Source organism: Staurois parvus, unplaced genomic scaffold, assembly GCF_062004578.1.
Source record: "Staurois parvus isolate SC_StPar_1 unplaced genomic scaffold, SC_StPar_1.0 ptg000154l, whole genome shotgun sequence".
Classification (NCBI taxonomy): domain Eukaryota; kingdom Metazoa; phylum Chordata; class Amphibia; order Anura; family Ranidae; genus Staurois; species Staurois parvus.
Genome location: NW_028317950.1, coordinates 12,327,597 through 12,391,468, shown reverse-complemented (window position 1 = coordinate 12,391,468; position 63,872 = coordinate 12,327,597). Strand labels below are relative to the sequence as shown.

Below are 63,872 nucleotides of genomic sequence, written 5' to 3'. Positions count from 1 at the left end.
GGTGCCCGCAGTCTTGCCAGACGACTCGGTGCCCGCAGTCTTGCCAGACGACTCGGTGCCCACAGTCTTGCCAGACGACTCGGTGCCCGCTGTTCCGCCAGTTGACTCGATGGCCGCTGTTCCGCCAGACGACTCGGTGCCCGCAGTCTTGCCAGACGACTCGGTGCCTGCAGTCTTGCCAGACGACTCGGTGCCCGCAGTCTTGCCAGACGACTCGGTGCCCGCAGTCTTGCCAGACGACTCGGTGCCCGCAGTCTTGCCAGACGACTCGGTGCCCGCTGTTCCGCCAGTTGACTCGATGCCCGCTGTTCCGCCAGACGACTCGGTGCCCGCAGTCTTGCCAGACGACTCGGTGCCCGCAGTCTTGCCAGACGACTTGGTGCCCGCAGTCTTGCCAGACGACTCGGTGCCCGCAGTCTTGCCAGACGACTCGAAGCCCGCTGTTCCGCCAGTTGGCTCGGTGCCCGCAGTCTTGCCAGTTGACTCGGTGCCCGCAGTCTTGCCAGTTGACTCGGAGCCCACTGTCGTGCCTGGGGACTCGGTGCCCACCGCTCCGCCTGGGGGCCCGGCGCCCGCCGCTCCGCCTGGGGGTCCGGCGCCCGCCTGAGACCTGTCGCTCCGCCTGGGGGCCTGAGACCTGTTGCTCCGCCTGGGGGCCTGAGACCTGTCGCTCCGCCTGGGGGCCTGAGGCCTGGGGGTCCGGCGCCCGCCGCTCCGCCTGGGGGCCCGAGACCTGTCGCTCCGCCTGGGGGCCTGGCGCCCGCCGCTCTGCCTGGGGGCCCGATGCCTGTCGCCCCGCCTGGGGGCCCGATGCCTGTCGCCCCGCCTGGGGGCCCGGTGCCTGCTGCTCCGCCTGGGGGCCCGGTTCCTGCTGCTCCGCCTGGGGGCCCGCTGCCTGCTGCTCCGCCTGGTGGCCCAGTGCCTGCTGCTCCGCCTGGTGGCCCGGTGCCTGCTGCTCCGCCTGGTGGCCCGGTGCCTGCTGCTCCGCCTGGTGGCCCGGTGCCTGCTGCGTCGCCTGGTGATCCGATGTGCCTCTGCCCGGAGTCCTGCCCGATGTGCTTCTGCCCGGAGTCCTGCCCGATGTGCCTCTGCCCGGAGTCCAGCCCGATGTGCCTCTGCCCGGAGTCCAGACCGATGTGCCTCTGCCCGGAGTCCAGCCCGATGTGCCTCTGCCCGGAGTCCTGCCCGATGTGCCTCTGCCCGGAGTCCTGCCCGATGTGCCTCTGCCCGGAGTCCTGCCCGATGTGCCGCTGCCCGAAGTCCTGCCCGGTGTGCCGCTGCCCGATGTGCCGCTGCCCGGAGTCCTGCCCGGTGTGCCGCTGCCCGGAGTCCTGCCTGGTGGGCCAGTCTTTGATATCCCGCCAGTTACCAGACCCGGGCGGTGGAACATTTTGCCCAGCTAGGACTGTTTGGAGCATCCTGAGGCCGCTCCTTGAGGGGGGGGTACTGTCAGGAATGGACTGGCCAGCAATGGTGGGACTCACCTGCCTTATGAGCTGCAGTACCAGGGCTGGCCAGCGGGTGCTCCCAGCAATCAGAGACTCAACCTTGCAGCCAGCAAAACACCTGAAACTGCTTATGCTGGTGTATTTAAGGGATGGCCAGACCTGCAGACTCTGCCTTGGTGTATGTTTTTCCTGGGCCCTGTATCCTGTTCCTGCTTCCTGTTCCTGTCTTGTTGCTGACCCAGCCTGATCTATACCTCTGCTGACTTCTCCTGCTCTGACCCCGGCTCGTTCCTGACCATCCCTCTGCCTGACACTCTGTACCACGCTGCCCGCTACCTGCTGACCCTGGCTTGTGACCCCGACCATTCTCCTCTTGCTCCCCCTGTACCTACCTGCCCGATTGATATTGACCCGGCCTGCCTGACGACGCTCGCATTGTTTGTACTGTTATCTGTGGGTGGTTGGTTGGGTTTGTTTGCACTGTATTATGTTTAGTATTGCACTGTGTTTATGTTTGTATTGTTAGTGTTAATAAATCGTATTGTTTATAACATATCTAAAGTCTGCGTTTCCCTGCGTCAGTCACACACCTCTGGTCATACCCGGGAGCCCTGACATTTATGAACTACATTTCCCATGAGTCTATGGGATTCTAGGGATGAGGTGGTGTAATTATGGATGTTTCTTAGGCTGTTCTTATTTTGCAAAGCAATGTGCACCTAGCCATCCGCAACCTGCAAACACCTGGCAGCTGAATGAGTGTGATGCAGCCATGGAATTATGGATTCTGTGTTGTCCTGTGTATACGTTGGATGGATGATCTGTTGAGTATGCCCCCATCATCACAAGTATGAGCATAAAAGAAGAGCTCTCCTTTGTCCACATATCTGTACAACCACAGTGCGTTCTCCAACCCTATCCCCCCATAACAGTAGTACCAAACCTGCATTTATGAAAAGTGTTCCACGGTAGATCAGAAAGCAGCAGCTTCAACATGTTCAGGAAGCAATCCTGCAGCTTCCTCAATACCTTTTTTTCTTTGCTGAACCACAATTTTTTATATGGAACTAACAGTCCACAATCCATGTGGTCGTGCCAAAGCAGTATGATATTTCTACAGCTCCTCTGGTTGTATGTTAGATTTTAGGTGAGCAGTTCGGGGGGTTTGGGGAGGGGGTTAAATTGCAGCTCAACATCTTGCAAGGATTAAAAGACCATTTAGGTTGAAGGATGTCACCAGACCTCTGAAGGTATGCTGGGGTATCTGGCACCAAGCTGTCAGTAGATCTTTTAAGTCCTGAAAGTTGCAATGTAGGGCCCCCATGTTTCGGACTTGTGTTTCCAGCACATCCCACAGATGGCCAATTGGATGGAGATCTGGAGAATTTGGAACACTAGTTGTGCTCCTCAGAACATTCTTATACCATTTTTGCAGGGCACATTATCTTGCTGAAAGAGGCCACTGCCATCAGGGAATACTGTTCCCATGAAAGGATGTACTTGGTCACCAACAATGTCTAGGTAGGTAGTATGTGTCAAAGTAACATCCACATGGATAGCAGGACCCAAGATTTCCCAGCTGAACAAAAGCATTCCCAAAGCATCACTCTGCCTCCGCCAGATTGTCTTCTTCCCATAGCACATCCTGGTGCCATCTCTCCCCCGTGTAAGTGACACACACACACCTGGCCATCCACATGATGTAAAAGAAAACATAATTTATTAGACCAGGCCACCTGTTCCATTGCTCCGTGGCCCAGTTCAGTGACTATTGTAGGCATTTTTGGCTGTGGACTCGTGTCCGCATGGGCACCCTGAGCGGTTTGCGGCTACCATACACAAGAAACTGTGATGCCCATTGTTTATGCTTTCAACACATTAACTTCATGTACATGTTCACTTGCTGCCTAATAGGGATGGGCTGTACAGTATCTCACAGAAGTGAGTCCACCCCTCACATTTTGTAAATATTTTATTATATCTTTTCATGTGACAACACTGAAGAAAGGACACTTTGCTACAATGTAAAGTAGTGAGTGTACAGCTTGTGTAATAGTGTAAATTTGCTGTCCCCTCAAAATAACTCAACACACAGCCATTAATGTCTAAACCACTGGCAACAAAAGTGAATACACCCCTAAGTGAAAATGGCCAAATTGGGCCCAAAGTTTCAATATTTTGTGTGGCCACCATTATTTTCCAGCACTGCCTTAACCCTCTTGGGCATTGAGTTCACCAGAGCTTCACATGTTGCCACTGGAGTCCTCTTCTACTCCTCCATGATGATATCATGGAGCTGGTGGATGTTAGAGACCTTGTGCTCCTCCACCTTTTGTTTGAGGATGCCCCACAGATGCTCAATAGGGTTTAGGTCTGGAGACATGCTTGGCCATGGCTCCCTCAATGAACTGTAGCTGCCCAGTGCTTGCAGCACCCATGCAGCCCCAGACCATGACACTCCCACGTCCCACCACCATGCTGGACTGTAGGCAAGACACATTTGTCTTTGTACTCCTCAACTGGTTGCTGCCACACACGCTTGACATCATCTGAACCAAATCAGTTTATCTTGGTCTCATCAGACCACAGGATATGGTTCCAGTAATCCATGTCCTTAGTCTGCTTGTGTTCAGCAAACTGTTTGTGGGCTTTCTTGTGCATCATCTTCAGAAGAAGCTTCCTTCTGGGATGACAGCCATGTACACCAATTTGATGCAGTGTGCGGCGTATGGTCTGATCACTGACAGGCTGACCCCCCAACCCTTCAACCTCTGTAGCAATGCTGGCAGCACTCATATGTCTATTTGCCAAAGTCAACCTCTGGATATGACGCTGAGCACATGCACTCAGATTCTTTGGTCAACCATGGCGAGGCCTGTTCTGAGTGGAACCTGTCCTGTTAAATGCTATATGGTCTTGGCCACCATGCTGCAGCTCAGTTTCAGGGTCTTGGCAATCTTCTTATAACCTAGGCCATCTTTATGTAGGGCAACAATTAATTTTTTCAGATTCTCAGAGAGTTCTTTGCCATGAGGTGCCATGTTGAACTTCCAGTGACCAGTATGAGAGAGAGCGATTAAAACCAAATTTAACACACCTGCTCCCCATTCACACCTGAGACCTTGTAACGCTAAGGAGTCACATGACACCGGGAGGGAAAATGGCTAATTGGGCCCAATTTGGACATTTTCACTTAGGGGTGTACTCACTTTTGTTGCCAGCGGTTCAGACATTAATGGCTGTGTGTTGAGTAGCCTTGTGTGCTGTTATAGAAGCAGCTTTGTGCACTGTTATAGCAGTGGCTTTGTGCAGTGTTATAGGAGTGGCTTTGTGCAGTGTTATTGGAGTAGCCTTGTGCAGTGTTATAGAAGCAGCTTTGTGCACTGTTATAGCAGTGGCTTTGTGCAGTGTTATAGGAGTGGCTTTGTGCAGTGTTATAGGAGCGGATTTGTGCACTGTTATAGGAGCGGATTTGTGCACTGTTATAGCAGCAGCCTTGTGTCCTGTTATAGGAGCGGCTTTGTGCACTGTTTTTGCAGCAGCCTTGTGCACTGTTATAGTAGCGGCTTTGTGCACTGTTATAGGAGCAGCTTTGTGTACTGTTATAGGAGCAGACTTGTGCACTGTTATAGGAGCAGCCTTGTGCACTGTTATAGCAGCGGCCTTGTGCACTGTTATAGCAGCAGCCTTGTGCACTGTTATAGGAGCGGCCTTGAGCAGTTATAGGAGCAACCTTGTGCGCTGTTATAGGAGCAACTTTGTGCACTGTTATAGCAGCAGCCCTGTGCACTGTTATAGGAGAAGCTTCCTGAAGTATTATGGGAGTAGCTTTATGCACTGTTATAGGACTAGCTTTGTGCACTGTTATAGGAGCAGCATTGTGCACTGTTATAGGTACAGCCCTGTGCACTGTTATAGGAGAAGCTTCCTGAAGTATTATGGGAGTAGTTTTGCGCACTGTTATAGGACTAGCTTTGCGCACTGTTATAGGAGCAGCTTTGTGCACTGTTATAGGAGCAGCTTTGTGCACTGTTATAGGAGCAGCCTTGTGCAGTGTTATAGGTACAGCCCTGTGCACTGTTATAGGAGAAGCTTCCCGAAGTATTATAGGAGTAGCTTTGCGCACTGTTATAGGAACAGGCTTGTGCACTATTACAGGAGCAGTCTTGTGCAGTGTTATAGGAGCAAAAAAAGAAAAATTAAAAAAACAGTTTATAGTGCACCAAGCACAAACATACTGCACCCAAGCACCAAAATCCCATCCCACACAGAAAAATGTGTGATATACAGTGATATAAATCCCGTAAAAAAAAATCCCCATCATGTCCGAAAGGCCAAGAAGGAGAGGCAGATGCTCACAGGCAGCTAAGAAGGGGTAAGCAGCCTTTGTGTCCACAGTGAAAAGCGGTGGTCATGGACATGGTGTAGACAGGGTACGCTTGTCCTTTTTTTACGGTGCTGGCCATATTATTGAGCCATAACATGCAGAAGAGGTGGACTGGATAACTCAGCCATCGTCATCCTCGGTCACCCAGGCTCATACTATTTTGCCTTCCACCGCAGATGCCAAAGTGGCCTATTCCACAGGCTCCTTGTCCACCATAGCTGCTCCTTCCATAGCCCCACTATCATGCCCATAGGAGTCCCCGGAATTATTTGATCATAGTGTCAGTTACATGCTGCAGGAGGATGCGCAGCAATTTGAATGCTCTGATGTTGGTTCCCAGGTTGCAGTGTCTATGGGTGGTACGGGTGTCCCTGTATGCAGTGTCTATGGGTGATAGGGGTGTCCCTGTATGCAGTGTCTATGGGTGGTAGGGGTGTCCTCTATGCAGTGTCTATGGATGATAGGGGTGTCCTCTATGCAGTGTCTATGGATGATAGGGGTGTCCTCTATGCAGTGTCTATGGATGGTAGAGGTCTCCCTCTATGCAGCATTTATGGTTGGTAGGAGTGCCATCTATGCAAGGTCTAGGGCTGGTAGGGGTATCCACTATACAGTGTGTATAGTTGGTGGGGGGGTGCCCCCTATGCAGTGTGTATGGTCGGTGGGGGGTGCCCCCTATGCAGTGTGTATGGTTGGTGGGAGGGTGCCCCCTATGCAGTGTCTATGGTTGGTAAGGGGAGGGAGCCCCCTATGCAGTGTGTATGGTCGGTAGGTTGGGTGCCCCCTATGCAGTGTGTATGGTCGGTGTGGGGGGGGTGCCCCCTATGCAGTGTCTATGGTTGGTAAGGGGAGGGAGCCCCCTATGCAGTGTGTATGGTCGGTAGGTTGGGTGCCCCCTATGCAGTGTGTATGGTCGGTGTGGGGGGGTGCCCCCTATGCAGTGTATATGGTTGGTGGGGGGGGGGAGGTGCCCCCTCTGCAGTGTGTATGGTTGGTGGGGGGGTGCCCCCTCTGCAGTGTGTATGGTCGGTGGGGGGGGGAGGTGCCCCCTCTGCAGTGTGTATGGTTGGTGTGGGGGGGTGCCCCCTCTGCAGTGTGTATGGTTGGTGTGGGGGGGTGCCCCCTCTGCAGTGTGTATGGTCGGTGGGGGGGGGATGCCCCTCTGCAGTGTGTATGGTTGGTGGGGGGGGAGGTGCCCCCTCTGCAGTGTGTATGGTTGGTGGGGGGGTGCCCCCTATGCAGTGTGTATGGTCGGTGGGGGGGGATGCCCCTCTGCAGTTTGTATGGTTGGTGGGGGGGTGCCCCCTATTCAGTCTGAATGGTCGGTGGGGGGGAGGTGCCCCCTCTGCAGTGTGTATGGTTGGTGGGGGTGCCCCCTATGTAGTGTTCAGCAGGTAGGTCAGTCCAGGCCGGTATCGGTATCGGTTCTCACTCCTCCCAGCGCTCCTCTCACACTCTCCACTCTATTCTAAAATCAAACTGCAAGTCTTCTGCGTGCGGGCCAATGAGCGCCGAGCAGAGGTGAGTCCTGGCCAATGAGCGGCGATGTGGGGTTGCAGCGGATGACGTCATCGCCGGGTGAGCTGGGCTGAGTGTTGCACAGTGTGGTCAGGGATCGGGCTGGATGGAGGCGGCCGGCAGCACACACGGATTACCCCGAGCCTTCCTGCACAGCCTGCGGACCCTCTTCGACATCCTGGACGATGAACGGCGGGGCTACGTACACATCCGAGAGATCGAAATCCGATGGAGGGGGGCGGACACCCGAGAGCTGCCCCCCGGGGTGCTGCATTGCCTGAGGAAGGTGGCGCCCCCCGATGGATACCTGACCTTCGATCGCTTTGTGTTGGGGCTCCGGACTTCAATGTTCAACTCCCAGAACAGAGAGAACTGCCAGATGGGGGTGCATCGGGTTCCAGCTAAAGGTCCCAGCAAAGTGGGGTACCCCTGCAAACCTCAGCCCCTGGGGGTCCGCTTCATCAATGGCACCAACCCTGGGCGGAGTACTGACAGGATCCCCACCGGGGGCGATAGACCGGTCTGCCGAGGAGATGTGGAGAGACCCCCCAGACTAGGTAATCTTGGGAAGGGGGGGGAGTCATCTGCCTGGGGTCCCCACATATGTCATTATCTAGTGATAGGTATGAGTTGGGGGAATGGATTGTTTTCTATAGTAATGACTTTGGGGTTCCAGTTATTGGAGTTGGAAGAGTAGATATTCAATCCTGACCTCTGGGGGTGCGTCAGATGGATGTCATTGACACATCAAGAGGAAACAGCTGAGACACCCAAAATTGGCCAACAAAGCTAGTGACATCTGTGTATTGGAGGCTGATGAAAAAAATAGAAAATCTGGGCAAACCCAACCTTTGGGGGGTCCGATACATGAACAGAACTGTCAGGCATAGCATCAAAATGTCCACAACTGAGATCCAGACTAGGTAACTTGGGGGGGGGCCCACCTTGGTTCTCCACTTATGTCATTATTGGGTAGTGGAGGGTGAGAACTTGAATGTAACTGCAACATTTTGGATGGCAATGCAGATATTATACAAACTCAATTTTTGAGGGGTCTACTACAGTAATAGTACCAAAGATCAGGTGTAGCACCAAAAACATCACAGCTGAGACCCAGATCAGGTAACCTGAGGTGGGGGGAAATGGACGGCAGCCTGGGTTCCTCACTTTTGCATTATAACCCTCTTACTGGGTGCAACATTTTGTGGTGGAAGAGTAGGTATCACATCTTGACCTTTTGGAGGTGTGCTATCAATAAGATTCTGAGATGGTACTGCCTTCAGTCTAAATCTAAAAGGAATGGCAGATTTAAGTAAAGGAGGTCTTCTGCTGGTGGCATTTGTGGGTTTCTGAGGCTGATGAAGATTTGGGGGCAGAGGGTACCAAAGTCATTGAACTGCTAGTAGTAATGATATGAAAGTGGCTGCAACACTTTTGGATGACAAAGTAGATAACCTGGGCAAACCCAGTCTTTGTGGGGGGGTCCAGTACATTAACGGTATCAACCATCAGGTGTAGCACCAAAGCGTTCACAACTGAGATCGAGAGTAGGTAACTTGGGGTCCAGCCTGGGTTCCTCACTTATGTCATTAGCAGGTCAGTGGACTGCGATGGGGAGTGAAAAAGACCTCAGTTTGCAAGAATCGATTATTTAATGGAATGTCTTACTGGGATCAGTATTTTGAAGTGGAAGTGTAGATATCAAATCCTGATCGTTGGGGGGGGGGGGGTGCTACATCAGTGGCAATGAGCCATCAACAAGTTCCTGAGATGGCACTGCCTACAGGCTGGATCTAGAGAGAACAACGGATTAGCCAAGGGGGGCATTCTGCTGATGGTAGTTGTGGTAAATGGCACCAAGTGGCTGAGAGGGGGGCAGAAGGTGAGAAAGTTGTGAAAGTCATTAAACTGCTAGTCGAAAATCCATGCAAACCCAACCTTTGTGCGGTCCACTGCATTACCAGTATCAACGATTAGGCGTAAAGTGGAACATTCATAACTGATATCCAGGCTAGGTAACTTGGGGTGGAAAAGTCTGAGTTCCCTACTTCTGCCTTAATCAAGTAGTAGACTGTAAAATAAAGGGTGTGAGATGGGTGCAAAAAGGCATCAATCTGCTGAAATTTTTTGATGTAACATTTTACCGGGTGGAAAGTGGAAGAGTAGATTTCAAATACAAATCCAGACCTCTGGGGTGAATTACATGAATGTCAATGGCCCATCAACAAGATCCTGAGATGGTACATCATGCAGTCTGCTTCCAGAGGCAACTGTGAAGACACTCAAATTAGCTAATGGAGGCATTCTGCTGATGGCATTTATAGGTATTGGAAGTTAATGAATATTTGGGGGCAAAGGTATAAAAGTGACCAAACTTCTGCAAAATTATTAGGACGCAAAGTAGATAAACCCAGATTTTGTGGTTCCACTAAATGAAGTGTGCCAACAATTGTCACTGAAATATCCCAACTAGGGAGATCTGGAGTGAGCAACGGGGAAACAGACTAATGGTTTGGGGCTTCACCTGGGATCTTCCTTCAAGTCCATGCGCTTTCCAGTCATGACAAGAAAAGTTGGGCTCTTAGACAACATTGTTTTCAGGTTTGTTTAGTAGGGAAGCATTAGATTGGTATTGCTGTTTGTATATTTTTCCCTCTAACTTCCAGTGAGCACTTCATAACAAAAGTTTTGCACGGGTCTCCAAACTGGCCCTCCAGCTATTGAAGTACCATCATGCCTCTGCCTTGGGAGTCTTGCCTGTTGCTGTCAGTCTGGCAAGGCCTCATGGGACTTGCAGTTCCTCAACACCAAGAGGGCCATAGTTTGGAGACCCCTGGTCTAGATTATCAGGAGGTTTTGCAAGAAGCTATCGAAATGGGAGCTCGGCAAGTTTTTTGGGTGAGATTTGACTAATTCCACAAAGTGGTGCAAAGAATCTATCAGGAGTTTGGGGGCAAATGTAAAGCTTTAGCAGACATTTTCATAGTGTAAGTACATTGAGTTAATTTCACCTTTTGGTTTTTGTTGACTAGATCTTCGGGTCTCTGGCTGCCCAATTCAGCTTTATAGTCCAGAGTGGTTTTCTCATGCCAAGATCCTTTTCTTGGCATTCAGACCTCGACTTGCTGGCTTCCTGTATGCTCCTGTCTTAATTCTTCACCTTTCACATACTTCTCATTTGGTAGCTAATGCTTCCACCCTAACAAACTCTTTTTTTTTTTTTTTTGTTTTTTTTGTTTTTTTTAATAACAATGGTGATGTGACCTTGTTTTAGAGCAACCTTTCTCAACCAGGGTGCCTTGAGGTTTCTTCAGGGGTGCCTTGGCAAATTTTCTAAAAATTGCCCAAAACTTGTATACAAAGCCAGTGGGTGGAACAAGCCTGCCTTTTAGTTGCACAAAGCCACAGGTTTTCATTGTGCACTGTTACAACCTTCTAGCCGTTTGCAGCCTGACAACAAATAACCTCATCAGTTGATAAGGAGGATGTCAGTTGGCTGCACAGCATCCTAGTTTGACCCTCCCCTGCCCCTCTCCATCAGTGTTGGGGTCATATTAGCTCAGTGATGGGGAAAAACTGAGAGAGAAGGGAAACATGGGAATACTAGTCAGTACCAGTGTGCAAAAGTGTATTTGCTTTGGAAGAATAAATTACTTCTAATGTTGGGTGTCCTACATGTGTGGATGTTGCAGCATGATATAAAACTATTAGAATAGTTTTTCAAATTTTAGAATGGGGTGCCCTTTTAAAATTATGGACAGTCTTCAGGCACCCCATTTTAGAATGGGGTGCCTCAAGAATGTCCATTTTAAAGGGTGCTTCGGGACTGTCCATAATTTTTAAAGGGTGCCTTTACTCAAAAAAGGTTGAGAAACACTGATCTATAGAGACTTGTAATTACTAGGAAATATACTTGTCACAGTGTAATACTATTGTTAATTGTTATCTAGTGCAGCAAGGTTTTAAATGTTACTTGCAAAAACTTCTTGAATAGCAACAATCAATCTCTTGGAATAGCCCAGGCAAAACATAATCACTGAGTTAAAGGTGGAATTTATATCGGATTATTGTTGCAGCACTCGGCCGCTATGGTTCTGCAGTCATATGAACAAACATGTGACCTCTGCAGAGATATGTACTGTATGTCTAACCAAAGCTTGATTTCTCATTGTTTACTGTCCAAGTGACGATCACCAGGTACAGAAATGCCTCGGTTAACGTAATTTTCGGTTTACGAATGATAATCCATTGAAAATAATGCCTCAGTTTATGAATTTTTTTCGCAATATGAAGTGTATGTCGGTGCTGATTTTTAAATGCAATTGATGGCTTTTTTTTTTCTTCACTATAGCTCACAGAATTAGCTGTCTCTTTCCCCGGAGTTAATGGAAAGTTTCTTTTAAGAAACTAAAAGGAAACATTGTTTCTCTTAACTTAGGGAAATAAACTAAAAGAAACCATTTTCTTTTAGCTGGGGGGAAAGTGACAGCTGAATTTCTAAGCTATAGTGAAGGAAAAAAAAAAGCTGCAATTACATTTAAAAACCGGCACCATAATAAATAAAAAAAACAGTGTGGGTTCCCTCCTACCATCCATACCAAGCCCTTTGGGTCTGGTATGGATTTTGAGGGGAACTCCCACACCAAAATTTTAAAAAAAAAATGTCGTGGGGGTCCCCCCTATAATCCATTCCAGTCCCTTGTCCGAGCATGCAGCCTGGCAGGTCAGGAACTTCTTGAACCATACCCAGCCTCATGCCCTCAACATTGGGGGGGGGGGGAGGGTGCATTGGGGCAGGGAGGCTCCCCCCAAAGCACCTTGTCCCCATGGTGATGGGTACAAGGGTCTCTTCCCCACAACCCTGGCTGGTGGTCTGGGGGCCCTTTAACGAGGGGGCCCCCAGATCCTGCCTCCCCCATGTGAATGAGTATGGGGTACATAGTACACCTACTCATTCACAAAAAGTTTAGTGTGAAAAAAGACAGGACACGGTCTTTGACAAGTCCTTTTATTAAAAGAATGTCCCCCGCAGTAGATCCAACGTCAATCACGATGCCCACTGTCACCGCCGCCGACCCACAAAAAGAATAAAAATTTAAAAAAGGCTCCATTTCCGATGATGGCTTCCAGCTGTCTGCTTCTGAGGTGGCTTGACAGTTCTTAATATGTAAGGGGTGGGGCCACCCAGGAACATCACCAGAGTGACCCCACCCCATGTGACATCATTGATGTCACATAGGGTGGGGTCACATGCCTGATGTCCCTGGGTGGCCCCGCCCCTTACATATTTAAGAACTGTCAAACCACCTGAGCAGGCAGAAGGCTGGAAGCCATTGTCGGAAGCCAAGCCTTTTTTTTTAATTCTTTTTTTTTTTTGGGGGGCGGTGATGGCGGGCATCGTGATTGCCATTGGATCTACTGTGGGGGACATTCTTGGAGTGTTTTCTTTTAATAAAGGACTTGTCAAAGACCGTGTCCTGTCTTTTTTCACACTACACTTTTTTTGTGAATGAGTAGGGGTACCATGTACCCCATACTCATTCACATGGGGGGGTCGAAATCTGGGGACCCCCTTTTTAAAGTGGGCTTCCAGATTCCGATAAGCCCACTGCCTGCAGACCCCCACAACCACTGGCCAGGGCTTTGGGGAAGAGGCCCTTGTCCTCATCAACATGGGGACAAGGTATTTTGGGGGAGGAGCCCCCCTGCCCCAAAGCACCCCCTCATGTTGAGGGCATGTGGCCTGGTATGGTTCAGGAGGTTCCTGACCTGCCGGGCTGCATGCTCAGATAAGGGTCTGGTATGGATTTTGGGGGGGGACCCCCCCCACACCATTTTATTATTATTTTTTTTTTTTTTATAATTTTGGTGTGGCAGTTCCCCTCAAAATCCATACCAGACCCGAAGGGCTTGGTATGGGTGGGAGGGGGGACCCCACGCTGTTCGATATTTTTTTAATTATCGACAATTCTTTTACATTCAGCTGTCAGTGGGGAACCCCACTGACACCTGGAACATTAACATATGGTTGTCACTACTAAAATACCACATCACTTAATAAAATAACTCCTGCAATATTTTAGTAGAGTTTACTTTTTTCTTCTCTCCGGAACGGATTCATTGGTTTTTAATGCATTCTTATGGGAAACAGTGTTTCGGTTTATGAATTTGTGGCTATACGAAAAGTCCTGCAGAATTAAATTCGTAAACTGAGGTATTACTGTATTTACTAAGATAATAAAAAACCTCATAGAGCTTCTAACATTTCCCCACTGGAGTCTAAACAAGAAGTATAAAAAACCACTGCTAGCACTTGTCTGCTGTTAGACTGCATACCACGCCACATGTTTTATAGCTTTTTATTGGGTACTCTGAACGGCCATTCAACCCCCAAGTCTGGCATGCAAGACAGATGGCTGATCAATAAGGAACAGCTCAATTCTGCAACCCATAATTGATAAATGAGGCATATAGTCACTGGGCTGTACTTCAACAAAGTGTCTGAAACAACAGGAACTATAGAGTCCCACATAGACCAGTCAGCTTCCATCTGTCTGATATGAATAGTTTGTGATTTCTGTTAAAGTGTAGAAGTTATCAGAACTTCAATAAAAGAGTGAAATAAATCTTGCTTTCTCTGGTTGTTGTTTTCGAGCCCAGTTAGTGTGACAGCTATGAAATGATCCCAATTGCTTGTGGGTCAAAGGGAATCTGTCACTTTGGCTATTCAGGACAAAGTGACAGGTTCTCTTGAATCCTCCTCCCCACTCACCCACTGATTCTCACCTCTGTTGCTCTCCTTTGCTTTTTCGTTTCTTCGTGGTAGCCGAGGTTCTAAACCCTGTGTGAGCTCCATGCTGGTCCTATTTCTTTCCACAATGTAATGGTGCTCAGACATGGAGAATGGCTCCCAAGACCAAGTACTGCATCCTGGGAGAAAGGGCAAAGTTATGTTTTGCATACTCAGACCAGTTATTTCCAAAGGTTCCGACAGACAAATGGAATGATGCGGATGAATGTCAGTGATGGATCCACATGGGTGGTGGGCTTTCAAGAGAACCCGAATGGGCAAAGTGAGAGGTTCTAACTCACCGGTGATCAGGAGCCTTCACAATCATTAGAACTACTTTTTGGTGTTTGCAGTATGAGAACTTTATAACAGATGATATACCTTTTTTATAGTAATACTGACCTTTTCTGGGCTGGCTTGGTGTAGCGGTTGATCGCTAAACAGGTGGAAGAAATGCCCGTTTATGAAGTAAGCTATACAAGTAGTATTTAAGGGTTTTTTTATTTGACGGAGGGAGAATTGGGCTTCACTGAAGTGTATGGGCCAGGTGGCCAATCAATAAGCCCAGACACATGATTGAGCTGGTGATGCCATTGCTTTCTAAAAGCTCCAAAACCTGGTATTTTTCAGGCCGAATGGGCAAGATGATGGGGTGTTTCTCTAAGCATAGTTGGGCTCTAAAACATTTTAGAGTTTAGCTCCAGCCCAGTTATGTTAAGAAATAAGTCTACTTTCAGAGAGTGCACTAAAGCCGGCCACAGATGGAGTCGAGTGGTTGAAGGAAAGGAAATTGTTTGACTATGTTGATGGAGGAATCCCTCCCGCAGAGCTATTGTGTTCTCCTGGACGGGAGAACACCGTGATTACTGCTAGCAGATATAATAGACGCTGGCAATAATCGCTATGATCAACAGGCTGGTTGTACCCAAGTTGATTGATCAACTTGGTTACATTCAGCCTGCCCATACATGGTTCAAATCTCGGCCAGTCCCTGCTGAACCAGTTGAGATTCGAACAGTCCATGGCCGGCTTTTTTCTTTTACTCTGACCTAAATTATCCCATCCTTCCCCCTCCACAGCCACTGCCTCCTATTTTTTACGTGGTTGTTTTTTTTTTTTTTTTTTTTTTTTTATTTGTTGAAAGGTGCCCTATCCTGACAGCGCCTGCACATTACAGCCCTTTAGGCTTCTATGGAAACGTGTCCTGGCTGGGGGATGGAGTTAGATCCTCATAGAAGTGTATGGGTATGTACTACTCGGGTGCAGCCAGGAGAAGGCACTTTTCACCATCATTTCGGTAAGCACACATCTGTGGAGGAGGTAGACCAGGGCAAAGAGATTAAGTGCACTTTGTCTTTGTATCTCTCAGTAGCAAAAGATTATTCTGACCAGTTTAGGTTACCCCAAAAGTTGATTTTCTTTTTTTTTTTTTTTTTTATCGAACTTTTACTCTGAATCTGCACAATTGCCCTGCATCCAGCTACAGTAACATATTTTTGCTTCAAAGTGCAGAGAGAGCTGGGGAGTGAAGACAGGGCCTCTCCCTAGCCCTGTGCATTGTCGGCAATTTTTTCCAGCTTGTCAAAGTGAATACATTGGCTGGGTGTGCCTGGAATTTAGGGGGGGGGGGGGTAGGTGAAACTTGATTTAATCAAATGGGGAAATGGATGAATTATTGGTGTAAAGGGATCCAGCATAGCTGCAGGTCTCCACATGTGCATATCAAAACTTTGTTCTCCACGTATACAGTATTGAATGTCTGCGTACATTATTTCAGTCCAGGAATTAATTTATCTATTACTGTCATGGAATGCGAGAAGCCAAAGAATAAAGAACAAAAAAAAACGGGGGGGGGGGGGGTTGCGTTGTTGGCTCCATGAGAGCCTCAGGACTCTCTTCACACCATGCCAGAATTGTAGTCAGCTATAAAAAAAACAAAACAAAAAAAAACCACAAATGAATGCAGTATACACTAATATATCATTGTGTGTTTAAATGCAAGCAGTGTAAGCACCTGAATTTGACCTGGTATCAGCGTTTTGGAGTCCCTCTTCAGTGGGCTGGAGTGTGAGAGGAAGAAGAGGCAAGAAGGAGTCAATCCATTCATGAGCTGATTAAGAGCTTGCTGTGTGAGTGATGGGCTCATCACTGGGCAGCTTCTCTTTTCACTGTCCAGTCACAGACTGGAGCAGGCCTAGAGTGACCTGGGGTTTTATTTATTTACTAGTCCTCATGCACATGGGACGTTTTTACAGCTGCTGTTTTGGCATTTGATTTTTTTTCTACAGCCAGTAAAACCCCCCCCCCCCCCAGCATGTTATCCTATGCGCCCATGCACACACAGACTGTAATCCAATGTTTTTTGGCTGATAAAAAAAAAACAGGACTAGTGGGTTTCTAGAGAGCTTTTTAGCTGTAAAAACGCTCTAATGCTGAAAAAGGCGGTAAAATGCCACAAACTGGCATTTTTGGACTTTTTTTGACCAAAAAAAAAAAACACTAAAAAACAAAAACGCAGGAAAACGCCGCTAAATGCAAATGCTAAAAAAAAAGTTGAAAAACTCAGGTTTTCAATGTGACTTTACACAGATCACGTTACCAGCGTTATCAAAACGTCGAGCCTTCTAGTTACTTATATAGCACCGTCAATTTACGCAGTGCTTTACACATACACACACACATATATATACATACATACACACGTAAGTATGTGTATGTGTATATATATATATATATATATATATTAGTGTACAATCTAGGGTCCCTAACTCACATTCATACATACTAGGGCCATTTTAGACAGGAGCCAATTAACCTTCCAGCAATGTCTTTGGAGTGTGGGAGGAAACCCATGCAGGCACAGGGAGAACGTTCAAACTCCAGGCAGGTGGTGCCATGGTTGGGACTTGAACCAACGACCCTAGTGCTGCCAATGCTAACCATTTAGCCACTGTGCTGCCCCAGAATGTTGCTGACTGTCAGACGGACATCTAGCAGCAGACAGAAAGTGCTGCGGGGGATTATCTGGCCTGAAGCTGAATATTGCAGCAAAAAGGTATGTGTTTTTTTTTTTTCTTTTTTTTTTTTTTTCATCTGTAAGGCCTGGTTCACACCTATGCAGGTTGTGGTTGATGTGTTTTCCGATTGTGCGTTTGGGAGGTGTTTGTTATGTGGGAGAAACCAGCAGAAAGGTATCAAAAATGCTAGCACTGCCCTTCCTTTGAAGTCTATGCAACCTGCTGCAAGAAAAAAAGTCCCTGGCCCTTTTCAAAAAGCGCACCAGTGCAGAGATGAATATGACCCATAGGAAACTAAGATAAATGGACTGTAGTGTATTTCTACAAAACTGAAAAACGCATAGCTGTGAACCAGGCCCTAAAGTGTTACTAAATCCAAGACCCTGCATTCTCGATATCCGGTCTCCCACAGTACACACATGGAAATGCAATTATTTTAGTAAATATAAACTGCTAAATACCTTTTCTCATCAGCAGTCTTGTGACTATCCGTGTCCGGCCGAGCACTGGTTAAAGCTTGTGGAGGAGTTTTCATTCTCCTCTCGCTTTCCTATGAGGCTGCATGACCCCTGAAACTCTGGACAGGGCAGATTGGCCTTGTGCTGATCACATGCACCCTCCCATGGAAAAAAAAAACTCTCTAGCAATACACACCAATCTGAGCATGTGCAGAGTAACTCCTAGAGCTCTGTACTATGAGCAGATCTATTGGGGACAGTAGAAGAAAGGGAGGATCAGAGTAGACTGGATCAAACATCCTTTTTACACAATGCGGAAGATTAACCCCTTAAGTTCCACAATGAGTATAACAAGTATGCTTTGGTGCATATACAAACTGATTTTACGGTTGTGGTTTTAGTAACATTTTAATTAGCTATTTTTATCTGGGTGTTTTGACTGGAGTTCTGTAATAAGGCTGAATTCCCAGTATGGCAATTTTTAGGTAGGGCCAATGAAGTAGATTACATTGTGTCCTACCTGTGGGATGACATGGAAGTTGGAAATCCCTGTAATAGACGCCGCAAGCTTCCAGGTCCCGTGCTGAGCAACTTCCCTGCTGCACTGTGAACACAGGCGGATGCTTGCTTTAGAGCTTGCACCATTCAGGGAACACTTTCCATTTTCTCAATGAATGCAAAGCGTTCTCTGACTGGACACCGTGGAGAAGCAGGGCAGTGATGGCACAATCTCCACCTCATCCAATCAGAGATCATCATATCAATCATTGCATCCATTGAGAAAATACAAAGTCTTCTCCAATTGGTGCCTTTGTGTTCGGTAAGCAGCAGCACAGCCGCTCAGCATGGGACCCGGACACTAGCGGCAGCCGTCGCATGTTCGGGCCTTTGATTCTAACCTGGTTAAGACTTGCTGAAGAGTTCAAATTCTTATCGTTGAGACGTAAAGAATGCTGATTGGTTGCAGATGATCTCCACCATGCTGAAAATGTAGTCTGTATACGATGTGGTGAGCCCAGTGCCACCATGTGCCGTGACTCCTGGAGAACTTTGGATGGCTGTCATTTTATTATTATATTTATTATTATTATACAGGATTTATATAGCGACAACAGTTTGCTCAGCACTTTACACTATAACGGGAGACAATACAGCAACAATACAGTTCAATACAAGAGGGTTAGTAGGCTCCTTGGAGCTTACAATCTAGGAGGGAGGGGCTAGTGGTACAAAAGGTAGTAACTGTGGAGGATGGACTGGTTGGAAGAGTAGAAGATTCCAGTATTAGCTGAGGGCAGGATAGGCTTCCCTGAAGAGATAGGTTTTCAGAGATTGCCTAAAAGTGAGCAGAGTAGGCGATAGTCTGATAAATTGGGGTAGGTAGTTCCAGTGGATGGGGGAAGCTCTGTAGAAGTCCTGGAGACGAGCATGGGAGGAGGAGACAAGGGAGCTAGAGAGTAGGAGGTCTTGCGAGGAGTGGAGAGTATGGTTTGGGTGATTATTATACAGGATTTATATAGCTCCAACAGTTTGCTCAGCACTTTACAATATAAGGGGAGACAATACAGCAACAATACAGTTCAATACAAGAGGGATAGGAGGGCCTGATCCTGGGAGTTTACAATCGAAGTCATAAATGATCATTTTGGATTTTTCCCTGTAAAATACGGAAGTAGGTTGCCTGACACTTTGTGGGAATTTTAGTGGTGGCCAATTGATAAGACATTTGATTTTCTTATCCGGGTGTCCCTGAGCTGAGAGAGAAAACCAAAACAGAGAGAACTCGCCATTCGTATTCCTGGAGGGGACTGATCTCCATTTTTTTTCCTCCTGCACTAACAATGATTGTGTATAGGGGGATGGGTTTCCACGTGTTCACTAGCAGGAGAGCATTTTACAGCTGGAATGTTTATACAGAGCTGCTTGTGCAATTCCCCACACCTATCCCTCCTGTCCTCTTGGCCTCTGCCTGGCTTCTTGACAAAGACTTATCTCATGTGCAGAGTAAATATTGGCAGGCGGGTAGGGACTAGCTCTGTCATGCCCACTCTGAAGATTGACAGGTGGGACTTGGCCAGGCTCAGTTCAAATTCCTGATCACAAGGCTACATTCAAAGCTCAACAGTTCTCAGCTCTGAAAGAAAATGCAGCAAAGATGTTCCTACAGATCAATCAGGACTGTTCAGATCTCTTCCTTGTGCGATGCAATAAAAACAATCTGCCTATATCTTATTGCATCAGTGTGTGCTTGGGGACCCATAGAAATGAATAATAACATTTATTTATTACAGGTACTTATATAGTGCCGAAAATCAGTAAGTGTCACGCTCCACTGACCATTGCAAAGATTATGAGTGAATAAGTGATAAATAAAAGTCTGACATCAAAAGCATATGTAACAATATCCCTGCAATAATATTGCTACTACAATCTTGTCCTTAACCATTTAAGTCCGGACACTTTCACCCCTTCCTGTCCAGGCCAATTTTCAGCTTTCAGTGCTATCACACTGTGAATAACAATTGCGCGGTCATGCAACACTGTACCCATATTAATTTTTTAGCTTTTTTTTTTTGAGACAGATAAACTTTATTTTGGGGGTATTTCTTCACCATTGGGATTTTTTTTTTTTTTTTTAGATTTTGTTTTAGTTACTGTCACCCTAGCAGTACAGTGTCACCATAGTGACACTGTACTATTTGGGGGGGGGGGGGGGTTCTGAAGATTCTTCTTTTTTTTTTTTACATTGCTTTTACACCCATAAAGGCTGTAAAAGCAATCCATTTCTCCTTTTTGGCTGCGTTCTTGCAGCCATTGAGAAATACTGTGTGAGCTGTGATTGGTCACAGCTTGTCACATGGTACAAGGCTGTTGTGAATAGTGTAAGCGAACCACATTTTCAGTTTCATACATTATCTAGTTTAATTTCATTTGTATGTCACAATTTTAGGATTATTTAATTATTAGCACTTTACATACACCATAGTAGCTCACAAGACCCCACGCTTTAGTACTTACTGTATTTTTTGCTCCATAAGACGCACTTTTTTCCCCCCAAAAAAGGGGGGAAAATGTTAGTGCGTCTTATGGAGCGGCCGGTCCAGTATTCCCACTGCCGCCGCTGTGTCAGAATACCAGGCCGGCCGCTCATCTCTTCTCTGCAGCAGAACCTTACCTGTTCCTTGGTCCAACGCTGTACAGTCTTCCTGCGCCAACATCTTTATTGTTGGCTGTGACAGCCGGGTGCCCAGTGCGCATGCGTGAGAAGTGCTGCGCTTTGTGAATGGTACGGTGTCTTCTGGGACACATGATAGGTCCCAGAAGACGCCAGACCAATCACAAAGCGCAGCTGGGTGCCCACACTAAAGGGAGAACAACTCCGCGGAAGTGGGAGCGGGTACCTGTCAAATTCAGGTACCCGCTCCCCCTCCCCAAAGGTCCGCAGTCTTAGTCATCCCCTGTACTGTCTGCAGTCTCTGGTCATTTCCTACACCATGTCCGCAGTCTCTGGTCATCCCCTGTATTGTCTGCGCAGTCTCTGGTCATCCCCTGGACTGTGTCCGCAGTCTCTGGTCATCCCCTGGACTGTGTCCGCAGTCTCTTGGTCATCCCCTGGACTGTGTCCGCAGTCTCTTGGTCATCTCCTGTACTGTGTCCGCAGTCTCTTGGTCATCCCCTGGACTGTGTCCGCAGTCTCTTGGTCATCCCCTGGACTGTGTCCGCAGTCTCTTGGTCATCCCCTGGACTGTGTCCGCAGTCTCTTGGTCATCCCCTGGACTGTGTCCGCAGTCTCTTGGTCATCCCCTGGACTGTGTCCGCAGTCTCTTGGTCATCCCCTGGACTGTGTCCGCAGTCTCTTGGTCATCCCCTGGACTGTGTCCGCAGTCTCTTGGTCATCCCCTGGACTGTGTCCGCAGTCTCTTGGTCATCCCCTGGACTGTGTCCGCAGTCTCTTGGTCATCCCCTGGACTGTGTCCGCAGTCTCTTGGTCATCCCCTGGACTGTGTCCGCAGTCTCTTGGTCATCCCCTGGACTGTGTCCGCAGTCTCTTGGTCATCCCCTGGACTGTGTCCGCAGTCTCTTGGTCATCCCCTGGACTGTGTCCGCAGTCTCTTGGTCATCCCCTGGACTGTGTCCGCAGTCTCTTGGTCATCCCCTGGACTGTGTCCGCAGTCTCTTGGTCATCCCCTGGACTGTGTCCGCAGTCTCTTGGTCATCCCCTGGACTGTGTCCGCAGTCTCTTGGTCATCCCCTGGACTGTGTCCGCAGTCTCTTGGTCATCCCCTGGACTGTGTCCGCAGTCTCTTGGTCATCCCCTGGACTGTGTCCGCAGTCTCTTGGTTCAGAATGTTTTTTCCTTGTTTTCCGACTCTAAAACCTAAGTGCGTCTTATGGAGCGAAAAATACGGTATATAGCGCCGTCAATTTACACAGTGCTTTACATATATTGTACATTCACATCAGTCCCTAACCCTCAAGGGGCGTACAATCTAAGGTCCCCAACTCACATTCATACATACACATACTAGGGCCAATTTAGACAGGATCCAATTCACCTACCAGCATGTCTTTGGAGTGTGAGAGGAAACCGGAGTACCCGGAGGAAACCCACACAGGCACAGGGAGAACATGCAAACTCCAGGCAGGTGGTGCCGTGGTTGGATTTCGAATCAACGATCCTAGTACTGCCAGGCGGAAGTGCTAACCATTTAGCCACTGTGCTGCCCAACATAGGAAAATACACATGCAGGATACCATGTGACCAGCAGACAGTGTAAAGCAGGCACATGCACATAAGGCATACTGACATTCATTTTATCTGGCTGCTGTTCGTATGCAAATACCACCTTCAGCCCAGGTTCACACTGATGCGGTGTGGAATTCGCTTTGTTTTCAGTGCGAATTCCGCACCACATCAGAATCGCACCCCGTTTATGCGTACTGCTGCGGGTGTGTATATTAAGTTAACAACACCCCGAAAGCGGTCCGCAAAATGCAGTGTGATGTGCAGAATCGGATCACATAGGTGGGAATACCCATGCGATCCGATTCTAGTGCGGACCCTAAAAAGGATCCTGCTTGTTTTTTGTGCAGGTGTGGTGCGAATAGAGCCATACAAAATGTACGGCTCCGATCACAGTGCACACAAATCGCATGTGATTTTCACAGGAATGCGGTGCGGTTCCTGTGCGAATCACATGCGATATACTGAGCCGCATGTATGTAAACCCAGGCTTAGGGTAAGCACATTGTCAAAGCATTCACACACAATGCTGCTCAAACACATGTTTTTAAATGCAATAAAACTGTTTAAAGGAAATGTTCACCTTTTGGAACATGTTACATGTTCCACCTATTTTTAAGGTGGAACATGTAACATGTTCCCATAGCTGCAGCCGCCGCCTCCCCCTCCCTCTGACAGATAATCTGGGGAGAAGTCTCCCCGTACGATCTATCAAGTTTGAAAACAGCGCGGCCTTAGCGGCTGTCGGCTTGTAGTTTTCGATGAACTACCACGGCGCTGTGGAGCACCGTGGTAGTTCACTGAAGCTTCAACAAGCAGATATTCTGACAGGTCTGCAGGAGACCTGCATGGCATCAGCCATCTGCTGCTCGCTGGTGCAATGCTTTCCAGGCTCTTGTAGACAAAAATAATATATGCACATTTTATTTACCTGTAAAAAAATGTGCATTTATTATTTTTGTCTAAAAGGTGAACTTATCCTTTAACCTTTGCTTGGAAGGCAAACCTGTTTCAGTAGGATTTGTATTCCAAGCAACTGTTAAGGGCAAACTTTAAGTGCTTTCCAACTATACTGGTCATATCATCGAATTTTAGTGCGAATTATAAGTGCTCCGTTACCTACAAGTGTATGGTTAACTTTAGGCCCCAGCTTTCTCACATCCAGCAATGCCAAGTTAGTGGCTTGGGTGTGCCTAAGGCTTGGTATACGCACATCGATTTTATTTTCATTTAGCCTGCAAGTTGAAACAAATAATAGATTTCTCCCTCCAAGGCTATAGAGCACAGAGAGACGACTCTCCTGCTGTGGCTGATGTATTCTGACACCTAGCAGCTGCCAGAATTCCTGTTTTAGATGCAGCCCCTGCTTGGCTGACAATTTTCCACCCGGCTCCTTCCTTTTTTTTTCAGTCGAGAGATGCTAGGGCAGGAGGCAGCCACACAGGGTCAATAACATAGCAAATTTTGGATCGTTCCTCAGGATCCGGAAGAAATGTGCTTAGTTTGTACGCAGCCTTAACTACTTGCCGAAAATATTTCTATTTGCATACATGTGGGGATTCCCTGAGCACTCCGGTGCAGCTTGACAAATGGATGAGAAACTACAGCTCATGTCAAAGCACATGGCATAGACTGCATATATCAGGAGGGCCTATTAACTTGGTCACCTTATTTTCCACTACTGTGTTAAAGTGGTTGTAAACCTCAGACATGAAATATGAACAATGCATATATAGTGTGTACTTAATATACTATAATATATAATTTTATCTTTAAAGTAAACCTGTGCTTTTGTCCAATTGAAAAGAAAAAACAAAAGGATAGTTTATGAAAAAATTAACATGACATTTATTTCAGAATTTGCTTTAGTAAACTAAATGTCATCTGGTTAGGGTGTAAATGATGGCGCACCAAGTGATGGCCTACAGTTGCTGAAAAGGACATAAAAAATAATCAAAACTCCTAAGTAATGATAGCCTCCAACTGCTCAAAGCACATAAAACCAACTTGGTGTCAGTTATTGAAGCATTAGGGATAAAGTTGGGTGCGGTTTTGTAGAAAGCACTTGAGTCGTTCTTGTAAAACTATTGGGAAAAGCCAGTTTCGGTTTTATATATGAAGCATGCTGGGGGCATTGCTTCGGGATAAGAACCTCCTTTGTTTACTCAGCAAACTATGATACTACGGATTATTGATGGCACTTTTTAATAATTCATGTCTGCTGGGGCCACAGGAAATGAACTGCAGCTGAGTTCAGGAGCTTCAGGGATATGGGGGGGGGGGGAACCATAGTATGATTTATTCCATGTGTGTTGGCTCAGCACTCCCTTTTTTAGCTTGTATCAGAAGGAGTTTAAAGGAGACCTCTGGATTGGTCTAGCTCGCCTAGTTTCTGGATGTAAGCTGGTCATGGATTGCCCACATGGAAGAAAAATATATTTTAAAAATATTTTTCCCAAATATATTGACATGTATTTGAAATACTACAATTTTGGCCATATTCAATATATTTCAATAAATATACTGTATGTTGAAATGCATTAATTCAAAATATATGAGAAATATTTTTAAAAATACATTTTCAATTATACTGTATGTCTTTAAAAATACAAATCTACATTTTTGGAATCCATTTACAAATATATGTAAAAATATATGTTAAAATTGACTTTTTTTATGTTAAAAAAAAAATTTGAAGAATATTTTTAAAAATATTTTTTAAATATATTCAGATTTTTTTTTAACATAAAAAAAGTCATATTTAACATTTATCTTTACATGTATTTGTAAATGAATTCCAAAAATGTAGATTGTGTGTGTAATGTATGTGTATAATATATATATATATATATATATATATATATATATATATATATATATATATATATATATATATATATATATATATATATATATATATATATGTGTGTGTGTATTTCAAATATGTCAATATATTTTAGAAGAATATTTTAAAAATATATTTCAAATATATTTTTCTTCCATATCGGTGATAATGGCAGTGAGATGTGTCAGCTCACATTTTCTGTTATCTCCAGGGATTCGCAGGGATCCTGAACCCCTTAGAGCTCAGCTATGTGAATACTGACTAAAATAAGTAAGTCTTCCTTTTGTTTCCCTTCAGCATTACTGCTCAGTGTATGGAATCTGTACAATTCATTTGGACTTCTTACATGGCTGTCCATGTCAAGATTTCTTCCTCAGATTTTTCACTCATTAAGGGCAAAGCTTACAGGTTCACTGTATGATCCTCCTCCCCAAGCTATACATACTCTTCCCATCACTCCCCTGCTAATCCCTTTGCCCAGTCCATTGAGCAAAGGCGCTTGGTGTAAGCTCCATTATTTTTCTGACCAGAGCTTACACAGGACTCTGTTCCTGCCCCATGTGACAGCGCTGGGGTCATCCAGTTGGCTGCTGAAGCCAATGTGGGGGCAATGGGGAATGTTGTATGTTGGGAAGTGCTGGGCTAGAATTCTCTTCCTACATCTTGATTTGGTACATTGACTCACTAAATAGAAACATCTGGACAGGAATGACAGCCCTTGAGCTTGGATCTTTAAATCTGCAATGGTACAGTCTATTTGTATCATGACAGCTTCCCTTTTAAGATGAACCTATTAGGGCAGCCTTTCTCAACCTTTTTAAAGTGGAAGAATCCTTAAAATAACATTCCAATCATAGGGAACCCCTGCTGATAATTATATCTGCAGTTCACAGTACATCATTTTGATGATCAATGAGAACAATGCTCCTTACAGTTGAGGTCATTGAGAATAATCTCCCTCTTACAGATAGTTTATAAATCATTGGTGTCAGAGGTTACTTATCTGAGAGGTAGAAAGTTCTCATTGCTCAAGGAACCTTGAAACCTCTGGAGAAACCCTAGTTGAGAGAGGCTGTATTAGGGTAACCTAAAGTGGTTCTAAAGGCTGAAGGTTTTTTACCTTTTATGCATTTTTAATATATGAAGGTAAAAAACGTTCAGTGTCTAGCTCCCCCTGATACTTATTTGAACCCCATCTCAATCCAGCGCTGTTGCTCTCCTGGGTCTCACACTCCTCACTGACTGTGACGCAGTCAATCACAGCCAGTGAGGGCAGGGCTGAACCATGCTCTGTGTGTCTTACGGGGACAGAGAGGTGGCTCAAGAGAGAGCACACACCAGTGCCCCTGGCACTTAGCAGGGGGGAGAAGCCAGGAGCACCAGCAGGGGATCCGAGGAGTACAAAACCATCACACAGATCAGGTAAGTATAATATGTTTGTTAAAAATAATGGAAATTATATTTATTCTCTGTCTGTTCACATCAATGCAGCAGGGCATGGCTCATTTTTGGAGAAGGTTCCTGTTCTGCTTTGATGCGATTGTAGTGCAATTTTGGTTCCATAGACTTAAATGGCAGCACACCAAAAATGCATGTCCGTGCTTTTTCCTTCCCCCTACCAAAAAACTCAATACTATCAAACATATCAAAAATGCAACTAAGCCTGCAGATGTTTTTTGTCCTCTCATGATTAACTCCTATTCAGCCACATTATGTGCCAATATGAAATTCAGCTGTGAATTGGAGGTCTCTGAGATTGCCATAGTGTGGGTTCCCTCCGTAATATTATTTTTCTGGTTGATCTTTGTAATTTCTGTGGTTTGATAATGTCTTCTTTCCCCTGGCAGGAGAGGAGGTGAAGAATATGTGTAGATCCAACAGTGAGAGCAGCAGTCAAGGTATGATGGAGCAATGTCGTCACCAGCGCACCAAAGGGGAGCATAGAAGGCACACTATTACCAATGGAGTGGACTATGGTGTGGTGAGTGTAGAACTAGTTTTCTTTGACTGCCATATACTAAGACCATTCAGTATAGGCAAGTAAAGCTTTGTCATTACATTGATCAAAAGTATTAACTATTGCCAAAAAACAATGTTTACTTTAGTTGAATAAAGCATCTTCTAAAGATAAAATAAATCTGACGGCACAAAATGTGAGGTTGGATACGTGCAGCGGTCTATTTACCTCCTGGCCCTTTCCTCTCCACTTTTTCTAGGAAGTGCAATGTGGATTTTGGGGGGAGGGGGTTGGTGGTATTTGCTAGGAGGAATGGGGGGGAAAGAGTGGGGGGGGGGAAAGAGTGGGGGGGGGAAAGAGTGGGGGGAGGGGGGACAGAGGGAGGGGGGAGAGGGGAGAGGGAGGGGGGAGAGGGAGAGAGGATAAAAAATATCTTGTATACACATACTTATTGAACTTGAACGCTCTCACTCTCTCATGAGGGGGGGGGGGGGGGTTGCACAATTTTTGTGTTGCCTAGGGCAGGACAAAACCTAAATACACCACTGGTTACCTGGATTACTTCTTAACCACTTGCTGCCTAAATACAGCCATTTTTTTATTTTTATAGATTAAGGAATACATTTTCTGGGGAACTGTCACTTCGATTCCTGTCCCTGTGACACCAGTACAAAAAAATCCTGGTCAAAAACTCTGCTGGATGTTCCAACCTCTCACCACCCAGCTAAAATGTGTTTTAGGGTCATTGGGGTTGATTTACTAAAGGCAAATAGGCTATTCACTTTGCAAAGGCATTTGCACCAGAGCTTAGTGAATGAGGTAAAGATCTGCTGACTTCAATCATCCAATCAAGTGCAAGTAAAAATGCTGTTTTTTTTTTGTTTTTTTTTTTTCGTTTTGTTTTTAATTTCCTTTCAGGAGGTTGAATATTGTTTGCAAAGCGAAACTTCTCCACATTCATTAAGTTCTGGGGCACATTCCCTTGTGTAAAGTGCAACTTCCCTTACAAAGTAAACTGTCTATTTGCATTTAGTTAAATCAATCCAATCAAGTCTGCTAAGGAGCTCTGATTTCACTATTATTTCGTAGCTGGAATTCTTGCCTCAGCTTTGTTGCTCGTAAATCATTCAAGTCCGAGACCAACAGGGAGCTGGCATTTTCAGAGGGAAGTTTGCCTTGGCAGCTGCAGTAGATAGAAGTTGCCCAAAATCAATGATAAAATGCATTTTCTGGATCTGAATATGCAAATGAAAGCAGAAACTCCCATTTTGCTTATTTTGAAAAAATCAGTAAGTGCACATTAATGGCTTATCTCAATATCTACAAAACAGAAGCGGGTAAGGATCTGCAGTTAGGTTTCTTAAAAATTCCATGGTGTATATTGTTGACCTGGAGAAGTCTGTATGTACTTCTTTTTTTTTTTTTTTCCCTCTCTTTAATAAACCAGTTTTTCATGCATTGTATGCCAAGCCCTGGCCTCCAGAGAGGGAGCATTGGGCCAACATTGTGCATAAGGAAGTAGCTCAATTTGCCTTTCAGTGGTCTCTTTGCATGCGAATGACTGATTCACTCATCCATGCGCATCACAAAATCCTGACTGATGGGATCCCTGAGGAGAGGAGGAAGCAAGAAAACAATTAGCAGAGGGGTCACTTAATGTTGTTGGGTCCTTGGCTTAGGTCTACATTCCTTGCATATGGAAAGGGAAAGTCAAATTCAACATTACAATGTGCTGGATTCCAAGCTCTCATCCTGTCCACAATCTGCTGTTCAGCCCCTTAGCATTTTTTAATGGGAAAACTAATGATAAAGCTACTCGGGAAGCATTGCTTGAGTTTTTTATTTTTTTTTGTTTATTTGTTTTCGCTTTCCTATTTACAAGGTTACATATAATACAGGGAACAACCATTACTCAGAACTCCCAAAGCATAGACATTTTCAAACTCTATAGTTGAACTTTCAGGCAAAGCCACCTAAAGAGAGTAGGGAGGTGGAGTAGTCAGTATATACTTTTCTATCTTGAGTTATTGAACTCTGTGAACAGGATTATTATTATTATTTTTTTTAGCAAAGCTGATAAGGGCTATATTTTATCTTCTCACCACATAGAAAATCCAATCTATATTTCCTCTAATCTAAGCTTTAGTCAACGCATTTCTTCTGAATATAGCAGATTTCTCACTTTTGAGCAAGATTACAGCTTCCTGTGTCACTGCCCATCATTGGTGAATGGATGAGATAATTTGGTGAGACTTGCAGGCATGATCTAACCACCCCAGGTCATACTCTGTTCAGTGTGCCTCATAAAGGTGTTTGTTGTGCTGGATGTACGTAGGTTGGAGGGGAGTGCCTGCAGGAGTGAGGAACCACCAGATTTTCCTCCTAGCGTCTCTTCTGGGTGGGAGTCAGTGGTACCAAAAATATGAGATTTTTTTACCTTCAATTGATCCTTCTCATCATGAGCAATGAGCCAGGTGATATCTTGTGCATCCAAAAAGGAGATCTATTCAAACAGCCAGATCAGGTGTTTGGTTACTAATATACGTATTTTGGCATAATCATCAAAGAGGCGTACGTACAAGGTTAAAGCCTAAGTTTTGCTAAAAACGTGAACAAAAAAATCAGCACAGGGGACATAACATAGCAATAAACTCTTGTGCTGATTTTACTCGTTTTTGTAGAAATCTTCATCCTTCCTACTTCCAGTCTCTGATAAGATGACAATTTCTTTTAAAACAAAAAGAATCAACAGAAAGGACACAACATACTAACTGTAAGTTATGTCCCTTGATTTTGTGTGCTGATTTTCCCTTTTTGTGATTTTAGCTACACACCTTTAGCACCGTTGGGAACATGTTACGTGTTCACCCATTTTTAGGGTGAAACGTGTAATATGTTCCTACTGCTGCTGCCTGTTCCCAACTCGCCTCCTGTAGTGACAGCGAGCAAGGGATCTTCTCCCTGAACTTGTCATGATTTTATAAAAAATAAAAAAAAAAGACTTGGCCATGTGTGGCTCTGCCCACCCGGCCCTGTTTATTCATTTACAGAGTTTTGTGAATGCTAGAACTACAAGTACCAACAGCCTTTGCAGCTGTCAGCTTGGAGTTCTCAATGAACTTTCAGGTTGCTGTTGAGCACTCTATGTAGTTCATTGTTTCTTCCCATCATTGTTTAACTGCCTGCTCATATGAGGTATGAGCAGACAGCTTACATGTATGGTCTGCAGGAGTCCTGCATTGCACCCATGATCGTGGGTGCAATGCTTTTCTGGCTCCTAGTAAAATAATACATTTACTTTTTTTTTTTTTTTTTTTCACCTGCAAAAAGATGTGCATTTATTTACAAAAGTGAACTTATCTTTTTAATGTCCAATTAAAATTTTCCAGAACGATCCCTCTCCAATTGATGAAAAAAATGCAAAAAAAAAAGGAAAAAAAATAGTGTAATTTTTTTTTTTTTTTTTTGCTTTTTTTTTTCATCAATCTGAGAGGGATCGTTCTGGAAGATATTAAGAATTGCCAACTGAGATACACCTGTGCAGACTCCATCCCACCTCTAAATTTTTTGACTCTTAAGCCTAATAGCTTGGGAATCCACTTGATTTTGGTGAGTGTGGGTGAAAATTGATTTATCACAGATGATGTGAGCACACTGGAAAATATATAATTTTTTATCACTTTTGCTTTGGAGCGCGAGACTTTTCTTTGGGATTTTTTTGGACTTTTCTTTATTCATTTTTTAATATATACATTTTTTTGCGCTGTGTTTTTATTATAATATTTTGATGTTTTTTCATCGTTTGAACAGCAGCATTTATTAATTGTGGTTAATTTCTTTGGTGCAAGGTTTTTTTTTTTTAAATTTCCAATTAAAATTTGTCTGTGTCCATTTTTTTGTTTCCCTGTAAATACTGCATCACCATGCCACAACCGTCTGTAAATGGGGTGTTTGCAGCGCATCCCAGTTCACTTGGATGGGTTGCGTTCGGCAGTGGTACTGCCTGGCAAGTGCAACAGGAGTGATTATTGCAGCAGGTGGGAGTGAAGCATCAGGACTGTGGCATGTAAACACCCCTGTCTGCTGTCTTTGCAGATCGGGTGGGGGGGCTAAATGAGTGCTTACTCTGCCTGCTAAGGACATTCCAGGGTTTACAGCGATTCTAAAAGTTTTTTTTTTTTTTTTTTTTTTTTATGTAAAATAACAAACATGTCTATACTTACCTGCTGTGCGCAGTGGTTTTGCACAGAGCAGCCCGGATCCTCCTCTTCTTGGGTCCCTCACAGGCTCTCCTGGCTCTTTCTGTCTGTCTGGTGCCCCCACAGTAAGCAGCTTGCTATAGGGGCACCCGCTGCTCCGTGTGTCCATTCACACATGGAGCTACGGCTTGGTCGGTCTCTCTTCTCTGACTCTCGTCTCGTCTCTTCCCCTCTCGTCTCTTCCCCTCTCGTCTCTTCCCCTCTCGTCTCTTCCCCTCTCGTCTCTTCCCCTCTCGTCTCTTCCCCTCTCGTCTCTTCCCCTCTCGTCTCTTCCCCTCTCGTCTCTTCCCCTCTCGTCTCTTCCCCTCTCGTCTCTTCCCCTCTCGTCTCTTCCCCTCTCGTCTCTTCCCCTCTCGTCTCTTCCCCTCTCGTCTCTTCCCCTCTCGTCTCTTCCCCTCTCGTCTCTTCCCCTCTCGTCTCTTCCCCTCTCGTCTCTTCCCCTTCTTCCTCTCTTCTCTTTCTCCTCATTGGCTGACTAGGTGTGATTGACAGCAGCAGGAGCCAATTGATCCCGCTTGCTTTCTCAGTAAATGAGGGGGCAGAGACCCAGGACAGCCAAGGCTGTCATTCACATCGCTGGATTGCGATGAGGCTCAGGTAAGTATTTGGGGGGGGGTAAAAAAACCTTCAGCCTTTACAACCACTTTAAAGATTAGAAGCCCTTTCTAAGGCCTTATTCTACCCTCGCAAGTTCTGCCCTGTATCCTGACATTGCAGCCATGTCCATTTGCCTGATCTTGGTTCTCTTGTCCAAGGTCAAGTCCCAACAGACTGATCCAAAGTGCAAGGGGCAGTACTCTTGAAAAAAAATGGCTGTATTTATGTGCCTGGTGGCCACAAATTTTGCATACAGCTTGCTGTACAGATCAGTGACAGTATGTGGCTGTGCACAGGTAAACGTATGTCTGAGCCTAGTACATTCCTACAGGTACTTACTTATATCCATACACCTGTGACCGGGAAGTGGGGCTGTTTTTATGCTGTAAGGCCCTCTGCATCCATATGTATGAGCTCTTCATTTTCAAAATGTTTTATGATTGATCAACTCTGTGGCCTTTGAGAAGTAGATTGCAATGCCAATTAAGCGTAAATGTTTGTCTGCAGCTAAAAAGGATGAAGGAGCTGGAACACGAGAAGGATCTACTTCTGCAAGGTATGGAGATGGTGGAAAGGGCTCGGGACTGGTACCTCCAACAGATACATACTGTGCAAGAGCACCAAAGGAATTTGGGAAAGAAGGTAGGTGAGCAAAACGGGTAAATAGGTAACGTCTATAAGACCATCTGTAAGCAATGTGATGTTCCTGTGATTAGAGTTACAAATATTATGTTTTAAGCTCCATGGGAGTGTAGCCAATCGTCTTGGATGTGGCCACCAAAAGAAAATCAAACCCACAGATGGATATTGTAAATGGTAGACAAAGAGCAAAGGAAAAATTCCAAATAGATCCATGCTGAACTCCCAGGGTCAAGGAACATCAGAGTCTGATCACACCATTTGCCACTTTTTACGCATCAATGGGCTCAAAGTCAGAAGACACAGAACTCCACTGTTGAAAGCACAATATGAAAAGCCAGACAGCCATTTGCTAAAATAAATATTGACAAGCTACAATGCTTTACATAGTTGGTCTGGCTGAAAAAAGACAAAAGTCCATCCAGTTCAACCATTAAAAAAAAAAAGTTCTAATCCTATACCCACAGTTGATCCAGAGGAATATGTCCTAGATGGACAGATGAGACAAGACCAGAGCTTTTGGCAAGTCAAATCGGCTCTATGTTCAGACAAAAAAATTAAAGCTTTCAAAAAAACAAAAGAACACTGTTCCTACTGTGAAGCATGGAGGATGCTCACATGTGTTTTGGGGCTGCTTTGCGGCATCTGCCAAGGGGTGCCCTGGAATTGTTGAGCACAGTGAAAACTCAAGGATTTCAAAGACGTTTTGGAACAAAATATACTGTCCATTGTCAGAAAGCTCTGTCTCCATGTCCTCCCAACAGGATAATGACCCAACACATACAAGCTAAAGGCACCCAAGAAAATCTAGGAACACACCATTCTGAAGTGGCCTTTTGTGAGCCACAATCTGAATCTTATCAATCCTGTACAGAAAGGAGCTGAAATGCTGTATGCAGTCTGGAGAAGGCAAATTTTCAAACCCGACACTGCTGTAGCTTTTGGCAGGTGCAGAAGTCTCATTGAGAGCTACATAATTCGCTTGTTTGCAGTAATTGCCTCCTAAAGGGTCCACAACTAAATATTAGGTTAAGGGTTCCCCCAATTTTGCCCATGCCACTTTTATCTATTAGGCTAAGAGACCCCGGTTTTGCTCATACCATTTTCATTTATAAAGGGAAGGATCTCCCCAGTTTTGCCCATATCACTTTCAGCTATTGGGTTAAGGGTCCCCCACCCCAATTTCGTCCATACCATTTATATGTATTCGGTTAAAATTCTTACTGTTTTGCCCATACCATTATCATTTATTATGTCAAGGTCTCTCCCCCCCCCCCAGGTTTGCTCATGCTGTTTTTATGTATTCGGTTAAGACTACCCAACCCCACCCCGTTTTATTCATGCCATTTGTTAGGTCAAGGGCCCCCCCCCCAGTTTTGCTCATGCAATTTTTATATATTAGGTTAGGGCCCCCCCCCCATTTTGCTCATGCTATTTTCATTTATTAGGTCAAGGGCCGCCCCCCCCCTCGTTTTGCTCATGCTGTTTTTATATATTAGGTTGAGTTCCCCCAGTTTTGCTCATGCCATTTTCATTTATTATTTCAAGGGTCCCCCCAGTTTTGCTCATGCCATTTTCATTTATTATTTCAAGGGTCCCCCCCAGTTTTGCTAATGCCATTTCCATCCCTTCCTACTGCATACTGTAAAATATATACAAAAAAGCTTTTGGTAGTATATGTTTGAAACAATTACAAGAAACCTTGACCATGCCAGAAATTCAATGCTGTTCAGTGCAGAGTGCTGTATTGTGTCAAATAATGTTATCTAGAGATGGAAAGGCCTTGGAAAAAAATGTATTCTGTTTTTTTTCCAAAGGGTTTTTTTTACTGGGAAAAAATTGAAAAAGGAGTGCGAAATATGTTTTTACAATAATAAATAATATATCTATGAGATGGTATTCAAGCTATATGACATGAATACCTTTTTAATGAAAAATTTCTGAGACTTTATGTAAAGTCTTAAAGGATAAGTTCACCTTTTAACAAAAAATAATAAATGCACAGTTTTGTGCAGGTAAAAAAAAATGTGCATTTATTATTTTTTGTTTCTGGAGCCTTTAAAGCATTGCTCCAGCGATCAGTAGATCACTTTTGCCATGCAGGTCTTCTGCAGACCTGTCAGTGTATCTGTGTGCACAAACCTCTTGTACAGGCACGCGGAATGATTGAACTACCATAATACTCCACAGCATCATGGTAGTTCATTAAGAACTACAAACCAACAGCTGCAAAGGCTGTCAGAACCTGTAGTGTTCTCATTCACAGAATACTTTGAATGAGTGATGGTGTCGGACGGGCGGAGCCCCACACGCCCACTTTTTAAAAAAATTGTGACAGCTAGCAGAGGGGAGAAGATCCCCTGCTGGCTGTCACAACGGGGATTGGGGCTGGTCCATTTTGTAACCTGCTACACCCTGAATATGGGTATATCCTGTAACCTGTTACAAAAGGTAAACGTATCCTTTAAAATTATTGCAAGTTCTCTCAGAGAAGCAAATACTGGAATGCAATTCAAGTAACACTGTGCATCTCAATGCAGTTCACAAAGGAAAAAAATGCATTTCTGCCACTAGGGGGCACTGCAGGGGAACAGCTTCAGTTTACTTTGCTTGTGGGCTCCATCTCGTACCTCCTGCAGTTGGGTAATTTTTGGGATACAGCAGATGATAGTTTCTGACCTCTTCTCAGGGCTTCATTCACAGGTAAGGGGGTAAATTTTGTCTGACAAATTTAGTTTTTTTTTTTTTAACATTTAAATGATTAACTGCTTCCCGTCCACCCTATAGCAGAAATACTGTTACAAGGCGGCACATGCACACAAAATCACGTATATATACATTGCAGGTAGAGGGCGCGCATGCACCCTACCCGCACCGCCATTCGTGGCATCGGCTGTCAATCACCAGGTCCCAACTGGTGATTGCTCGCCGGTGCCCGGTGATTGCTGAGCATCCCTGACATGGGGGAGAACTGTTTGTAAACAATACAGTTCAATACATGCAAAGCAGTGTGCTTACAGTGAAGCATACACACAGCACATCATATAAAACAGCACACAGTTAACCCTTTGATCGCCCCAAATGTTAACTCCTTCCTGCCCAGTGCCATTAGTACAGTGTCAGTGCTTTTTATTAGCACTGATCACTGTATTGGTGTCACTGGGGATGTCAGTGAGAACAAGTCAGTTCCCTCCCAGTGTCAGAATGCCCGCCGCAGTCCCGCTATAAGTCGCTGATCGCCGCCATTACTAGTGTAACTAAAAATCCTAGTGTGTGTATATGTACCGCCATTTAAACGCTACAACTTTCATGTAAACCAATTCATTTACACTTATTGGGATTTTTTTTTTTTAGCAAAGACATGTTGCAGAATACATTTTGGCCTAAATTTATGACGAAATTAGATTTTTTTTTTTTTAACTTTTTTTTACTGGATATGTTTAATAGCAAAAAGTAAAAAATGTTTTTTTTCTCAAAATTGTTGGTATTTTCTTTTTTTTCTTTTTAAAGCGCAAAAAATAAAAAATGCACAGGCGATCAAATACCACTGAAAGAAAGCTCTATTTGTGGGGGAAAAAAAGGACGTACAGTTCATTTGGGTGCAGTGTTGCATGACCGCACAATTGTCAGTTAAAATAACGCAGTGCCGCAATGCAAAAAATGGCCTGGTCAGGATGGGGGGTAAATTCTCAGGAGGGCTTATAATCTGCTCAGTAAACGGTTTTTGTTTTTTGTTTTTTTCTTTTTGGAAACCTTTCCACAGTGCAATTTCTGCTGAGAGCATTTTGCAAATGTTGTGAGAAGAAATATTCTTTTCCAAATGCTACAAGAATGACTAAACATCCTCGCATGCCACAGGTGCCTTTTAAAGACATTAAAAAATACTTTTAGGAAATAAATGATGAGGATCATAATGAAAGTGCAAGTAGCCTTTCCCTCCCAGAGTTTTCATTCCAGAAACTTTCTGCAGCTTCTGCATCATCACATATTTTAAAAAGCAAGTTTTGTTTATTTACTGAATACGCTGTACTTTCATTTCAAGTATAATACTTTTATATATACACTGCATTTCACATTCCCAGTGTAACAGAATGACATTCAATTTGTAAAACTTCTTAAAACTGACTTTTTATTTATTTATTTTTTTACAGAATTGTTACTGCAAGGTAGATACTGCTTTTTGTTTTTTGTTTGTGTTTTAAAACAGTCTCTGTCTCTCCCCAGGAATTCTTCAGTGATGCCCAACCAGGAGGACCCCCGAATACGTTGCTGATTAAACTGCAGGAAGTGAACCGGTGCCTGGGTGACCTCATTTCTCCTAGCAGAGTGAGTTCACTCCACTTCATCATATAGACTTATACCTAAAATCAAGTTCCACTTTATACTTCACCTTATCCCCATGATAAATGGCTTCAATAAAGCAAAAAAAAAAAAAAAAAACCTGTAAGAGGAGGAGTCGAAGTGGCACTAAACCCAGGACCCTGCATTTACTATATCCAGTCTTACACAGAACATGGAAATGCAATTAGTTTAGTAAATATAAACTGATACATATCTTTGCTCATCAGCAGTATATAGCAGTCTTGTGACTTCTATCAGTGTTCAGCTGAGCACTGGCTAATCTTGTAGAAGGAGTTTTCATTCATCTCTCACTGTCCTATGAAGAGTGGTGGGCTCCCTCCAGGCATACCTGCCCTTAATCTATCCATTCTTTTATGTGCTCCTAATATGAAAGCTCTGCATATACTGTGGAATCAACTCAATTTCCAGAGCCTTCATATTAGGAGCACATAAAAGAATGGATAGATTAAGGGCAGTGGAGGGAGCCCACCACTCCTTATAGGCACAGGGACCCACGTGACGCCCAGCAAGAGTACAATGGCAGTGAAGGCATCCAGCTATCCCTGTACCCAATTAATCCAACTGTCCAAAAAATGGACAACCACCCCAACCCATTACTGGCCTTTGCAGCAAGGTGCACATGCAAGGGCAAAGCACTTCACAAAAACAAACAAACGAATTTCCCAGCACTCTTACCAACCAGCCTGCAAAACAACCAAAGTGGCTCTAACAGTTTGCGTTAAAACAGAGGGTTTTGTTTGCACGCATTTGCAAATATATGTGTAAGCCGCAGTGCCCACGTCAAGGGACCTCTGCATATACTTTGGTATCAACTCAATTTCCAGAGGTCCCTTGACATGGGCACTGCGGCTTACACACATATTTGCAAATGCGTGCAAACAAAACCCTCTGTTTTAACGCAAACTGTTAGAGCCACTTTGGTTGTTTTGCAGGCTGGTTGGTAAGCGTGCTGGGAAATCTTTTTTGTTTGTTTTGCCCTTCCATGTACAACTTGCTGCAAAGACCAGTTATGGGTTGGGGTGTTTGCCAATTTTTTGCATGATGTAAGCTGACTTGCGCATGCACAGCTCAGTCTACGTGCTGCAGGAGACTTCAGGCAGGCAGATAGTTGTATTTTATTGCAGAAGAGGCATTGCAGGTCTCTGCGATAATAGCCTGCCTGCTCACATTCTGTGGTAAAATGATTTCAGTTCACCTTTTCGGGTAGAATTTCACTTTTCATAATAAATAGAAGTGTTTTCCAATGCCATTTCTAGCCCGGCCATCCAAGTGTGCTCTTCTCTCACTTACCTCATCCACAGGAGGTTTACTTTTTTGTCCGTTTATTTGAATGTTTGAACGTATTTTCAGATTGTATCATTTCCTGATGAGCAGGGGTCTCCAAACTATGGCCCTCCAGCTGTTGAAGTACTACAAGTCCCATCATGCCTCTGGGAGTCTTGCCATGTGGCTGGCAGAGTCTTGCAAGGCCTCATGGGACTTGCAGTTCCTCAACACCTGGAGGGCCATAGTTTAGAGACCCCTGCTGTAGAGGATAACTCAGCATTCACTTCCTGTAGGCCATCTCCCAGAAGCCTTCACTTCCTTGTATCACAGAAGAGCGTGTGTTCACCACTCTGGACCACACCTCCCTTATTACAATACTACCTTCCTCCCATCAGCTATGTAGTACAAGGACCTGTCTGATGCAAATTAAATGGATTGTTCAGGTGTGTCCTCCTATTCCATAGTTCTGGTAAATCTGAAGGAAATTGTACAATCAGATTGCATAGTGTATGGTCATCTTTGTACAAGTACATAGGAGTGGACAGAGACACTCAGTTGTCAGGCCCCATTCACATCTCCATGTAGTGAAGACTCACATTCCCACATGCATTTGTTTTGGGTGTTTTGGAGCTTTTTTCTCGTCACACATAGGACAGTTTATTCACTTGAATGGGCTGCCATACACGCAACAATTGCCCCAGAAAAGCTCCAGAACATGTTTTTGTTTTTTTTTTTGGAGCGAAGCACGTGCGTTACCGTGTTTTTGGTGTTTGCTGCACTTGGGGTGCCTTTTAACATGTAATGACAACACAAACATAATGCAGATTTACAGCGTGTTTCTGAAATGCATGGCAATTCACGCATTTTCTGTGCAGTTTGCCATGCGTTCAGAAACGTACACATGAATGGAGCCTCATTGTTCTTGTGTAAACGCACCAATTTCACTTTCAGGCTCCATTCACACTGAGAGCAGAGGGAGCACGTTTTTTTTTGGCTCGTTTTTTCAGCGACACGCATAAGGAAGCCTGTTGATTACAATGGGCGGCGCTACACGTGGCAAAGATGGGAACACTTTGTCATGGTTTTTTACTGCACAATTTGCTGCATTTGTCACCCGTTTTGCATGTGGCAGAATGTGTGCTTCTTTCTGTGTTTGGTGTGCCGTTAACTATTAATGACACTGAAAACACAACTAGGTAATTTTAGGTGTATAAAAGTGGCCATACACTATACAATCTGATTGTACAAGCTCTGTTTAGATATACCAAAACTATATAATAGGAGGACACACCATCTATCCAATCACTCTATATTCAATCAAGCAGGCCCTTGCACTACATCAGGGGTGTCTGTGGGCTGCATGCAGCCTGAGCCATCTGTAGAAATCCTGGGGTAGCCAGGTAAATGCATGTGGGGAGAGATCATGGCTAAACCGTTACAAATATTCTGGCAGATAAAACAGTACTTCTACTCACCGGTCACTTTATTAGGTTCAATTGCTTGGTAACACAAATTGCTAATCAGCCAATCACACGGCAGCAACTCAATGCATTTAGGCATCTAGATGTGGTGAAGATGACTTGCTGAAGTTCAAACCGAGCATCAGAATGGGGAAGAAAAGGGATTTAAGTGACTTTGAACATGGCATGGTTGGTGCCAGAGGGGCTAGTCTACGTATTTCAAAAACTGCTGATCTACTGGGATTTTCACACAACCATCTCTAAGGTTTACAGAGAATGGTCCAAAAAAGGGAAAATATGCAGTTGTGTGGATGAAAACTCCTTGTTGGTGTCTGAGAAGAATGGGCATTCGATTTCAGCTGTGACATTCAGATGGTAGGGTCAGAATTTGGCGTAAACCAACATGAAAGCATGGATCCATCCTGCCTTGTATCAGTGGTTCATGCTGGTGTAATGGTGTGGGGGAGATTTTCTTGGCACTAGCAAGGTGTACCTAATAAAATGCCTGGTAAGTGTATGTATACAGCTGATCGATTTTGCCCACAGCTTTCATCGATTTTGTTAATAATATTTCTACTTTCATTGGCAGACTGGTATCCACTCTTCGCCTGTGACCAATGCTGCCACTGTGTCTGGCCAGCAGCAAACTGTAACTATGATAAAGGAGCAGAATCGTTTACTGACAAAGGTGAGTGAAAACCGTATGTTTGCCGTATACGTCTATGGGATCTGGATAGTGTCACCTTTTCAGTCTGTTGATCATAGTGGAGATTAAGAGGCAGTAGGTGGCCATGGACTTCCCATTGTCCATTCAGAGACTTTAGCTCCTCTTCTTAAATTCTAAGGTTTGTTCTGGGGCAACTCTCAGGGCCTCCTGCCAATTGGATGATACTGGAGTGGCTCCCATAGGCATTCAGTATGGAGAGCAAGAGGAGATGGGTAAACTTCAATCGCCAGTCTGCTCTAGGCTGAATTAATATAATCAAGCCTTCAGGTTTAAAGGTGTTAGGAGTTCTGGTGTCAACGGCTTGGTAGATGAGGGAAGAGGTATGGATATTTTATAAATAGTACATTGGTCCAGCATGAATAAACTGTGTATATACCATGTAATAAATAACTAAATCAAACCTAGCAAGTGCTTGAATCATAAAAGTAGAGCAGCAAATACTTTAAGAGGATATCAAAAGTGAAAAAATATACTTGGTGTTGCGCTAAGTCAGTGTTTTTCAACCTTTTTTCAATTAAGGCACCCTTTAAGATTATGGACAGTCCTGAGGCACCCTTTAAGATTATGGACAGTCCTGAGGCACCCTTTAAAATTATGACAGTCTTGAGGCACCCCATTTTAGAATGGGGTGCCTCAAGACTGTCCATTATTTTAAAAGGGCACCCCATTCTAAAATGTGAAAAACTATTCTACTAGTTTTATATAACGCAGCAACATTCACACATGTAGGACACCCAACATTAGAGGGGATTTATTCTTCCACAGTAAACACACTTTTGCACACTGGTACTGACTAGTTTTCCAATGTTTCTTTTCCCCCTCAGTTTGTCCCCATCACTGAGCTAATGTGACCCCAGCACTGATGGAGAGGGGCAGGGGAGGGTCAAACTAGGATGCTGTGCAAGCAGCTGACATCCTGCTTATCAACTGACGATGCCATTGGTTGTCAGGACTCTGGCGGCTAGAAGGTTCTAAATGGTGCACAATGAAAACTTACGACTTTGTGTAACTAAAAAGTAGGCTTGTTCCACCCGCTGGCTTGTATACAAGTTTTGGGCAATTTTTAGACCTTTTGCCAAGGTGCCCCTGAAGAAACCTCAAGGCACCCTGGTTGAGAGAGGCTGCGCTAAGTGATCTCTCAATTCTCAAATATACAATTATACAATGAATAACTGCTCTAAAACAGTCCAATAACCAAAGCATAAAGTGCAAAATAATGATCAAAGTAAAATAAATAAATGTAAAATAGTAATCATATGTGTGACAGTCCCAATGAAGGTATATGAAACAGTCCCCTTTTCCTTCCCTAAGTGATTGTTCCCAGATCCTCGTTCCGACTTGTGTGACCACTACACCACTGTGAGAACAAATTGGAGGCTTACCAGATCCTTTGATCCCTTAATTATAGGAGGTCAACATGCGCTTTGTTGAAAACCATCAATGCATGCTTACCATGCCACAAACTGGACTACATGTGTCTTCCTATATATGTCCTGATTGCTTGGGGTTAGTTTACAACCATACAAAAATAAAAAATGTAATTTAGTTTGCACTATGAGAGGCATTTTTTATTTTTGTATGGTTGTAGACAGTTTGTAAGTACGATTCTTCCTTTTTGTAATAAATGATCTGCAAACAGTTTAAAATCTCAAGCATAAGTAAAAATCATCAAACTGCAAAGATCGGCATAAACGGCAACTCTTAGGTGATGATGTCACAAAGGGAGGCTCCGCCCGACACGTTTTGTCATAACCATATACCATACCTGGCTGTAATTTCTACTTGCTTGTAGGTCCTGAGCTGAGTGGCTACTCTGCTGCATTGTGAATACAGAAGGTTGACCGCTTGGCATGGGTATCATTCAGAGAATGCCTTGCATGTTCTGAATGAATGCAAAGCATCCTCTGATTGGACAAGGCAGATAGGCAGGGCAGCAATATCACATGCTCCACATCCTCCAATCAGAGAGCACTTTGAATTATTGCCATGCCAAGCAGCTGACCTCCTGTGTTCACAGTGCATTAGGCTGACTGCTCAGCACAGGACCCAGAAACAATTGATCACTGGAGTAGCAGTGATTTCCAGCTTCCAGGGGCATTGGTCAGGTATGGTGTATATTACACTGGTCCAAGCTGAACCGATATAACTATGTTCAAAATATCCAAACCTGACATTCCTTTCTTTACTGCTTCTCCTAGTTACAATTATGGATTTACATCTTTATTTTGAAATGTTAGAGCATAGTTGTCCATGTCTCTAATTATGTCTGTATTGGTGTGTCTAGGAGGTGTCGGATAAAAGTGACCGCATCACCCAGCTGGAGCAAGAAAAATCGGCTTTAATCAAGCAGCTTTTTGAAGCACGAGCTCGGAGTAATCCTGAAACCAGCGCAATGGACTCCACATTCATATAGACTGCTGAGAGATTCTCACCTTTTTGATTAGAGGTGGCAGGGAGAGTGTGGCACTCCAGAGACAAGAATGACGGGTGTCTGATCAAATTTGTTGCAGGATTCAGCTGTCTACGGTACAGAAAATGCTTCAATAACTCATGAACTGCTGATAACCGTGCACAAGATGACACCGAATTTCCAATCACGTTTGACTTTCCCATCACAGGGAACTTAACACAACCAGTACTGAATCACATGAAAAACACTCCTTAATGTTTACAGACTTTTTTTTAGACATTTTCACATTTTCTTTGCAACTTTGTTTAATCACCCATTTTTTGGCAGTTGTTATGGAAATGACAGGTTTTAAATTTTGTACCTGCCCTGAATTTGGCATGCAGTAATGTGAGTCACCATAAGGCGGCAGAAGAGCACTGTTGTAGAATATGGTGATTTTTTTTTTTTTTTTTTTTTCTTTTTGAAGTGCACATTTACAGGAGCCAATCAGGGCACTGCATTGCCGCTATTTGCACATTTTAACACTCCTGATTTGTGGCAGTAGAATGCATAGACCTGCTTCTTTTGGCATTTGCCATTTCTGCTGTTTGCAAAAGAAACCATAATCTGTAGTTAAGCATCAGATATGAAATACTTTATTTGGTATTATGAAAGCACTCCAAATGTTGGAAGACAGCGTTGTGAACAAATCTGGTTGCTTTGGCGGAAGGGGAGCAGTTCTTAGTGGCACTCTTTGCTTATGTTACCATTTTTACGGCAGGGTTTGTATATTTCCGGAATTGGTGTAGCAAAATGATGCATGCTATGTGGTCAAAATGATGCATGCTATGTGGTCAGTTCTTTTGTGATAACTTCTGCCACATTAGCTGACACGACAACATAGTTATTCCTGATGCCTAATGGGTTCTAGGATTGGAAGAGTGCATATTCTGAAAAAATACATAAGTAAAGGTTACATGTACAAGTGAACAGTAGATGATAAAATCATGTTCAAATGTTGACAATTTAAAATCAAGTGTGGATCCAACCCCTCCCTTCCCCAAAGTTCCCTGTTGATCAATGAGGCTGCTTGTCGTATTTAAAGGACTGATCGGGGACTCCAAAAAGGGTAAGAGCCAAGTTTGACGTTTACAAGAAAATTGGAGATTTACCCACAACTTTAGCTGTGTGTATTTCTAGATGTGGTTTCCTCTACTTTGCATTTTTTCAGGATATGCTTAGCTGCTGACAGGTTTATTATAACTCCCATTTTCACTGCCTTCTATGACGCAGAACAGGGTTTTTGTTTTTTTTTTAAACTATAAAACCTTAGTGCCTATCTTTGTTTACCCGTAGTTCATATTCTATATACGTTTGTTATGAATGATCATTTGTCTAAGAATTTTATTGACGATATCTGATGATGTCATAAAAATAAAGGTGCAGACCATCCAATGCTGTTATTTCAGTTGGGTTTATGCTGGTACATTGTCTCCCATCAGGTCCTTATATTTCTTACAGAGTAAATCTAGTGTATTTGTAGCACATATTTTGCTTGCGTGTATGGTTATTGACACAGAAATTTGTAGATTAACCACTAATAGGAGCTCTTAGTGGCTCAGTGAAACTACTATGTCTTCTAAATCAATATTGAGATCATATGAGACACACAAGGAGGGCATTGGTTTCATTGAGAAAAGCACCATGTGGAGGAGCAGTAAAACGCCTTTCCGCTGTGTGTTCCTGCAATGCAGGAAGCAGAGCCTGAATAAGTAATGAAAAAATATGGCTTCCTTCATGTTAATAAATAAGTACAAATTATATATTGCAACAAGGTTTTTAAAACCTTGACACCCATTGGAAAGATTTATGTAAATCTTCTCTCTTGGGCTTCATTCAGGTGAATGTTGATGCCAGTTATGTGTGCCGGGTTGCATTTGTTATTGTGCCTGCACACAGGCAGCCTATAGAGGTGGAAGCAGATGCAGCAGCTGCAGGGACACAGCTTGACACAGCCACATGACAAAATTTGGCATGTGTCCATGCAGCAGATGCATGGTACCAAATTCACACTGCCTATGTTCAGATCCAAGCACCTGTCCTGCACGCATGTCAGTTTTTGACATGTCTGTGCAGCTGATGCATCTGCATTCACCTCTATAGACTGCCTGTGCACAGTTCAGGGCAGAAGTACATGCTCAGAAATGTGGCCGCATGTTTGGCTGATCTCCAATATGAAGTATGACCCTCAAAACTCTGAGCTCCTCCGGGTTCAAAGCTGTCAATCTCTGGCTGGGGCAGAATGCAGGGGTGACAGTATGGGTCTAATAAGCCCCTGGTGTCTCTCCTTAAACAATACCCATCACAAAGAGGGGGTGGGCTATTAACCCCTTGTGGTAGCAATAAAGTTAGGCTTTATTTTTTTTTTTTTTAAGTTTTTTTTTTTTTTTTTTTTTAAGTTTTTTTTAAACGTACACAAAAAAAGTCTCTGGCAGTCACAGGGTTAAAGTGGATCTAGAGCCAAAACCTTTAGTTTTTGAATGCAGTAGGCAAAAGTTAAAGACCCATTAGGTTTTATTTTGTTGCCTATGTCTGAAGTTTTCCTTCACTTCTAGTTCTATAGACACAACACATACCACCCCCCGCAACAAGTCTTTCCCTTTATTTGTCTTTTGGTGACAGCTCAAAATTTTGGATTTTCACCTCCTTTTAGTCTCAGTGACAATGCTTACCAAGACAAATAGGGAGGCGGAATATGCAAGCAGGGGCACAGATGGTTATTACAATATGAAATGTCTGCTAACCCTAAGGCTGGCCATACACTATACAATTTTCTGCCCAATTTCCTTTAGATTTACCTTCACTTATGTAGTGCAAGGGCTTGCCTAATTAGATACAATTGAAAGTGTTGTTAGGTTTGACCTCATATTATATGGTTTTTGGTAAATCTAAACCAAAAATCTCAAGAAAATTGTATAATGTTTGGCCAGTCTAAGGCCCCCTTCACATGGGGAGCACTCTGATCAGATCATCAGTGGATCTGTCTGCTGATCAGAGCAGATGGTAGTTTATGTAGAGCGAGCACACAGCCTGCTCTGCTCTGTGAGCAGTTGGTTGTAAACTTACTCTGTTCATTTACACCCAACTGCCCTATGATCCTCTTCGTTCTTTTTTTTTTTTTCTTTTTTTAGCTGATTGAATTGGAGGTAGGCACGTTTAAATGGATACAAGTGTGTTTAACCTGCCATCCCATGGGGCTGAATGGAGGGTCTGATCAGGTCTGCCTGAAAAACTGACAGGCAGACCTGATCTAATCGCTCGTGTGAAAGGGGCCACTCCATCCAAAACCTAAAAAAGAGGGTTTGTTTTTACAGTAGCTACACTTTGAAGGCATCGTACACTCTCAGATGATGATGATGATGATGATGATGTTGTTTTAACTAAGTATTGGTGTAGTTCTGTTCCCTGTGCTGTTGTGCCTGGAGTTTGTAGTGTCATGACTGAATAATGTCCATGTATTCTTTAACTTAGCTTGTCCTTCTTTGCTAAAGGGAAAGGCAATTTCTGGATCCGGGTCGCACACCATCCAGTCTAGGCCTTGCCATTTCCTCCTCTTTACATGACAAATGTGTGAGTGCTAATATACATCTCTTCCAGCATGGTGAGCTCTTGTGTACTTGCACTGCCTGTGTTAGATTCAGTTATTGTTTGACTCTCACCTGCAGAGAATTAGCCTGATAAACCCAGGTCTCCTGCAGACCGGTCAGAATATCTGCTTGTCGTACGGGATGTATAGCCATGCAGGAATACTGACCAGAAGCTTCAATGAACTACCACAGTGCTCCACAGCGCCATGATAGTTCACGGAAAACTACAAGCCCACAGCCGCTAAGGCTGTCAGGTCTTGCAGTGCATTCATTCCAGTCCATGAATGAATTACGCGGCCATGTGGGGGGTTCAGCAGGCGTGGATGCAGGTATGGGAACATGTTAAATGTTCCACCCTAAAAAACGGGTGGAATATGTAACATGTTTCCACAGGTGAACTTATCCTTTAACTTAAATTAATTTTGGTGTTTTCCTGAAAATGAGAAAAATGTGTTTGTTAAAGAGTTGCACAATATTGTGCGACATAAAGTTCAACTGCTGCCGTTTTATTCTACAGGGCTTCTGCTTTCAGAAAATATATAATTGTTTGGGAGTTAATTTCTAGGTGTGTAAATAAAATTAGTGTTTTGGCAGAAAAGTGGTTAAAGAGAGAGTGAGTGCGCCTCCACCTCTGTCCACTACACCCATTAAAATCTTCTAGGGCTCATGTAAACTGCAGCTGATAAACTCATGTTTAGGAGCATTTCTGCAGTTTTTTTCAGCAGCCCCTGAACTCTCCCTAATGTTTTCCTATGTGTCCATGTACACATTGTCGTTTACAGTCATTTACAGGCAGTTTGAGTTTACAATCGTTTTTTTGAACGCACCAAACTTGCGTTCAGGAATAGTTTTTATCAGCGTTTCAAATGCCAAACGCTTAGAAATGCGGTTAGCTGCGTTTACCTGCGTTTACAAGTGGTTGCGAAATTTTTTTTAACTCTTCCATTTCCAGATGCTGTTCAGAGCCTTTTTTCATCATGAAAAATGCATGCAAAGCTTTTTCCCGGTACTCAAATGGACCTGGTACACCATACTTTGAGGTTTTACATGAAAGAAATTGTTAGACACTGCTGCAATAATTTCTGCACAGAAATGAACTGGAACACATCCATACACCACAAAAAAAGACAGCTAATCTCAACAAATACTGCTCTCACTGCTTCTGCTCTCTCTATTTCTCTCAAAATGTTTGAAATAGTTAATTGTTTACTGTTTTTCAGTGCATTCTGGGCATTTGGGTTATCTTTAAAAAAACGCTTCTAAATGCAAATGCGGCTAAACAGACGTTTTTTAACTTATGTTTTCCAGCAGTCAGTTTCCATCGTTCAGAAGTGTTTTCCAAATGTCTCGTATACATAGAGCCTAACAGTCTCTTTTTTTCAGTGTTCTTACTCCAGGTGATGATGAAGAGGTGTAAAATGAACCTGTACGTAGCCATGAAGGGAAAAGCAGCCGGTTCACTCTAAGAGAAAAGGGGGAAAAAGAGAAACTAACTCGCTGACCGTAGAAATAATGGTCAGGTTCTAATGCTACTGAATGGCTTAGGGCAGGGGTGGGCAACAGTGGCCCTCCAGCTGTTGGTGAACTACAAGTCCCATCATACCTCTGCCTTTAGGAGTCATGCTTGTAACTGTCAGTTTTGCAATGCCTCATGGGACTTGTAGTTCTACAACAGCTGGAGGGCCACTGTTGCCCACCCCTGGGCTAGGGTGAAGAATGATAGGGGGCCAGACTGAAGTATGGGAATACCATGTAGAGTAAAAAATGGTACAAATGAAAGTCCAATAAAAAGTCACTTAGTAGGGATGGCTGCTGCTCTCCTACACAAGTCCTTGGTAAACCTAATACATACACAGCGGGTAAAATAAGTATTGAACATGTCACCATTTTTCTCATTAAATATGTTTCTATAGGTGCTCTTGACATGAAATTTTCACCACATGTCGATAACAACCTGTACAATCCATACATACAAAGAAACCAAAACAAAATAAGTTCAGAAATTAAGTTGTGTAATAAAATGGAATGACATGGCGAAAAAGTATTGAACATGCTAACTGAATTTTATTTAAAGTGTTACTAAACCCACAACAGTAAAATCAGTCTGTATAGGCAGTAAAGCCAAGTAGGAGGAGCGAAACGCGTCGACACATGTCCGGTCTGCCGTCTGAACGTCTTGTGCAACTTCCGGTGAGTGGAACGCACACCGAGCGGTGCGTTCCAAGCGGCCATGTTTTGATCTGGTTGATACACATACTGTCATCCTCTGCAATTCAAGCTGTGAGGTTTCTGGAGCTGTCCCTGGATGTCATGCTTATTCTGTTTGGCCAGTGGAGGCTAATAAATAATGCTTTTATGGAACTTGTGAAATGTGAGTGGCCTGGTATTAACTAATGTTACATGGTCATTAGCAATATTACTCTATATACACTTTTTTCCTTTTGCACAACTGTGGAGCTGGTTTGGAAGGCTATATCAGGAAGTGAGTGGAAGGATCATCTAAGCCCTGTATGGTGGAATGGAGGTCTGGAGGCTGTAGAGGGGGTGTAGGATCCCTAAAAGGCCTACTATTCACCAACATCTGGTGAGTGTGGTTTATGTTGGTTACAGCACTGGTGGATGGTGGAAGCACATATCATAGGAGAAAAATATTTTTCTGTTGAAGCACTCTGGAATGTGGGAAAAAGGACTTTATGTTTTATTCAAATAATTTTTTTGGACAATAACAATTTAATTTATAAATGTTTTATTTTTTATTTAATATTATGTAATTAATTTGTTTTGGGTATTGTTTTGCGCTGTTTATTTTGGTTTATAATATTTGGTGTTTTGCACTAGTGCACAGCAGCAGTTCATACCTTTTTGTTTAGTGGTTATTCTGTGGCGCAGGAGTTTGCATTTATAATTTATTATATTCTCCCAGTATTTCACAGGCTTGTCTAAATGTGCAGCAAACGTTAAAGGAGCTTCAACATGCTTTTTCTTCAGCAATGGAGTGGTGAGTGTGCATACAGGCCTTGGAGGTTGAGTGCATTACTTATTTTCTTTGAAACATTTGTACCTGCTAATTCCAGGTCTTTCTAATGCTCTCCACAAATAGTTCTTGGTTCTTGGACAACTCTTCTGATAATTCTTTTCACTCCTCTGTCAGAAATCTTGCGAGGAGCACCTGGTCATGGATGGTTTATGGTGAAAATATTCTTTTCACTTCCAGCTTATGACCCCAACAGTGATCACTGCAACATTCAGATGTTTAGAAATCCTTTTGCAACCACTGCCCTCAGTATGTTTTGCAATAAGGTTGCGAAGGTCTTGAGAGAGCTCTTTGCTTTTACCCGTCATGACACGTTTTTATAGGCCATCAGCTGAGACTGAACCAGCTGATTTCAATTTGCACTCACAAGGGGCAGGATTGCTTTCTAATTACTGATAAAATTGAGCTGGTGTCTTGGCTTTCCATGATTTTGTGCACCTTCCTTTCTTCATGTGTTTGAATACTTTTTCAGTATGACATTCCATTTTATTACATGTAACTTAATTTCTGAGCTTATTTGTTTTGGTTTCTTTGTATGTATAGATTGCATGGGTTGTTCCCGACATGTGGTGAAAAGTTCATGTCAACAGCACTTTTTAGAAATCTATTTACTGAGAAAACTGGTGACGTGTTTAATACTTATTGAACTGTATGTATGTTTTTAATTTTATATATATATATATATATATATATATATATATATATATATATTCAAGTGTTAAGTGAAATATAAAACAACAAAATATAATTAAATGTATAAATACTGTAGCCACTAGTGCACACAACCCATGTCTCAGTGGGGCAAATTATACAATCATATTGTGAAGTGAAAAAAATGTTGCACTACATGAAACAATGGCACAATCCTTATATAACAAAAAACGTGAAAAAATAAAATCTAAATAGAAGACACGTTTCAATCGTATGCCCTTGATAAAGTCACGTGACAAGTGATGAAATGTGTCGGGGAGGAATGTGCGGATGACGTCACAATGTTACCATTCATCAGGACAGCGGTTGTAGTACTCTGTAAATGGCTCTTGGAATGACATTACAGCAGGCAATAGCATTCATTAAGTGGGCCCGTGCTTTGCCTTGCATTACAATAAGTATGGTGTCTGTTTTGAGCATGTACAGGACTCTGCAGCTGAGATGATTCTGCCATCTAGTGTTTAATTAGTACATCACTGGATCTTCATCATACCTGGTGCAAAATACACCTCCGGAACGTCAGTGTATTTCTTATGTTTAATTGATGAATGAAAGTTTATAGCACTGTGGAATTCTTTTTAATGAGGAATACGGCTGATACAAAGATACTTATCAGGAGGGAGCTTACTTTGGAGTCTTCATTCAGCAAGCTGATCTTCTGAGTCCATATGGGACCAAAAGTGCAGTTAGACCGTAACATTGTATAATGTGAGGTCACACTGCGTGAGGTGAGCAGATATATGGTGGAGGATGTCTTTGCACTGGAATTGATGACAGATGCACATATTTTTCGTTATCCAAAGGAAGGTTCACTGAATGAACACTTTATTGATTGAACTTGAGTTTTTGAATGACTTTTGTTTGATTCATACTTAAAAATAATTTTTATTTTTTGTGTGGTTTTTGTTATATATATATATATATATATATATATATATATATATATATATATATATATATATATATATATATATACACACAGTGGGGATCGAAAGTTTGGGCACCCCAGCTAAAAATTTGTATTAATGTGCATAAAGAAGCCAAGGAAAGATGGAAAAATCTCCAAAAGGTATCAAATAACAGATTAGACATTCTTATAATATGTCAACAAAAGTTAGATTTTATTTCCATCATTTACACTTTCAAAATAACAGAAAACATAAAAATGGCATCTTCAAAAGTTTGGGCACCCTGCAGAATTTATAGCATGCACTGCCCCTTTTGCAAAGCTGAGAATTGCCAGTGTCATGGATTGTTCTCAATCATCGTCTGGGAAGACCAGGTGATGTCAAGCTCAAAGGTTTTAAATGCCCAGACTCATCTGACCTTGTCCCAACAATCAGCACCATGGGTTCTTTTAAGCAGTTGTCTAGAAAACTGAAACTGAAAATAGTTGACGCACACAAAGCTGGAGAAGGCTATAAGAAGATAGCAAAGCGTTTTCAGATGTCAATATCCTCTGTTCAGAATGTAATTAAGAAATGGCAGTCATCAGGAACAGTGGAAGTTAAAGCAAGATCTGGAAGACCAAGAAAAATATCAGACAGCACAGCTCGCAGGATTGTGAGAAAAACAATTCAAAACCCACGTTTGACTGCACGATCCCTCCAGAAAGATCTGGCAGACACAGGAGTTGTGGTACACTATTCCACTAAAAAGAGATACTTGTACAAATATGGTCTTCATGGAAGAGTCATCAGAAGAAAACCTCTTCTATGTCCTCACCACAAAAATCATCGTTTGAACTTTGCAAATGAACATATAGACAAGCCTGATGCATTTTGGAAACAAGTTCTGTGGACCGATGAGGTTAAAATTGAACTTTTTGGCCGGAATGAGCAAAGGTACGTTTGGAGAAGAAGGGACACAGAATTTAATGGAAAGAACCTCTGTCCAACTGTTAAGCATGGGGTTGGATCAATCATGCTTTGGGGTTGTGTTGCAGCCAGTGGCACAGGGAACATCTCACGAGTAGAAGGAAAAATGGATTCAATAAAATTTCAGCAAATTTTGGATGGTAACTTGATGCCATCTGTGAAAAAGCTGAAGTTAAAGAGAGGATGGCTTCTACAAATGGATAATGATCCTAAACACACCTCGAAATCCACGGGGGATTACATCAAGAGGCGTAAACTGAAGGTTTTGCCATGGCCTTCACAATCTCCTGACCTTAACATAATTGAAAATCTATGGATAGACCTTAGAAGAGCAGTGCGTGACAGACAGCCCAGAAATCTCAAAGAACTGGAAGACTTTTGTAAGGAAGAATGGGCAAAGATACCTCAAACAAGAACTGAAAGACTCTTGCCTGGCTACAAAAAGCGTTTACAAGCTGTGATACTTGCCAAAGGGGGCAGTACAAGATATTAACTCTGCAGGGTGCCCAAACTTTTGCAGACGCCATTTTTTTGTTTTCTGTTATTTTGAAAGTGTAAATGATGGAAATAAAATCTAACTTTTGACATATTATAAGAATGTCTAATCTGTAATTTGATGCCTTTTGGAGATTCTTCCATCTTTCCTTGGCTTCTTTATGCACATTAATACAAATTTTTAGCTGGGGTGCCCAAACTTTCGATCCCCACTGTATATATATATATATTCGATATTAATAATTTTTTTCAACTATTTTATCTTATATTTATATATATATATATTTTATTTTTTCACTTTTTTTTTCGTTATATAAGGATTGTGCCATTGTTTCATGTAGCGCAGCATTTTTTCACTTCACAATATGATCATACATATACACTGCTCAAAAAAATTAAAGGAATACTTTGAAAACACATCAGATCTCAATGAGGAAAACTGTCCGGCTGGATATCTATACTGATATGGACTGGGTAATGTGTTAGGAATATAAGGACGCCCCATCATTTGATGGAAATGAAAATTATCAAGCTACAGAGGACTGAATTCAGAGACACCCTGAAAATCAAAGTGAAAAAATGATGCAGCAGGCTAGTCCATTTTGTTGAAATTTCATTGCAGCAACTCAAAATTGTACTCAGTAGTATCAATTCCTTCATCGTCCAGGAACTGTTTGCATACTCTCACCACTTGAGGTCGGGCATTGCCATGCATTAAGGAAGAACCCAAGATCCACTGCACCAGCATAGGGTCTGACAATGGATCCAAGGATTTCATTCCAATACCTAATGGCAGTCAGGGTGCCATTGTCTAGCCTGTACAGGTCTGTGCGTCCCTCCATGGATATGTCTCCCCAGACCATCACTGACCCACCACCAAAACAGTCTTGCTGAACAATATTACAGATTGCATAACATTTTCCATGGCTTCTCCAGATCCTTTCACGTCTGTCACGTGCTCAGGGTGAGCCTGCTCTCATCTGTGAAAAGCACAGTGATGGACCTGCCAATTCTGGTGTTCAATGGCAAATGCCATTCGAGCTCTATGGGGCCGGGCAATGAGCACAGGGCCCACTAGAGGATGTCAGACCCTCAGGCCACCCTCATGAAGTCTGTTTCTGATTGTTTAGTCAGAGACATTCACACCAGTGGCCTGCTGGAGGTCATTTTGTAGGGCTCTGGCAGTGCTCATCCTGTTCCTCCTTGCACAAAGGAGCAGATACCCGTCCTGCTGATGGGTTCAGGACCTTCTACGGCCCTTTCCAGCTCTTCTAGAGTAACTGCCTATCTCCTTGAATCTCCTCCATGCTCTTGAGACTGTGCTGGGAGACACAACAAACCTTGCAATGATACATATTGATGTGCCATCCTGGAGGAGTTGGACGGCCTTTGCAACCTCTGTAGGGTCCAGGTATGACCTCATGCTACCAGTAGTGACACTGACCCTAGCCAAATGCATAACTAGTGAAAAACAGTCAGAAAAGATGAATAAAGAAAAAATGTCAGTGGCCCCCACCTGCAAAACCACTTCTGTTTTTAGGGTTGTCTCATTGTTGCCTATCCAGTGCACCTGTTGTTACTTTCATTAACACCAAAGCAGCTGAAACTGATCAACAACCCCCTCTGCTACTTAACTGACCAGATCAATATCCCATTGACTTGATGCTATACTCTGAATTCTTTTGAGCAGTGTGTATGTGTATGTATGTGTATATATATGTGTGTGTGTGTGTGTGTGTGTGTGTATATATACACACACAGTGCATCCAGAAAGTATTGACAGCGCTCAACTTTTGCCACATTTTGTTATGTTACAGCCTTATTCCAGAATAGATTAAATTCATTTTTTTCCTCAACATTCTACAAACAATACCCCATAATAACAACGTGAAAGAAGTTGTACATAAGTATCCACAGCTTTTGCCACGACTCTCAAAATTGAGCTGATCGTCTCTGAGATGTTTCCACAGCTTGATTGGAGTCCACCTGTGTGAAATTCAGTTGATTGGACATGATTAGAAAAGGCATAAACCTGTCTATACAAATACAACACCTCCTGCGCTCAGGGACCCAGATCAGTAGAGGGCCGATGGATCAATAATATAAAGATGTATGGAAGTTCATCCCACACCAATCAAAGGCTGTGCAACTCCAATACAAAGCTGTGGAAGCTTGATAGAAACTGTAGTGGAGAATAAAAACAGAGCACACAAACCTTGCGCATTACCTCAGTAAACAGTAAATTTATTGATTTAGGAGATATACTCCCAAAAGTAGTAATAAAACAGGCATATAAAATCCAAAAGTGCATCCTACATGCATTTTGAAGGGGGGGTCCCTTCTTCATCAGAGCCCTTTGAAATGTGTTAGAATCATTCTGAGAATTTCCCCTTCAGATGGGATTCGCATGTGTCTCCTTATTGTAGGATTCACTTTTGGATTTTATATGCCTGTTTTATTACTACTTTTGTGAGTATATCTCCTAAATCAATACATTTACTGTCTACTGAGGTAATGCGCAAGGCTTGTGCGCTCTGTTTTTGTTCTCCACTACAATAAACCTGTCTATATAAGATCCCACAGTTAACAGTGAATGTCAAACCAAGCCATGAAGTCCAAGGAACTGTCCGTAGACCTCTGAGACAGGATTGCATCAAGGAACAGATCTGGGGAAGGGTACAGGAGAATTTCTGCAGCATTGAAGGTCCCAAAGAGCACAGTGGCCTCCATCATCTGTAAATGGAAGAAGTTTGCAACCACCAGGAATCTTCCTAGAGCGGGCCGCCCGGCGAAAATGAGCGATTGAGGGAGAAGGGCCTTAGACAGGGAGGTAACCAAGCACCCGATGGTCACTCTGAAAGAGCTCCAGCGTTTCTCTGTGGAGAGAGGAGAACCTTCCAGAAGAACAACCATCTCTGCAGCACTCCACCAATCAGGCTTGTATGGTAGAGTGACCAGACAGAAGCCACTCCTCAGTAAAAGACAAATAGCAGTCTGCCTGGAGTTTGCCAAAAGGCACCTGAGGGACTCTGACCATGAGAAACTAAACTCTCTGGTCTGATGAAACAAAGATTGAACTCTTTGGCCTGAATGCCAAGTGTCATGTCTGGAGGAAACCAGGCACCACTCACCACCTAGCCAATACCATCCCTACAGTGAAGCATGGTGGTGGCAGCATCATGCTGTGCGGATGGTTTTTCAGGGGCAGGAACTGGGAGACTAGTCAGGATCGAAGGAAAGATGAATGCAGCAAAGTACAGGGACATCCTTGATGAAAACCTGTTCCAGAGCGCTCTGGACCTTAGACTGGGGTGACGAATCATCTTTCAACAGGACAACGATCCTAAGCACACAGCCCACATAACAAAGGAGTGGCTCCGGGCCAACTCTGAATGTCCTGGAGGGGCCCAGCCAGAGCCCAGACTTGAACCCGATTGAACATCTCTGGAGAGATCTGAAAATGGCTGTGCACTGATGCTCCCCATCCAACCTGATGCAGCTTAAGGGGTACTGAGAAGAAGAATGGGAGAAAATTGGTGTGACAAGCTTGTAGCATCATACTCAAAACGACTTGAGGCTGTAATTGGTGCGAAAGCTGCTTCAACAAAGTATTGAGCAAAGGCTGGGAATACTTATGTACATGTGTTTTTTTTGTTTTTAATTTATTTATATTAATAAATTGCAAAGATTTCAAAACTAACTTCTTTCACATTGTCATTATGGGGTATTGTTTGTGAAATGTTGAGGGAAAAAAATGAATTTAATTCATTTTGGAATAAGGCTGTAACATAAAATGTGGCAAAAGTTAAGCGCTGTGAATACTTTCCGGATGGTGTGTGTAATATATATATATATATATATATATATATATATATATATATATATATATATATATATATACACATACACACACTGTATATACCGTGCTTTCAGGTAATCAGACCCCCTTCACTTTTTTCAATTTTGTTTTGTTGCACCCTGATACTACAGTTTTTTTCTCATTAATCTACACTCAGTACCCCATAAATGAACGTGAAAACAGAACTTTTAAAAATGTCTAATGTGAATTAATTAAAAAGAAAAAAACTGAAATCTCACATACGTAGGTATTCAGACCCTTTGCTCAGTGCTTTGTTGAAGCACCTTTGGCAACAATTACAGCTTTGAGTCTTTTTGGGTATGACATGACAAGCTTTGCACACCTGGATTGAGGGATTTTCTGTCCTTTGCAAATCCTCTCAAGCTCAGTCCAGTTGGATGGGGACCTTCGGTGGACAGACATTATCAGGCCTCTCCAGAGATGTTCAAGTCAGGGCTCTGGCTGGGCCACTCATAGAGTTGTCCCAAAACACTCCTGTGTTGTCTTGGCTGTATGTTTAGGATCGTTGTCATGTTGAAAGGTGAACCTTTGGCCCCATCTGAGGTCATGAGCACTGCTGAACAGGTTTTCATTGAGGATCTCTCTGTACTTTGCTCCATTCAGCTTTCCTTCATCCCTGATCAGTCTCCCAGTCCCTGCTGCTCTATTTGGGATTGTATTGGGCAGGTGATGAGATCTGGTGTAAATTATGATACTCACCATTCCTTTACAGTCATAACGGCTGGTTGGTTAGCTGGACCAATTTTGAAGAGAAGATTTCTCATGTCTTTATGGACTTGTGATGTCACTGCGTCTACCACTTAGGGAAACCAGAAATGTATAAAAAGCATACATTACTTTGTGTTCCAGGAGTTATTTTCCTGATGCCCAATAGAGGTCGCTATTTCCTAGCCGATGCGTACAGTTAGTGGACATCAGAAGAAATTTGCATTCATTTAGTACTGTGATTTACAAGAACAAAGGACATGATAAGCTCTTCTTTTGTCACTGATTGGAGCAGAAAAATAATTCCCATGATGCATTTGGAGCATTCCTGTTCTACAGCTGCATGAGCTATGCTATCAATTATCCTGGTGCAGCAGGAGAGTGGAAGATGTGGCTACTTAACTGCTCTCTCAATGGTTCCCATATGGAAGAAAAATATATTTGAAACATATTTTTAAAATATTCTTCCCAAATATTATGACATATATTTGAAATGCTACAATTTTGGCAATATTCAATATATTTCAAAATATATTTCAATAAATATATATATGTGGGCAGCACAGTGGCTAAATGGTTAGCACTTCCAGATGGCAGTACTAGGGTTGTTGGTTCGTATCCCAACCATGGCACTGCCTGCCTGGAGTTTGCATGTTCTCCCTGTGCCTGCGTGGGTTTCCTCCAGGTACTCCGGTTTACTCCCACACTCCAAAGACATGCTGGTAGGTGTATATATATATATGTGTGTGTGTGTGTGTGTGTGTGTGTGTGTGTGTATATATATATGAATATATATATATATATATATATGAATATATATATATACACACTGAATGTTGAAATGTGTTTTTTACATATTACAAAATATATGAAAATATTTAAAAAAAAAAAATATTTTTTAAATATATTCTTCAGATTTTTTTTAACATATATATATAAAAGTAATTTTAATGTGTTTACATATATTTGTAAATGCATTCCAAAAATTTAGATTTGTATTATTAAAGACATACAGTATATTTGAAATTTATTGTTAAAAATATTTTTCATATATTTTGTAATAAAAACGCATTTCAACTTGCAGTGTATGTGTGTGTGTGTGTGTATATGTGTGTATGTATGCCCAAGGGCCCGGGGTCAGTAGGGGGCCCCCTGAAATACCCCTGGTACCTTTTTTATAGGCTTTTTATGGGTGTGCTTTGGGTGTGGGCAAGGACACAGGGTCCCCATGATCCCCTATTGCTCGGGGGCCCCATGAGTTGTCAGTCCGCTCCTGGTTAACATCCAGGGACAATCAAAGGATTAACTGTGTGCCTAACAATGTGTAATGTGTGCTGCTTTTACTAATAGATGTGGCTGCTTTGCAGGTATAAAAAACAGCCACATTTGTACTCTGTGCCCAGAGCCCTGTGTTGTTAGTCAACACAGGGCTCTGTGCTGTGATTTGCTAAACTGATCAGCAGGTCCCAGCCATAAATCATTGGCTGGGACCTGCTGACCGACTTGTGCTGTACCAAATCACGGATCGATCGAGAGGGGGGTGTGTGCCCTAGATAGACCCGGAAATGCTGGATCACATACATGTATGTGATCCAGTGCAGCTGGCCCGCCCACTTGCAGTAAAAATACAATGGGTTCTTAACCACTTGCCCTCCTGAAGATTCACCCACCTTCCTGACCAGGACATTTTTTGCGTTGCGGTACTTTAACTGACAATTGCGCAGTCATGCAACGCTGCACCCAAATGAAATTTGAGTCCTTTTTTCCCATGAATTGAGCTTTCTTTCCGTGGTATTTGATCACCCATGCATCTTTATTTTTTGAGCTATAAAAGAAAAAAGACTGACGATTTTGAGAAAAAAAAACAATTATTTTGACTTTTTGATATTAAACATGTCCAGTAAACACAAAAAAAAAAATTTCATCATAAATTTAGGCCAAAATGTATTCTGCTACATGTCTTTGCTAAAAAAAAATCCCAATCCGTGTAAATTACTGGGTTTACGTGAAAGTTATAGAGTTTACAAATTGCGGTATATATACTGGGATTTACTCTACTAGTAATGCCAGCGATCAGCGCCTTATTGCGGGACTGCGGCGGACATTCTGACACTGTGGGGAACTGACTTGGTGTCACTAACATCCCCAGTGACACCAATACAGTGATCAGTGCTAAAAAAAAAAGCTCTAACACTGTACTAATGACACTGGGCAGGAAGGGGTGACCATGAGGGGTGAACAAAGGGTTAACTGTGTGCTCGGAGTGTTTTACTTGGAGGCCGGGGTAAACAAAACAGTCGTCCTCCCCATCGGAAATGCCAGTAATCACCGGGTCCCAGTGACTGACAGCTGCAAATGACGGCGTGGGTAGGGTGCTCCCTACCTGGAAATGCAAAATTGTGTGAATATATATGTACATGGTTTTGCGCACCCCTGCCACCCTGTAGCAGTATATCTGCTATAGGACGGTTGGGAAGCGGTTATACTCTGGACCCACTATCTCTGGTCTCCCACACTACACAGAACATGGAAATGCAATTATTTTAGTCAATATAAACTGCTAAATACCTTTTCTCATCAGTAGTTAGAGCAGTCTTGTGACTTCAGCAGAGCACTGGTTAAAGCTTGAAGGAGGAGTTTTCTTTCTCCTCTAGGAGGATGAAAAACCTCTGACCTCTGTCTGGACAGTGCTGATTGGTCCTATGCTGATCATATGCACGCTCCAAAGAAAAAAAAACTCTCTAGCAATACACACCGAACTGAGCATGTGCAGAAGGGCTATGGGTTCAGTCTGTCTTATCAGCATGGACATTTGAACAAGAGGAGGGGCAGAGAAGTCAGGATCAAACAGCCTTTTTACACAATGCAGAGGATTAACCCCTTAGGTTCCACAGTGACTATAACAAACATGCTTTACTGCATATACAGACTGATTTTACTGTTGTGGGTTTAGTAACACTTTAAGTGGTTAAAGCAAATTACTAAAGCCAGGGCTGGTGTAATAGTCAGAGCAATGAATTACCGTAACTGATAGTTTCTATGTGCTATGTAATAATGTAAACACACAGAGATATACACCCATTTGGAATAATTGTAAGAGGGAAAGATATGTAACAGAGGTCGTCAAACTGCACACAGCTCTTATACTGCTGAATGAGAGTCAGAAATAAAAGTTGATGTTAACCCAATCACCAACATCTTATATCATTTTAAAGAAATGTTCTTTTAAAAAAAAAAACAAAATCTGCAACTTTCACTAAGGCTTGACTCTGTTGCATTGTGTTATCACTCGGAAAAGGACAAAATGAACGTTGGTGCTCTGTAGTGCCAAGCACATTTTCCCGATGAACAAGTAGGTGCTACGCCCAGAGATAATCCCCACGGAGGTGGAATGTCGGTGCTCTGGCTCTGTGTGTCTTCCCAGCACAGATACAGCTGAATAATGAAGATTGGTGCAGCTGGCACTCGTCAACTTTATCGAAGGAGTAAAATGTGCATATACAATGTCTTACGCGTTTTGGCAATAAGCCATAGTCATGTCCGTGGCTGTGACTAAGACTTATTGCTGAAACGCGTAAGCCATTTTATGTGCATATTTTACTCATTCAATAAAGTTTTCTATTCGGGAAGACGAGTGCCGGCTACACCAATCCTCACTATACACTTTCCCAATGCACCTGTATTGCAGCACACTGCAGAGCACAGTAATGCACTACTGTACATTGCAGTGCACTAAAAATGGTGCAAGGAACCTTTGTGTGTTTTATTGCATTTGATGAATAACCTGTCTTTAAAGCAGTAGTAAACCGCAAAAAAAAAAAAAATTGGGCCCCTGCAGAAAAATCTCATAATGTACTACCGTGTTTCCCCGAAAATAAAACATCCTCCGAAAATAAGACCTACTTACAGATTTCCTTCTGGGTGAAATATAAGGCATCCCCCCAAAAATAAGGCCCCCCTAGGCTCTGTCTCGGAATGAAAATTAATTTACCGTAAACTGATTGCTAGGGCCGCCCGACTGGCGTCTAGCAACCAGTGACGTTACGCAGAGTCCTGACGTCACTGCTGTGTGGAGGCGGAGCGGAGGTCGGTGTGAGCGGTGAACGCGGGGCGGGAAAGAGGAGGAGACTTTCGCAGATGCGTGTAGAAGAACAGGAGGATCAGAGCGGACGGGACGTGGCGAAGGTGGTGAGTGCTGGTCTGTCTCTGGTGACACTGCCTGTTATGATTGTTATGAAGTTCCAGATGATGACATGATTGTCATTGAATAAATGAGTTAATTCTTGATACTGTAGGATTCACAGTTTGTCTGGTTTGTGTTGACAACTACCGTACTACCGTACCGTATACAGGTAATACATTTCCTTTATTTTCATTTCACAATAAATGTGTACCGTATTCTTCTTCATGGAAAAATAAGACATCCCCTGAAAATAAGACCTAGTGTGTGTTTTTGATCCAAAAATAATATAAGACAGTGTCTTATTTTCGGGGAAACACGATAGTATGCATCACATACCAGCACAGACTTACCTTAAAACAAAGCACTCCAGGGGCGCGCTGTCACTGCTAAACAGGGCTTCCATCTTCACCTGGTCTTCCATCTGGGTTTGAAGGCTCAGGCCATTTGGCTGAGCCGTGATGACGTCACTCCCAGGCATGCATGCGGGAGTCACAGCCGCTGCACAGCTCTCTCAATGGACAGCATGCAATCCTTTGAGAGGGCAGTGTGATATCACTGGCTGCTACTAAAGTAAATATTTCCTAAATAGTACAAGTTTAGGACATATCCACTTAGCATCCACCCTATAGCAGTTTTACTGTTACAGGGCGGCTGTTCTGTGCAGATTCATATATATATATATATATATATATATATATATATATATATATATATATATATAGTGCGCCCTCCTAACTACACTTTCATTGGCTCCTGTAGATCCATGGCTGAGACTCGGCAATCAGTGGAGCAGCTGACAGGAGAGAGATCTGTGAGTGTAAACAATACAAATCTCTCTCCTGTCAGCAGGGACGTGCTGCTTTTTATCTCTCTGCAAACCAAGGAGATAAAACCAGCATATCCCCTAGTAAAACACTACAAAGTACAAAGTTACAGTGGAGTTCCACCCTTTTTTTCATAATCCTTGCCACACAATGCCCACCCGCAGAACAGTCTGTTATGGCATATTTTTTTTTTATTTACTGATTTCTAAATACCTTTTTTGCTGTCAGTATCCTGCACTTCTAGTCCGGCCGCCTAGGTGATTTTGTCATTAGGCGATTCCCTAGGACTCCCTAGACATAATGGTGAAGTCTCGCAGTATTTCTTGACCGGAAGTGACGTTATCGGGAGGAATGATTGACAGGTTGCCGTAACAATGGGGCAGGATCTTCCGTCACTGCCTCCATTGTTATGGCAACCTATAAACAACAGTATTCCGTCCTGTGTCCTTACAGCGCAAGCGCGAGATCAGTAGGTGCATGCTGGGTAGCCAGCTGCACCAAATCCAGAAGAAAGTAGGAGCTGGCTTCAGATGCCCACACTTGTAATGGCCGCTGCCTGCCTGAGGAATGTCACATTTACAAGTAAGCAAACGGCATACACTTAGAACACTGTCCTAATTATATACTGCAACTGTAGAGAATCACGGAGGTGCTTTTTGTAGAAAAGTGCCGAGGAGACTGGAAGTCCGCTTTTACCAAATATATGTAGCAGCAGGGCCTTGGATAAGGGGGTACCATCAGGTCCTGTATGGCTCTCTGCAGAGGCTTAAAGCTGGCTTCTTCTCCTCTCCCTCCCACTGGTTTTCAGCTGCTGCAGAGAGAGTCATATAGGGGATCAGTTCCAGTAATTGTCCCCCGCTGCCACACTCATCGCCTTCCCTGTACACCATAAGTTTCTTCCTGCTGCACAGGCCCCCCACCGCCGCAGGGCTGCCAGCTTCCCTCCTCTCCTTCCCACCTGCAGCTACCAGCACACAATAGGATCCTTCAGGATGAAGAGTGCAGGAAAGGTCCGGAAAATATCACATTTACCAGCCTCTTCCTTTGCTGAATGAACATGATGAGTGATCGGTACTGATCATTCACTGTGTTCATTCATACCAGAAGTATAGTAAACTGTTTTTTTTAAGGGGGGGCCCTGTCAGTTTTGCTGTATGGGGCCCCGTTGTTTCTAACAGCAGCCCTGTGTAGCAGAATACATTTTGGCCTATATTTATGAAGACATTTTATTTTTTATTGGATATATTTTATAGCAAAAAGTAAAAAAAAAGTTGTTGTTTTTACTTTTTGGTCTTTTTTCGTTTATAGCACAAAAAATAAAAAAACCCAGTGATAATCAAATGATGATGATGTTCGTCCATCGTGTTCGAAGAGGACCTTGACATCTAACAGGTAGTGGGCTGTCCATGGTGTGTCCGTAGGTGGCTGGGAAGGCCTATATGGGAACGAAATGTTCTGCTACATGTCAGGCAGACATATGTGGGTACCACTGTTGCAGCATTTGCAGCTCTGGCTTTGCAGAGTGCTCGCTTTTCTTGTGCTATGGTTGCTCTCTCCTCAAATGTCTGGCAGCCTTGGTGGATCAACGTGTGCCATGTCAATCGATCTTGTGCCAGGGTTTCCCAGGAGGTGATGTCAATATCCAGAGGCTTG

General features: G+C 43.4%; 1 protein-coding gene across 1 annotated transcript; it reads left to right on the top strand.

Moving 5' to 3' along the window:
• The first annotated feature begins 7,408 nt into the window (after window positions 1-7,408).
• On the top strand, window positions 7,409-44,318 carry SAPCD2 (suppressor APC domain containing 2). Its single transcript, XM_089675061.1, has 6 exons — window positions 7,409-7,910; window positions 27,055-27,188; window positions 32,528-32,662; window positions 36,884-36,985; window positions 40,337-40,435; window positions 42,759-44,318. Exons 1-6 carry the CDS (start codon window positions 7,460-7,462, stop codon window positions 42,885-42,887), a joined length of 1,050 nt encoding a protein of 349 aa, XP_089531187.1. The 5' UTR covers window positions 7,409-7,459; the 3' UTR covers window positions 42,888-44,318.
• Window positions 44,319-63,872: the final 19,554 nt, after the last annotated feature.

Coding starts and splice junctions, on each gene's coding strand:
- SAPCD2 (XM_089675061.1), top strand. CDS start 7,460: ATGGAGGCGGCCGGCAGCACACACGGATTACCCCGAGCCTTCCTGCAC. Junction 27,189..32,527: donor ATGGAGTGGACTATGGTGTG/GTGAGTGTAGAA, acceptor GTTTGTCTGCAG/CTAAAAAGGATGAAGGAGCT. Junction 36,986..40,336: donor ACCTCATTTCTCCTAGCAGA/GTGAGTTCACTC, acceptor TTTCATTGGCAG/ACTGGTATCCACTCTTCGCC.